The sequence below is a fragment of the Ischnura elegans genome, chromosome 9, assembly GCF_921293095.1.
Source record: "Ischnura elegans chromosome 9, ioIscEleg1.1, whole genome shotgun sequence".
Taxonomy (NCBI): Eukaryota; Metazoa; Arthropoda; class Insecta; order Odonata; family Coenagrionidae; genus Ischnura; species Ischnura elegans.
This window is the reverse complement of record NC_060254.1, coordinates 8770520-8833263: the sequence shown is the minus strand read 5'-3', so window position 1 is coordinate 8833263 and position 62744 is coordinate 8770520. Positions and strand designations below refer to the sequence as shown.

Below are 62744 nucleotides of genomic sequence, written 5' to 3'. Positions count from 1 at the left end.
TGCCTCTAGCCCTATGGCACTTTACGTATTAGCTTATCTGTCGAGCAACCGCACAAGGGTGCCGACTTACAAAAAATATTGGGGGGGTCCAAATCGGGGATCTTGTCCCAAGAAATTTTATAAGTAGTGAGTTTTTAGTTTTTTTTAAGGATTTTAGAAGAGTCATATGATCACTATTAGAACCCTTATAACTCGAATCTCGATATCTGGACACTCCGGGGAAAATCCACAAGCCTGGCACATTTTTTCGTCACACCCATAAGCAATTTTTGAGGGTGCCCGAGCCCCCTCAGGTCCCGTGGAGTCGGCGGCACTGCAACCGCAAATATATATCAGCGTGTGTTTGCCCAACAAATGATGGCGCATACTTGTTGTAGATTGTTTAGATGTACTTAAACAACAATATCAACTGTCATGACAGTTATTTTGTAGGCGCGCTAAATAGAAGAATCCGGCGCCTTCAGTGTGCCCATAACACTATGGCCCAGGCCCAAAACATTCCCTCAGAGGTCGTCGCACTTGCCCAATATCCAGCAGCACAATGTTCACCCGTAGAAATACTCGGCGCAGCCCTGCGATCACATCGCCTTCCAAATCGTTGCCCACATTTTCCGCGATTTGTTGTTCACTTGCTTCCAACTCCCTCAAAAACCGACGCATACTTGACGCGACTTTGAATACGGTCTCGACGTAAGAAATACGATTATTTGAGTAGGTACGAAAGGAAGCCAATCACTGCCAAAACACTTGAAGCAAAACCCAGCTCTCCCAGCAAACTACCGGAGCCACCTCTATACAAACTAGACGTTTACGCCAGCGCACCGTGCCGACTGCATTGTTTTGGACGCCGAAGTCATAGCAGTCAAATGGGTTCCAAACATACGGGGGTGGTTAGGCGGAGCTTATGCAAGACAAGTGGGGGTGGGGCGTCTTTCAGGCCAGTCCATCGTCGGTGGGTGGGCGCTGACGGAAGGGCGGGGGGGGGGGGGGGCAGAAGGAGCGAACTTGACGTTGCCAAATGTATACGTAAATACTGCTTCTACTTGCAATGGGAAATTGGCTACGAGAAATTCATGCCTGGCGCCGATACAATGTTCGAGGCACGAATACTGCAAAAGTGGGTCCTAAAATCTGCCTCTAAATATGTAGCCACCCACCGCGTATTTAAATTAGTTTACGGAAGTCGCCACTCGGGTCGCTGACGGACAAAATGATCCCAGTTTCACGGGGAAATAAGATATAAATAAGGGTGTTATCCGAAATCTATATACATGATGATGTGATCTTACGAATTCGCAACTTTTCAATGCTATTCCTTGCAATTACAAACATTATAATGCAAAATATTGGAAAAAAAAGTGGATCACATCGCACTCATCACCACGCCGTGGGCATTTTTGAAACCCGATTAAAATGCGACCAAAGTAGCAACAGAAGTGAGCCTTTCCATGGGATGGATTTAGGCCTCCTTTACGCAGTCCCCTTGGTTCGAGACTACTCATTTAGATAGGATTATCCCCGATCGGCTTTCATTGTTTTTATCGCCTAGCTCTTGAGAATATCTAGCAGAGCCGCGATAATCTAATGACAGCACATGTAATTTTTGCTCATTCTGTCGATGCTTGATGAAGGAAAGGAGGGTAGGTCAGCGCCGTAACTAATAGAGTTTTGCCGGGGGGGGGGGCAAAGATCCGTTTTCCGCCCCTCTTTCGCCCTCCCCCCCACCACTAAAATATAATAACGTCTATATTTTGAGATGCAGTCGTTGAAATCACACACCATATGTTTGCTATTAACCCCTTGCGCTGTAATGACGAGTCTTATCTCGTCATGGACTTGCGATGCCAAACCGCTCAATGATGTGTGTATCTCGTCATCGGATTTTCATAAGTTTAGCACTATTTAGGGGAGCAATTTCATTATTTTCAAAGTATTTATGAATATTATATGAATGTTAAAACATTCATAGTATTCATAAATAATTCATTTTTCATGAAACATGATGCATTGGAAGGATTAAAATGATTTTATTCGAGTGGCGATAGCTACTCTTCATGTTTAATAATCACATTTTATTTCGTGGTTCTACATTGATTACAAATTTAAAAATTTCATTTCATTACCCACCATTTTTAAAAGAACCACAGAAAAATTAATAGAGTATAGCAACATGATATTCAGAAAATTAATCAAAGTGGAAGGGGTTAAGAGGTTTCTTCAATATTATTTTTCACTGTAATTAATAAAACTAATTATTTTCATAATAATTGGATTTTTGCTAATGTACTACACCTTCAACTGTACGCTTAGGAGGATCAAAAACAGAGTTCCGTACCATCCGCGGGGAAAGTAGGGTTAGACTAGATCATGGCCAACTTAAATTAAAAGCCAATTAAAATCATTCTTCAGTGAATAAATAGAAAAATAATTCTTTTAATTCCCTGTTTGTAGCATCACATTAAGTGGATCATAATTTATGTAATAAAGCAAAATGTGTGATGGAAAATGTATACATTTCCAAATATAGTACAGGTACATACAACCATGCAGGATTTTGGTAAAAATATAAGCACTGAATCGTTAGACAAAGTCAATAACAATGAAGATGATTAACCATTTGAATATTATTCATCACCATTCATATACAACACTAAAATTTTCATTACTTCAACTTACTTTTGCATTTTTACAAATGAAAATATTTGTAAAATTGTTAAAATTACATAATAAATTACAATAAATAAGAATATTTTTGGTAAAATTCAACACTGCATAGCTAAGGAATTTTGAAAGAACAATTTATCATCAATCAAAGTATCTTAGTACCATTTCAGATTTTTTTGCAAAATCAAGGCGCAATGGAAATAATTTTGAATTTTGTAAACTTTTGAGCAATATTTAACAAACATAACAAGTAAATATGATACAAACAACTAACAGTATCCATCAAAATTTAATAAATCTGCTTACAAACACCCTCACATTTGAATTATTCAGATGAATTGAGATAGAAGCTGCACTTTTCTACCTTATTTACCAATATCATCACCTGATAATTTAAATCTATGTTACCATACGATTCAAAATAGCTAAAATGCCTTAAATTTCCTTGGCACACAAAACATGACAATAAATAAAGTAAAAAGTAACAAAACAATGAATGAGACTTGGAGGTAAGAACACTAAAGCACAGATAGAAAACTTACTTTCTTGTGCCCAGAGTATTCATTCAAATGTCTTACATGCGATTTATTCAACAAGATTCAATAAATTAAATAAATAGCCAGTGGATAAGCAGATGAAGCATACAAGACTAAAATACATATGACTCATTTAACATCTGAGTCCCCAAAATGCAAGGAAAATTATTTTGTGACGGAGAATACCAATACAAACATAAAAAGTGGGGATATTGCTGATATAAATACCATGCAATTTTAATTTTAACTGTACCCCCACTTTTGGTACTATACAATGGGGATAATTAAATTATCGAAATCATTAATGACGACAAGTAAAAATGAAGTCCTTTCCTATGGTAATGGAAGCTAAAGAGAGGAAAATTTAAGGAAAAAGCCCTTCAGTTTTTTTGGAAAGCGCATTGTCGAAAAATGTGCCCGAGATTCCAGAAAATGAGGTACAGGAATATAAGATATTGTAAAAACAATTAGCACCCTTCAGTTCACATGAATTAAAAATATGCTAGGGCCGCAATGGACAAAATATGTATTCTACTGATATTGTGACTGAATGAGATATTTTAACACAAAGCCCATGTGACAGGTACTTAGCGGGGGCGGAATAGGGGGGGGTTCAGCTCCCTACCCACCAAAACTTTTTACCTTGCGTCAAAAGCCTTAAAACATCTGATGAGAAGACCACAAGCCAGGGGCACCTATCCTCTGACACACTATTTTAGTTACATTTCATAATGCCAGCCAATAACGAGCAGTGAATTTAACTTTCAGCATCATACACTTGAAATATGTACATAACTGATTCAATTAAGTGTACTGTGACTTTCAAATGCATGCTCATTGACAACAAAATATCTGCATTTGTACTCTATAGACACCTAATTTTTATAAAAAATGATACTATCACCACTACAGCTTTATCTTCACAGCTGATCATTTACAAATATAAAAGTGAAAGCAATGGAATTGATAAATTAAGAGACAATTGACTCAGAAGAGGCTCTTTGAGTAGATTTGTTGGTGCGGGAAAATTACAATTTGTAGTGGGCAAAATTAGTCAAATAGGTATAACTGGGAAAATCATTTTAAAAAATGTCAGCCTTCAAAAAAGAAGAGTACTTAACTTCTCCCATGATTTCATTTAATTCCTAAGCTCATGTTCAAATTTCATGATTACATATTTCCTGCTAGTACCTAAAATCCATTCAGCACATGAATGACTAAGACTACCAACCCAGACCTTTTGGGTGGTACATCGACAACAAATGAACGTCTTTCTTGCTTTACCTGATGAATAATGAAATATTGCTAGGGCTTTGAATCAAGCCCAGCTAAATGCAAAACCTTTCATCATGTCTTTTATTTGCAAAATCCTGAGAGTGGATAAGGGTACTTTATTTTACGAAGCTAATAAAAGTATAACTGTTTTACACCTGCATTAATATTGTAAAATATCAATGAAATGATTGCATTCCTCAAAGGAGTACCATTGGCAAACCACAAGATTTCACTTATACATGATTGCATTGAGTATCGTGCCCTAGTGCCATCGAATGGTGTCCCTCATCAAAAGCTCCCTAATGCAAAGAGAGGCAAAGCTTTTGAATCATTGCAAATAAAATCCTTGCAGTGGAAGGAGGACCGCAGTATGGAACTTATCCCCTTCCCTGATTGTGCAAAATCCACACACCTCAGGCTGAATCTAAGCTGAGCTCTACCCTCTTCCATTCACACAAACCCTCATTAAAAACCAATAATATGTAACTGGGTAAGAGAATAATCACAGGTAGAGTAGTGTTAAAATGGCAGAAAACATCTTCCTACAAGAAATGAAAAGTTTAACTGCCATCCAATGACAACAAAACTTAAATGCCGAGTTCAACAGATTCGCATCCATGCATAAAAAAAGGTTTATGTATTCCCTAACTTGAAATCATCACTTGATGCTGACAGGCAGGAGGCAAAGACTTCCCTGAGAAGAAATTCCCAAAGGATTAAGGAAGGCATTCAACACAAGTCTAGGGAAAAAAATTTCAATGAAGTATTTTGAAGATACTTAACGTGATTAAAACTGTTTCCCTCCGTAAATAAAACACTGCAAACTACTGCCAGCTGAGTAGTTGACTATACAGCCCCCAGTGGTCAACAACCTAATTATTGGCAGGAAGTACCAACTCCTTAATTACCAACTACTGTAGTTGGGGTAATCAGCTACTCAGTACTACTGGCTATTGAGCAACTACAACCAAGTTTTAATTAATTACAGAAATAATTAGTTTGCAGACGTTTCTTTCCACTAAGGGACACAGATGATGTCACTTCCCTTAACTTCCATGGGGACTTCACACTTCAAATGGTTGGTAGTCGGGAATTAATTATAAATACAATTATTTACAGTAGTACGAGAGAGGCTACCGCCTGAAAGATATCACTTGAGATTCTTTGCCAACGTCAGAGGTCTGTGGCGTGCTAGTCTCCACAGATGATCTTCTGATGGAATTCAATCCATTGCCACTGGGTGACCATCCGTGATAAGGACCGTTCCCAGGTCCAGAGCTGTAAGATGTCCCTCCAGTCACGTAGCCATGCTGCCCACCACTATTGTGGATGTGAACATGCACTTCCTTGTGTGGCGTTGCGGGGGCACTTGATTCTATGATCTCAGGAGCGTGATATGCAGGAAAACTATGGTGATGCCCATGGAATCCAAGACCATGCAGTTTTGCCTGGAGGAAATTAAAAATAGAAGTCATAATAATTTAAAATATGTGATCAGAGGGTGATTACAGGATTAAATTATTACAGTGCAAGTTCAAGCCTGAATTAAAAAAGTAAATTTGGGATGGAGGAGGGGATAGCAAGTCCTCAGAGATGAAAAAATGCCTTCAGGTAATATGGCCAGAACATGTAAAGTAAAATACATCAGGAAATCAACATTCACAATGCAAATTTTGCATTAATAATTTTTTTCCCACAATGGTTTCAGCCATACTTTCTTCACCTTGACAATGATATAAAATTTTTGAAAACAAAATTGGGAATGAAGCATTAGAGTGGAATTTACAGTGTGACTTTTCTTTTCCTATTTTGTGGATCAACAAAGCAAATCTGCAAATGAAAACAGAATAAATTAAGGATAAATATGTATTTCAAATTGGCTTTGTTTGTTTTTTTGTGGTTTAAGTATTCGTAACATCTATGTATTTACAATAGCTTAAGCTATCAATGTTATGGCTTTATTGAAAAGCATATGTGAGAATTTTTGCACTGTTGCTTTTGATTGCTCTGTTGGTCGGTTAATTTGCGGTCATCAATCGTCATAGTCAGTTCACTAGTGGAGACTGCACTGATGGTTGTACCGTAATTGCTACCTGATATCATTGTGGAGTTAAATAGCACATTGGAAGTTAGAAACTACAATTAAGTTTCCTTCCACAAACCAACTAGAACTAAAATACATAAAAATGAGCTTTTTGAGAAGTTTTTCAGTAGGCTAAAGCGCAATAATAATTGAAATGGCCAAGGGGATAGACAGAAAAGGAAGACATAGCAAGACTCTAGGTGGTATCTGCCTGCGTGGTCACCTCTCAATCTGTAGGGCTCGCCCCAATCCGTGGGACAATTTCACACAAGCTTGTTAGTATTACAGCAGGAGTCCTAAAAACCTACCATTTCTACTACAAAAATTGTGCATAAGAGGGAGGTGTTGTTTTGAGTATGATCATATGCTTGTCTTAAGAAAGGATACATATTTGATCATTTAATCCATCCGGTAGCAGAGCAGCGATCTGGTATAAAGGAAGTTAAAAATCCACAGAGAAATAATCATTCGCCTTGATGGGGATTCAAACCCAGATCCCCTGATAACCGGTCAAGTGCTTTAGCCAATTAAGCTACGAAGGCTTAATTCCTCTCTGATATAGACCTTGTCCAGTAGAATCCTCAAATTTCCACAGGGGAGAATGACGCCTCGGTAGCTTAACTGGCTAAAGCACTTGACCGGTTAACAAGGCATCCAGGTTTGAATCCCGGTCAAAGCGAATGATTTTTCCTCTGTGGATTTTTCGCACAAGTTGCACACTGCGGGTGACTCGGTAAAGTTATCAACATGGCTAGTCCCAGCATACTTAAGAAAGCCATCTGAAGCACATAATTCATAAGTTTTGACCAAATTCACACAAAGGAATAAAACTGAAAAGGTATGGTATAATGCCTGATGTGAAAAGGCACTGCAGAAAGAAAAGTCTAAGTAAAGATGCAGCAGTGTATAACTTGGCTTAATTTGTGTGTAAATTGATTAGTGTGGTTAGGCTTTTTGCATTGTACAACTAATGGCTGTACAATTGAGAGTACCTTCTCATGGAAATGCAAGTATTTATGCCGTGTAAACCCATTTCCACCATACAACTGAAGGTCATTCATCTGAGGTTCCAATGTACCATGTTCGTTTGTAATGAGGATATATATACAGTCCTTGTGATGGCAAATGTGACTCTTAAGGTAGAGCGAAAACAATGCACACAGTGCATTCCAGAGAAGTGACGGCACGTCTTCATAGAGTCATTTTTTCTTAAGGGTGACAGGGGGAGAGGAGGAGGGAAATGGGGAGATAGACAGGAGGGGGTGGGAGAGAGGGGAAAATGCAAGGAGGGGTGGAATGGGAGGGGAAAGATTTGAGAGCACTATTACATCGGAGGCAAAAGAATGAAAATAATTTAATAGCCTGTGAGCATCCAGGCTTGAATTTTAGAAGTCTAAGTAATCTATAAGTTTTGTAAATTATATGTATTATGAAACCAGTGTATCTTTCTATTGGGATTCCATTGTAGACTTCAGGACATATGAAAAAATTAGAGAACTTATTTCAACCGTTCCTAAAAAAAATTACTGATTATTTGAGTGTTTCTTACATTAGCCATGATGCCACAAGAGTGAAAGAGGAAAAGGTTTAAATGAGGCCACTTAACCCAAAGAATATTTCAGATACATGCATAGGCGGATCCAGGGGGGGGGGGCACGGGGGCACGTGCCCCCCCCAGACCCTCAAAAATATGCAAGATTTTTAATACGGTCCCATTATCATTGCATTCATTTTGTATTGCGAGGTATCCTTGTGCCCCACCCAGAAAAAAATCCTGGATCCGCCCCTGGATACATGGGTGATAATACTCTCATCTCAAACTTTACACCTTGAATTGTAAAAGGAGAAAGGTGTGGACATATTTTAGAATGTAAGCAGCTATAGTTCATTCATTCATGAAAGTTGGCCAATGACGTCTTGCCAGAGGGAAAATACATGGAGGAGAGAGGGAACTTTAGAGGGGTATCTGCCCACCTTATGTCATGCACAGTTAACGATTTCGGTTCAAACTGGTCCAAGTTCTTACAATATTTCCAATAAAGGGTCACAGTTTTCATGCTGTCAGGCTGAATGGGAAGAATTGAAAAGAGTGGAGGGGAATGTGCCTCTGGTCTTGGAGGAGGTATAAACGCTTCGGATGGAGGCAAGTGAATTTACCAACCATAGGACATGCAGATTTTAACTAAATACCAATTCTCTCCTATGGGGATATGAGCTCAGAATTTATATGCTGCAGCCATGAGTGTAGCAGCGAGGATAACTTTCACCAACAACCTCGTCTAGTGGTTCAACCATTGGCATTTTGTAAAGTGTTCTTGATTTGATAATTACAAGTCTAAAACTACTTCTTTCTGATTGCTTGATAATATTTTCCATGACTTGGTATAAGAATTCTTTTCAAGGGAGCATATAAAATATAATATAAGGTGCATCATTATTTAAAGATCATTATCTTGATTTTGCATTACTGAGAAGAACAAATCTTTTGCCAATGCCGAGTAAAACATTAGAAATGAAAATAGTAACACAGTCACATTTTCTGCAAAATGCACCAGCTTAAACATGTCCACTGAATGATTTAAATGGGAACCATCATCCCCTACTTTCCATCACAATTTCCAATGAAGGAAACCTTCACCTTGCTTGACGCAAGACATTAAACCTGAATGTGTAGGGCACACCGTGGTGCGTTCACGCATGCAGCATGTTTACGCAGAGCATTTTTTCCAAACAGAGATACTATAACTGGCGTGCCTAAAGTCATTTCATACAAATGCTGCTTCATAGGGGCTTTTCTTACACGATTTTGAGCATCGGTCAAGTGTCGGTCTGGCATTGTGTTAACCTGCCCCGTGAACGACCAAGTTTATGCAACGGACTTGGACCTAAAAACATTTTTTACGGATAATAACACAAATAGCCAAAAACTGATTCCGTATAATTTTTATTTCATTAACTTCTTTATGAAACCAAAATGCCCAAAATTTCTTAAGCTAAAACGTAAGAAAATTCATTGAAAAAAATCCACGTAAACGTGCTCCGATCCACCCTATGTGGATTCAATAAAGAAAATGTCTTTCTGACAAGGAATTTTGATACTCATTTACGTAGTTTTATTGAATTTGTATCCTTTTTTTTATTATATTAAATTAAAAATGATTAAAAATGATACAGCCACTCTTGATTTATAAATGGTGTAACTAAACTGTAAGTTCATTGATTGTTAGGCAGTATGAAGTTTGCCGGGTCAGCTAGTTTCTGATATAAACTAGGCCTACCTCCAAAAGTAGACTATTAAGTGTTGGCCACCTTTTCGCAAATGAACTGCATATGATCATATGGTCACTAAAGCAAGTTCATTGGAGAAGAAAAAGGATGTCAAGAATTCACCAGGATCAGTCTAAGCACAACTAACTGATAGAGCAATAGAAGATATGAATAAATGTATCAATGGCACTTCTGACATGAAGAAGCCAAGTGAATTGAAAATATGGCATCAAATGAGTGGTCTTGCAAGATGAAATAATGAAAGAAATTGAACATTGAAACTATTAAGCAGAATTAACCACATCAGAAAGCCTATGATTAAATTATTATGGTGAAAGCTGATAAAAATAATAATTACTTTCCAAAAAAAGATTTTGAGCAACATGTTTGGTACTGAGCAAAAGATAAAACAATCAGGACCTAACACACAAGTCCTTCCTATAAATGCTTTCAAAATGATTTATGACCATCAAATGGTAATCGACAAAATACATTTTGGACATAAAAATATATGAAAAATGATAAGCAGTAAAAAGGTCGATTAATCAGTCTGAGTGTTGAGACCAGCTGCCCAAAAAATTACGCTATTCCTTTCTTACAGAATTAACCCATTCATGTCGAATGTCAGCAATAGCCATCGGCAATAAGGGGTGAGAATTTCTCCATGCAAACCAATGGGTGTTAGCCTCACGGCAGTAATCAGGGGTGAAGTGGTTATATTGTCACTGATTTTTGCAAAGCAAAATTTTGTTGCATACCCCAATTTTTCTAATTCAAAATGAATTCTTTGATTTCGTCTATGCATAGCTGTTTCAAATGAATATTTAGTGTTATAATTAACAGACTTTTGGAGTAAAAGTCAAAGAACTTTGTGTTTAGTAACTTTGCTATTTTCAATGCTAGAAATTCGTTTAAAATTCTACATAGCTAAAAAAATTTAAGTTATTCTTATATAAGTGTAAATTATTGCAGTTCAAAAGCAAAACTTGTTAAAAAAAACACTGCTGAAGCAATGAGTTGACCATAGACTTGTGCTAAGAAGGGATTAGAGGCTCTAGGTGATGGGTTAGTAGCTGGGCACCCTGTTGAGTTAGCTCCCAAGTCGGAAGGACAAGAATACCAGTGTAACTTCACCCCAAAAAAGCTCCATAAGATGTTTAAAATATTATCATGCTACTCATAGTACGGAAAAAAATTTCCTCTATTATAAGCTGGCAGGAAAGGGTTAAGAGTCAAGTTACTACAAGGGAAGAGAAGAGGGGATGCCACTCACATGGGTGTTCCCTACAAATGCCTTTGTGCAGAGTCAGACAGGCTCCTGTGAAACTAAACACACTGACAATATTTTCCAAAGAAGTTCATCACTGTGAAAGAGTTAATTTTTCACATCCTGTTAGACTCAATATCATCCAGAACTATCAATGATCGCACAGATCCATCGGAGTGAAATCAAATAGTATCCTGTGAAGGCGATTTGATGGAAACTGAACAAAAGTAATCCATTTATGACTATGACACATCTGTGATGACAGCCACTCATATTTCACAAGGCCAGAAAAATGTGAGGGGTTATAACAAATTGCATCTCCTCTCTCTCAAATGAGAAGAAAGCTTTTGACAAAGTTCTAAGGTTATAACCTTTCTGCATTGGAATGACAATTAGTATTTGAAAAAAATCAAGAATAAATGTCTTATTTGAAACTTTTTGCCAATGCTGATTTCATCAGGAGACACATGAGCTGGTAAAAATTGGATGAGTATCAAATTTGAATGAAATGGTGAATAAAATTAATAGGAGCAACAAAAAACAGTGATGACAGACCACCACTACCACGACACGTATGTAAGTGTTGTACATAATTCTATCATACTCACCCCAATGGCTTTGATTGTGTTGAATCCAGTGAGGAAAAGGAGGACCATACCCACAGCCAATGTTTTGAGCGAGATCAAAACCAAAGCTCCAAGCAACGTCGTCATCACTCCCATTTTGTACATGACGGACAGGAGAGCAAACTGCAGTTTCCTCCTGAAGAATGTCCTAGGGGCAGCTGCTCCTTCAAAATAAAGATGTGGATCAAACAGGACACATTTGGACAAACCAGATAGTACAACGACAAGAGTTTAGAGAAACTGTTAAACAACATAGGTTCATCCACGTTAGTAAATATGGCAAATGAATTGGAAATTTGAATTTTCACAAAAGCATCTTCTAGTTTTCAATCATAAAGGGCTTCTAGGGTCCACAGTTACTTCCCCAGCAGCCACCCCACACTGCCTCTATGTTGGCAATGAGATGAGAATCAATGCCCCCCCCCTCCCCAAAAATCGGATATTGGCCTCAGTGTTACTTCATTAGCCATTTACTTCATCTCTCACTCAGATTGAGAGAGCTTCAGTCCAGAATCTTAGGAACATAACTTCCATGCACCCGTCATCCGGAGACTCTTCCAAATACATGGAGACTTCAACGCCTGGTTAAATTGACAGACCGCCTTCATAAATAATAAATGGCTAATTTCTATGAGCAACGAGTACTTAAAATCGAAAAGAATCGTAGCAAGGAAACATCACTGCGCCTCCGATAATACAGGATGCAGATGTGATAAATTTCTCCAGGCGTAATAGATAACATGCCATGCTGGACAAATAATTTCAGTGACGCGTCCGATAGCTTTAAAAGACCGGCCTCACCACATGATTAAAGACAAAATACACTATATTTGATATTTCTTTTCAGAGGTTGAAAAGAAACGATTCGAGTCAGACTAATAAGCATTTTACCCAAGCATATTTAGCAAAGCAAACATACATTTATTGCTAAGACACTGGTGGATGGCGGGTTTTCCGATGAAATTTTAAACAATATTTGCACCGAAAAGGCTAACTCACCGACTCCTGAGTTCACATCTTCAGCACCGATTTCGAGTTTCATATCCATTTTCCCTCCGAATTCCGGATTCCTGAGTAATCTGACGGACACACCGGGAAGGACCGACCATTTCAGAGAATGGCTCCTGAAAATACCCATCGCGCCTTCCAGGAGCATCTTGTTGCTCTCCTTGCCGGAGAGAAGATACTTTTTCAGCTGCATCCGCAGGGCGCGATTCTTCAATTCATTGCGGAAATCCAGATCCTCGGCTTGCAGCTTTTCGATCACCACATTCTGGGACAACCAATACTTTTCACTGTCGAGAATATCACTGACATTACTCAACAACTCCAACTTGAAGCAATGGAAGATGTTGGTGAACCCAGAGCAGCTCTCCAGCGGAGGATAACTGTATGCAATGGATTCGGGCACTTGGAAATCCCCCTGGACGTGGTAGGTATCCGAGAACAGTTTTACACCATCTGAGTGACGTTGACTAGAGGAGGACACACCAATAACCAGTATCGTCCACACCAGCGCACACGAAAAGGATTTCATTGTTTCACAAACACAGAACACACCATACGACACACAGCACACGGCCTTGCACTTATCAAACTGTCACAGATGGGCGCCAATGATCTGATTTATAAGGGCATCAAAAAGTTCGGGTGCCAGCAGCAGTCCCACCTATCGGACACTTGAAAACCAGTTTCTCTAGCGATTGCATGTGTTGCCACCTCGAGAGCAGCGCGCGAACTCCGTGCTAAAAGGTGGGAATTTGAACCGGCTTTATAGACGATGGGTGGAGAAAACAGAAGGTGACGATACTATTTGTCGAGAAACTATATTTTCACAAAATACCTTATTGGAAAACATTAAATTTAATGAAGATGTGATATATTACGGTATTTGACAATGTCAAGGAGTGTTTTTATCAGTGATCGACCGTCAAGTGAAAGTAGCGAGATGCATCAATAATGTGGAAAAAACGTTTTAAAAACGAGTGACTGCTCAAAATATATGCTATGGAACATCTTGTATAAATAATACTTTTATAATGTACTTTCATCAAACCTTTTTCATCTAAAATTCATCTGTACTTTCTTAAAAATCATCTTACTTAGTAAAGTCGTCCTCAATGTTGGGTGATTTCTATTTCTGGTCTTCTATTTTTCAAATTTTGTGATTTCGGCACAATTACCAATGCATTAATAATGTTGTATGAGAAGGGAATTAAAGTGAATGCGGTTTCAATCATTAATTGATACTAAGTAGAGTTTTTCAAATCATAATTCCAAAGAATCCGTGCAAAAGATCACATTGAATTTAAAAAAATTCAAGATGTTATGAACTAATATTATTATTGTCTTCATTTAACTGCGAATAGTTTACGTTAAAATTGCAATTGGTATTTCTTTCTATAAAAGCATGGTCCCAGTAGTTAGAACTCTAGGATCGATGTTTCCCGGGTTCAAACCTGTGTGTAGCCTTCGTACACCCTCCAAGCAAAAATCCTTCAAGTGCCATATTACCTAGGGAAAGGAACTGACCACCCTGTACTGGGTGAGTGTGATGTCACACAGTGGAGAATTCTACCCACACATAAGCAAACTAATCTTCGGCTTGAATTAATTAAAGAGGGGTCGGTCTGGTGTAGTAGTTAGAGTGGAGGCTTCCCACCCTACGCTTCCGGGTTCAAATCCCGAAGGTGGTAAAGCTTTTTCAGAGACTGCCCACAAGCTTATGTGATGTGTGGAGGGCACTTAAGAGTACAGCACTCCATCCGCCGGATGGGACGCTAAGCCCCCTGAGCGCATCACATAAAGAGCAGGCAAATTCCGACACTGGGTTTCCCTCCACCCAAACTTAACTACCCTTCCCTGCGGGTGGAAATGAACGTAGCAGTCGGTCGTCTCCTCTAAACGCCATATCAAGGAGTGAAAGTTGTAACTAGGTAAATAGAAATCGTAAACGATAATTATAACTGGGTCCAGCAACTTTTCGTGGGCACCCTTACTCAGGGACACAGCTAGGAATTAAAGCTGGGGGGGGGGGGGGTGCAACTAACACTGGGGTGTATGGGGGTATGAAATGCCCACCAGGATAAGTGGTAGGTGCGAGATCAATAAATTGCAGAATTTTAAGATTAATGGTTCAAAATTGTGAGTTTTACGGCATTCTGAGGGATATTTTATTAATCCTTACACTATTCTATTAGTAATATCAATCCAATTAAGTAAAATGGATTATACTTAAAAAAATTCTCTGAGATCTAAATAGAAATCGTTTATCCTCCAAACCCCCCCTCGCGGCGCCACTGCTCTTTCTAAGTTCTGCTTTCAAGGTCACACTAACATTAAGTTTTTTGTAAAATGCGAGGAGCGATTCTGGCGATATTAAAGAAGAAGCAGGCGTAGAAACTGACCATCAAAGAAAGTAGATCAACGTGAAACAACGGTATTCAAATGATCTCTATCACAGGCTAAAGAGAGAGAAGATTGTTTCGTGACCTGTTCTTGTATTACTGGAATGGAAAATACAGGGTTGGTAATAATTGAGTCAAGGCATGCAAACCACCTCGGAATTTGCTCGCGGCAGAGGTCAGAAATAGCTAAAGGTAATATTTTACTAGTATAAAATAGAAAAAAATGGAATTTAGCAATCGCTGCATTTGTTTAAGATTGGATATGTTAGTATTTTTCAAATTAAAATTATGTAATAAAATAAATGGCCCCAGCAGCCCATTATCGGTTTAAAAAAGGAAATTAGTAAGCCATATCCACTTACTGTGTCGGAATTTTTTTTAAATTTTGAATAAATTATGGCATTGAAATCCATACTAATTGGTAGGTACTTGAGTTTATCGAAAATAGCAAATGTTCGCATATGATTGACTAAAAGGAACAAAAAGTCAATATGCTACAGCTTTGCAATTAATAACTTTTAGCATCGTCATCAATTTTTAATAGATCTTATTGACTATGTTATTCTACTTTTATTCCTTTTTTCCGGAAGCATTTCCCAATCAGAATTATCATCACATTTCCAATATCCGAGATGTAATTTTTAATTTGGTTACTCACACCTATGAGAACGTCCTCGTACGGTAGTTTGTGGTATATTACTTTTATGAATTATTAAATCCTGAAATATGAAGACATTTCTATGAATACGGAACTAGCATCATTTCAATAAAAATAATGCATCAAATTCTTGCTCTATTTAATGATATGAATTTTAACAATCAAGATTTCATTAATTGCAATTATGCGAGTCATGTACACAGATTAATAAAATCGCAACTGCTATAATGAAGTGCTGTAAACCACACAGATGATAAAAACTTGCATCTTTGATTAAATTACTATAGTGTTATCATACCTAAAAAACTTTTTCTATTTTAACTAAGCATTTCTAAATGATCAACAAACAACCATCTTATTTTTGGTCATATCTGGATTATATGGTCAGGTATGGCTTATATATTTCCGATCAATTGCAAAGTGTTGGTCTCATTTTTTCCCGACAAGAGGACATTAATCTCCCATTACCTTTTAAATGGATCAAACAATGGAAAGATGATATATACTTAATGCTGTTAGATTGCAGATTAGAATAACCAAAACATTGTTCATGTCGTAAGACGGCAATGCAAATCCATTCCCACGGTATTTTGGAACACGAATTCCAAGAAATATTACGGGAAGAAAATCTAAAGCTCATACTATGCAGTATTACTATTAAATAATCAAGAAGGTTATGAGATGTAAAAATATTGCGATTTTCGCTCACTGAGATCTTGTCGGTGATAACCCAGGGCGAACAAGGAGGAGTCAATTCAAGGTAACCAATAATTACCAAAATTACTCGCATTCGAATTTGCTAAAAGAAATACTTGATGCCATGAAAGAAATCATGAAATTGCGGTGAAGAAGTTTGTATTCATATTTAATAGTTAAGTCACAGAGGCAATTCTATTTTCGAAAATATATATGCGTTTAAGTTTTCTGCGCACCAAAAGTAAAAGGAGTAATTCCCTGAGGGATTTTTAATTGACCACTCTATCCATTTCGGATTTAAGAGAGTATTGAAGCACTTCATAATAGCCAATTTTCAGGATAAGAGAAGGAAGAAGATGGAGTGAGAGTGAGCGATGAAGTGCAGTAGAACCGATTATTATTATGACTTATAGTTATCAGCAGTGGCATCATGGCAAAATTAGCATTGCCGGAACGCACTTTCGTTAACTTTTTTTAGAGTGAAATATTAATCTGCGTGTTTTTTATTAAAAGTTATTAGTTACAGTTATATTATTATTTACGTTTTATTACAATTTTTTTGTTTTGGTTACGAATGCGCTCCGGCGCCATGTGGCGCCACTGGCTATCAGTAATAGTAACTGGCCACTGTAACAAAAATAAGATAGTCACTGGCCATCAATAATAGTAATAGAATTTTTTATTACAGAAACTCCATTAGGTACCTACAATTTGTAATTTTTAGGGAAAGCGAGGAAAAATTTACTTACTCCTGCAATTTATGGGTTTCGACACTTAGCGAATTTTTTGATGCTCAATCAAAAGTCTTTAGAATAGTCGGAGTTGTGCAGTTTCTGCACCAAACGATATATCTCAATTGCATAATGTACTAAAAAGTCAAAATCGAAAACTATTTCGTTTAGGGTTTTTGTAATGCACTATTCAATTGTTTAAGTGAGAATGCAAAGAAGCACATAATTTTAATGTGGTTAAATCTAAAGCTGGATACAAAGCAATGGCCTCTCAACTGAAAACGCCGAACATCCGACCCTTTTTTTGCCGCCTCTAAATTTTCCTTTTTATACATTTGTGGTACAGCTGCTCACATATTGCATTCGACCATTTAACTTCATATCCATCGAGTCATTCCCACCCGCTACGAATTGTTTTCCTTGTGGTGACTACCGGAGATACTTCCCCTTGACCCAGTGTTACTCATCCTCTGACATTCTCTCGATTATTAAAAGTTGTAGTGGGCTGAGAACAGGGTCTCAAAATCGGTTGATTTTAACTACCACCGCCACTGTCCATGAGTATAAAATTTATTTGAAAAAAAAACAGGCGGACATTTAAAACAAAAGTCTAAGGAGACCAAGCCATTAAAATAACGGGCAAACTGACGAAGTCTATAAATGTCATTATCATGCACACGAACTTTATGGTATATAAAATGAAATGTATGGCCTTCGGATGGATGGAAATTAACATAAAATTACTGGTGTAGGCAACCCCCTTCCCACTCAGGCACCGCTGCGGAGGCAAATTTCTGTTCACGTAAATAAAAGACGAGCGTGGTCATAGCGTCACAGCCATGAATTGGGTGGACACTTTATGGGGTGGAGCGGTTAAGGAGTTGGATTTCTATATCCTTTCCCTCTCAAACGAGAGCAAAGAGAAAAGAAGAGCGTGATGAGACGCAGCGGCGCTTTGAGACGTGCGGTCGTGCGGTAAAGGAAGAAGATCCTAGCGGCGAGAGAAAGTTGGGCGAGGTGGGTGGAAAGGGGGGGGGGAGCGAAAAGAGTTGAAGAGCGCATTGCGGCAGAGTGAGGCAATAGGTCAGGAGGGAAGACCACGGACGGGTTGAAGGACTGGGGTAGGGGGGGGAGGAGCCGTTGCCGTGGCGATGTTTCTTTTTTGTTAGGTGGGGGGAATACGGTATGCGGTTGGGGAGGGAAGAAAGGGGGTTAGCGAGGAGACTCCGGAATAAGAGGATGAGGAAGCACTCACGGAGGATACACTCATTTATTGTAGCCCGTATGAAAGTGGTTTTTGAAGCATCAAGCAGGGAAGCAGACGCGTTTTTTTGGGGGGGGGCTGCAGCCATTTAAATTACAGTGGACCACGATTATGACTATAAAGAAATCTCCAATCATCCTTCCTGAGTTTTGTTACCCACCGCGGCTTTACAAAAGTGGCCATTTGGATCTCTGTCAGGCAGAGCCTTCCGAATTTCACGGAGAAAATAATTAGGATTATAACGGAAATGCATATATTCGTGCTGACGTGATCCATCCATTTTCAATGCTCATCCTCGCCATTTTAACAATCATGCACTTGATTTATTTTCAATAAATGAATCGATCTCATCCCATCTCCGCGCTGTGTACATTTTTGAAAACCCACATGAATCTAAGTGGAACAAAAAAACCATGCATTTATGTCCCATGTATAATCCCCTTTGTATTAGACCCTCACTTTACGTTAATAATCCGTTATTCCGGAGGACCGATCGTAATGCGAATTCCATCGCATGTTGAATCGACATTATTTGCGGAGTTTAAAGAGCATCAGCGCAAAAAAATGTTCCTACGTTGAAAATATTTCGTTAAAAATAGAGATTTAGAGTGGCATAATAGAAGATATTTACTGGGAGAGGAAGAAGTCGGCGAACTTTGCTCTGACGATGCATTTAATATAGCTCTCAGAGTGTAAGGAACCGATGGATGAATAATTTTGTGGAGTCATGACGAGGTGATGGAATATCAAATTAGCATTGAAAACACTTCGTCACTAATACCAGAGAGGAGGAAAACGCACACGCTCTGATAACATGGGCTTGGTCCTCCTCTCCTCGCTAATACTTTCATTGCTGATTACCCTTCCGCCATGTTCGACCTTCCAGTTTCGGTTTAAATTCAGCAGGGCAACACTCCTGAATTTTAATTTTCCTATTCTCATTCCCCTCCAGTTTTTTTACATCGATACGCCAGATAATGACGTCTATGTCTAAGGGATTCATTTCATGATTAAATTTAGAAATTTAAATGACAACAAGCGTCTTCAGCCATAACTCATGGTTTGGGAACAACTATAATGAAGATTTTGAAATTCACGAAGAGAGACATAAAGAAGGAACGGATCTAAGTACAGTTCATTTCCAGAAAAAAATGAATTGGAAGCAATGCCTAAAAGTAATGCATTAGAATGGCTTATCTAAAACTGTGATGTGTGAGGTACACAGGCTGGATAGACCAAGGCATTATGTGAGCTATTCTATATTGAATAACTACACTATATAAGTGCAGTTATTCAATATAGAATAGCTCACATAATTAGAAATTATGAGGATAATGGAAAACGCAAACTTGTTCTCTCAACAAACGGCAGCGGAATTCTGCGGATATTTGCGGCTGGGGAAAGAGGGCGAAGAGGGAGTTCAAGCAGTGAGTCAAACTCTAAAGATCATTCACTCTGTCTCTTTCGAAAGGTAGCTAAGATGATCTGTCAGAAATGGTAGTTTTAGGTGAAAAATTGAGGAACTACTCCAGGGAAGAACATCCCATTATTGTTTGTGTATTGAAATCATTAATGGACAAAGGGAATAGTTTAATCACAAATATCAAGCATTTTTTATATTTATTAAAAATCGCTCTTAAGTCAGTTTATTTTCAGTAAAAAAACTTATCTGAAGAAATGTCATCTTAAAATTGTTTCGAATTTCCAATCAGCCACTCAAGTGAGAGACTTATCGGGATAATTGTTTTTTAGGATTAACAGATAAAAATTGTTCTTAAGATAACTTGAGATATATTTACCGAATTATGATTAATTTTTCATTTAACGACCTACTGTGCGCTGTAACTTCCTTCTAGCCTCGAAACCAACGGGTAAAACTAGAATATTTGCATATTATAGGAAAAGTTTCAAAAATGTATTAAAGATTTCGAATTTAAAGACGCCTGAACATAAACGCATGGGACATATACAATTTACCCGTTTTATTGCGAGGTATTTTTATGAATGAATAATTAATGGAAGAGATTTTTATTATTACTGGAATCTAACTTGAGCTCATGTAATAAATCGGGGATACGTAGTGATCCAGTTTGCTGCTGATCGTAGGGTTCTGGGTTCAAGTCCCGTGTGGAGACTTTGGACAAACGAGAATCCTTTAAGTGCGAAGTGATCCGACCCCCTCCCCTGCATGTGTGATATCGCACACCTATGGCTTAGGCAGGGGCGAGCTCCATCCTCACATATCCAAAACTATTTTCAAGTTGCATCACTGTCAATCAGTTAATATTCACATAAGTAACATAGCAATAAATGTGAGTGGCTTGCTTTTGGTATTAGCGTGGGATAAAAAATGGCTTTCTTTCGGGATCAATTTCGCCATGTGCGGGAAAGTTTTCTACCTATATCAGGGTCTCTGGTCCGAAATTTTGTGAAAATTTCGAATTTAACGATTGTTTAGGCTTCATCATGGGAATTACTTCGTTCAAGCATCCAGTCGTTATTCGTGGTATGCAGGTTGCCAGCCCTCATCATTTATTGATCATTCTCACGCATCGTAAAGTCAAAAACATTCCGTAGATAAATTTTAACTTTCATAAATGTAAATTTGAAAGTTATAAACATCATTGTTTATTGCCTAAATGAGATTAGTGGCAGTGATTTCATCTCAGTGGTAGTTTTGCCTGCCGGAATTTTGGCAAAATTTTAAACTCAAGGGCTCATTCGGCATAAATAAATATCATCTGATTTTGAGAATTTTGATTGGATCTGAGACCTTAATAAAAGTAGACAACTTTCCCGCACAAGGAATATATTTGATCCTCGATAAAAATTATTTTTTGGTGCACCCTAATGGATATACTAGGATACTACTAGGATCAACTCCCGAGGTAAAGCCGTATCAGTTGTTCGCTTGCATCGAATAAAATGAAATGTTACTCCATACTTCCATCTTGGCTTACTCCTCATAATTTTGCCGTCTTTGGCAAAGAGTGAATCAAATGTTACGATGGCGCGACTGATTATTATCTGCAAAACTTTTTCCAATCGCATCACGACTCCTCCGAGAGTCTTTAAGGAACTCGGATCATCATGAGCAATCAAATTGAAGATCTTGTATCTCTCCTATCATTACGTAAATATCAGGCCGAAAAAATTTGGAAAAGTCATCGCCTTTCCCTTCATCTTGCATAATATGACGCAAAGAATAGCAAACGACCAGTTTTCCCTTCGAGATGATTGATTGATTGAAGTCAAGATGTGCTAAATGGACAGCAAACAAATACCATTATGATAATGAGCGGAGTGAGACTTAATATGGATAGACGTGAAGATGACGAAAATATTTACAGAGGTTTTTTAAAAGATATTTCCATCACCGGCTAGTAACCTAATGCAAACGATTTCAGCAAATGCTGATAAAAAAAAGGTTTTAATTTTATAGATGGCGTTCAACTATATAAAAAAAAACGAATTAGCGATACATAAAAACAATGAGGATATTTAAATGATTATATCTTTTTCACTAATGCTTTTTTTAGTTTAATGAGCCGACCGTACCGCTATTTTCATTTAAATAACGGAAATTTACCTCAATTTTTCAACTTATGTGATAATAAGTAAAATATATACGAATATGAGCATGTGTTTTATTTTTTTTTGTCATATTTCTTTTGTTTTGATGAACTGAATAATAGCTTTGTACCTCCCGTGGAACTTAATTTTGAGTAGTAATCGACATTTTCACAGCGCTTAAACCAGAATGGCTACGCAAGCCAGCGTAAAATTTCTGTTTTTTTTTCCTTCTGGCAATTTACATATAATATAACCATGAAAAGCGAAGGTTTTATCGTGGGTCAATGAATTACAATGGAAAGAGTATATATTATGTGATTTCAATGAATTTGAACATTTCCCTCGTGCATAAGATCGGGACTGGCGGAAGAAGCAAACAGATTCGGGGACTTGTGTCAAGACACCTCGTCCGCTCAAGCCTCCAAAGTTTCACAACATATTTTCTCCCCACTCAACTCGCTACTCCAAAAAGGAGGAGCCCTGTGGGAAGATGCTTTGACATAGTGGCACACAATACCGTTAAAGAAATAACAAGAGACGAGCATTTTTCCGCAAACGCTCCTTCCACTCCGGGGTAAACGACTCGCAAAAAATGAGGTCTTGGCGCAAATCATCATCAAAGTCAAGAAGTATTGCGAGCGAGCGAGATGGGATCTTCGTTAGGGGGGCTTCGGGTGCTCTGAAATCCTTCGCCTACGCGTCGACGCCGACTGTTACAGCAGTCGACTGATAAACCGGATTACTCGATCATTTTCCGCGGTGGCTCAAGGATGGATATCCAATCCCTTTTTCCGTCTGTCCCTTTTTCCGTCGGTGAAACCATCGCTGGCACCATCTTTCAGCCAATCAGATCGAGAGGCCACTAACAGCAATTGTAACGCCATGCTTGGCTTTTAATTAAATGACAGTTGTAAATACAACGGATTAAATAGTTTAAATAAAGCAACGGAATAAGGGATGTAAAAATGGAAAGATAATAATGACCGTTGATTCAGAAAATGATGGGTCGAGTGATCACTCTTTTTATCCCTGAAAATCTATCGCTGGAGCCATCATTCTGAGGGAGAGAAAAAATGATCGTATGATTCAGGCTTTAGACTCGACTGTTGAGTGTGGAGAGCGTCTCCGAAGCCACTGAACTATAAACAATGGAATACTGATATTCCCCTCTCCTAGTAAAGCCAAGAAATTGCGCATCTGGACATCTTGGTAGCAAAATTTGTTAGCATGCGTACGTTTTTTGGACCAGTTGGTGTGCATGTGGCAATCCTATTGTATTCTGGTTAGTGATAACGCCCTGCCAAACACCCTGGAGGTGGCTCGCCGGATATTATTTAGATGAAAAGGATATCCAAAATTGCGCTGCATTTAATTAAATGCATGGGAAATCGAGCAACTTTGATATTTTTCTCAGGTCACAAATTTCGGACAAGATCTCGACTTGGGAGATAAATTAAGAGTAATTTGGTCCCAGACATTTTTTTTACCTCAAAATTCACTATTCTTTCATCTTATTTCAACCAATCAGAGCCCACTGTAACGTCAGTCGAGGGCAAGAACTTGGCTCCACATTCCATCCCTAAAGGCGATGATGGACTCACCATTCGAAACGTTGGAAACAGCGACCTAAAACATCAACCCGTGAGAAACCTCGGAATTATTCCTTCAGACTTACTCATTAATCAACATTTTTCCAAGTGGTTTGAGCCGACCAAAGGATCGTTTAAATTCAATTACACCATAATTAAGTTTCAGTTACAGCATCAATTTTCTAATCGCACAGCAGGCAGTGTGGAAAGGTTGTTCGCTTTCACTGGCATCATGACTTTTACGATTTGACGCACCTTTCGCAAGTTAATGGTGAAAACGATATTTATACGGCAGTTATAAGCCACGTTTTCCTACTGTCCCCATATAGGCGTCGTTCGGTTTTATGGGAACTGATACTAGACAAATTCTTCGGAAAACATTTAATATAATTACTGATTGCAGAAATTTCATCTTTAATTTCCACAAAAAAGCAGCGTTTTATCGGAACATGACACATTTTCTTGATTTTCCAAATCTATTCTATGCCTTTGTATTGCTAACGTGAAAACTCAGGAAAGAAATAATCTGGAAAGTTATGCACAATTTATTTGAGAACATGTATGCGAAGTTTCAACTTCCTAGCTCAAAAAAATCGATTTTGAGGTTTTGGCCAGCTTTTTTCGATTCTAGCCCACTGTGCGTCGCTGCGGGCACTTTTGAAAACCGATTGAAAAGTGACTGAAGTGGCATGACCAGAAATCAACCGTTTAATGGCTGGAATTGAGTCTACTGCATGTCCACCTCTTGCTCACGAGAACCACCACTGCTTTAGGAACTACAGCAGAGTTTGCTCAATGGAAACCAGGGATTCCCCTGCAGTGCCATTCCGAGGACTTGCCCATCGGCATCCGCTCGCTCCTGGCGATGGATATCTGCGATTCCAGCCTCATCTCCTGTAACGGTATACCTCGCGTCCTTGGAACGGAACCACGACCACCAGCGAACCTCCCCCTTCTTCTTCTTTCACTGATCGATTCATCTCGATGATACCACTTACGGTTTTACCACAGGCCGCCAACCTCACGACCAAACACCACTTTTTTAACCCTCAACCACGAATATAATCTCCAGATTTTTGACGTCAGCGCATTGGGCATCCCAAAGTTTTCCCATTTCTATGATTTCAAATCATGGCGGTCGCGACACCGCTAATATTTTAGGCACGATAAAAAATAATACGTAAAGAAAAGATAATACGTAATAGAGTCAGTTGGTCTAATTGGTTGAAATGGGCTTACAAAAGTCGCCACTGGCGTCGTTAACAGGTAGAGAGATCCGAATTTCAAGGAGAAATGAGCTATAATTATGGCTGTTAAGCGAAATTTATAAACAAGATGGTGTGTGATACATCAAGTTCATAATTTTTCAATGCTATTCCTCGCGATTTTAAATATTATCATGTGAATATATACATATAGAAGCAATGGATTGCTCACATATCACTGCGATTATTCTTGAATATCGATTAAATGCACTCCAAGTGACAACAACAATCAAGCTTCAACGGGACGGACCTCCTCTCCTGCATTTAGTCCCCTTGCTCTCAACCGCGAATTTTAACTCTAGATTTTTGACACCAACTCATAGGTGATCCTGAAGTTTCCCATTCAAATGATGCCAAAGTTATGGTGGCCGCAACGCCAATATTTTAGGTACTTACCTTAAAAAAATACATGGACAGCTCAGAATTTCTTCCTCCAAGAAAATTGGCCATTATCATCAAACCCGCAAAAATTACTAATCCTTATCACAAACGAGTTCTTTTTTTCCTTCTATTTCTTAAACAAACTTCTTACCCTGAATAGGGAATCAAACCACAGACGTTTGGTTTCCGGGCCACTCGGTAGACCACGGGGGCGTGGTAGTGAGTAGAACAGTAGTGGATGCTGATCAAGAAGTCTTGGTTTCAAAATAAGATCCTCCAAGTGTAAGGTGGCCCACGGAAAGGAACTGACCCTCCTAACCTGAATGTGTGATGTTTACACGCCTGATCCAGGTTAAGCACTGCCCTAATCGACTCAAACTAACCATAGGGTTTAATCACTGTGTGAAAGAGTGAACACAATAAATTCTAAATACTATGAAAATTTCAAGAAGATAGGGCAAGCTTAAAACAAGTACTACGCTAAGCAAAACCTCAAAATTACGATCACCAAAGATGGTTTAATTACGGGACAGCGATAGTCATTTATTACTCTTTCAGTCGTCCTTTGCGCGTCATTGGATGAAATTGCATCGCAATATTTCGAATCGTGTGTCCACCTTGCAGTTAAAAGAATCTCCGCATGCCGACTAAAAGCCATCAAAGGAAATTAATTGCGAATGGTTTTATGGAAATATTTAGGACAGTGAGACCGGTTCCAAGATCCAAAATCAAGAAAATTGGAGAGAAGATCGTTCATTCTGAATGTGCGCTTCTTCCCGAAAAAAGAAGTTTCTGCCATCCATGGCAACTTACATGAAGCTAATTGATCATTTCAATATTTGTACGGGTCTCCTCAATGGCAAACACATGGCAAAAACAAGGATGACTCGACGAAAATTTTTATGCTACGAGTTAAAGAAAGGCATGGGTGTGCCGTGATAACCATAAAAAAATGAAAGAAAAACATCGAATCACCGAAACGGGAAGTCAAATCTTGGAAGAGGAAACGACAATGGAGGAAGGTGCAAACAAGTCAAGATATGAAAGAGTTTTAGAGAGAAGGTAATTTTAAATATTGAAACATTAAATTTAAGAGAGTGAACGTTACTACCGTAAATATTCGAGTCATTATACGGATTATAGGCAGTGGAACCATAATCATTCCAGGAAATGAAAGTATAGAGAATGAATTGTTCCCATACATGGAAACCAATGACAAATAAATGAATCAAAGGAAGAGAAAAATTGGAAAGACATAATAGGCTCTATGGTGAGGGGAATCAGGAAATGATTTAAAATATATAAAAATTAATACAAAGACAACGAGCTTGAAAGGGAGAAAGGAAAAAAACTCTAAAAATTTATATTGATGAAATTCTGCCAGAACGGGTCAAATAATATGATGACGTGGATTCTAAATTAATTACAAATGGACAAATTTAACCTCCCTGTAAAGGGAACGCCGTAAGTCTTTTTATCGTTTCACTCCAGCATTGCTATTTCGTATGAGATAAAAAATTGCAAGCATTTTGCAGTTCAATTTTGCGAGGAACTAATGAAAAACAATTTTTTGATCCAATGGGCACTTTGCTGCATTAATGACAGAAATTAGTAAAAAAAATGCCATTAATGTAATTATTAAAAAAATAAATAACCGATTTTTCTCAATATGATTTTTCAATATTGAATGAGTGATTGATGTGTCAAAATTCCGCAAGTAACCGTCCATAGTCAGTATTTTCGGAAAATTTCCAAAATAAAGTTTTAAATTGATGATTTTTCGCATGCATCAGCTATAAAAATGATATTTTCTTCAGAGTTTGTCAAATATAATAAATACGTTTTCTATGGAAATTAGCATGCGTATTCAACAAAATAGAGGAATTTATATGGACCGGGGGATTCCCTATCAAGGCGCAAAGCGCCAAGTCACTTGAAACGAGTGGTGAAGGTTGTCAATGGCTTCGTATGAATTTGAACACGGAGCCGTTGGAGCGATTTGCAAATGCGATGGCGCCAGTATCGGGGGAGACTCCAGCAAACGGATATTTATAATATTACGCGATGACGACTTGTGTTGTTTTATTGACATTTAGCGATGACCTCGGTAATTTAATTATTTGAGCTTGTGAAAATAGATCGATGCCAGCCAGCAGCCTTGGACTTAAGGTACCTCCTAGCCATTCGATTTCGATCAACCAATTACACAAGTAGCACCAAACGGATTATATCTAGATTTAATACATATCATAGTATACACTGTATACATTTTATATCTGTATAAAATACGTTCAAATGTACTCTACCACGCAGATAATATCTAGATATTATACGTATTATATCTGCTGCCATAATATGGATTATATACAAATTAAATACGTATAACTCGTCGTAAATATATACCCGTCTGTATATTATACATGTCATATACATGTCTGATGATCCCTGGTTACGCCGTAAGGATATTATTTGTATATTATAAAGATTCTGGTACACATCAAGGACCATGGATCATCAGACATATATGAAATAGGTATAATATACAGCTTGCAAATCTGTATACCGATGTATTTCGAAATCTTAAATATATACAGATATAATCCTTTTGGTGATACTAGGGATAATTAGTTGCGGTACATCCGATGGCTCGTGTATCCGTCGACAAGTACGTGGTTCGTGAATGAAATTAAATGGGAAACCTCACGAAGTCAAATTTTCAATCTTTATATAGAAGGATCAATGATATATCTGGTGAACAATTACGTGCAAGTCTGGTTCGGGAAGGTGTGGCATAAGGTGGAACATGTTAAAAGTGGAACGTGTTGTTAATGCCCCCGGACGGTCCCCGAAAGTGCTCCCGTAGCACAATTTAGACGTAACTTTAGTCGATAGAAATTTATTTCAGTCAAAAATGAAATTAAAAAAGCTTATTTCTTGGTGGCCCTCTCATGTAGTATTTACAGCATTAATAGAAACTTCTAAAAAAAGTAAAAAAAATCACGAAATATTACACATATATTTCTCACTACACTAGAAATACACTCTCAATCAGCTTTATCACCTTTCCCAAGCCTCGATTCTTGAATTCCAGGTGTCATCGTTTGATTTCGCGAATAGTCCAACGCTCTACCCATCCAGCCATCACAGTCTATCGGCTATAGCCTAACTTTTATCAATATTCGGATTGAATAACGGCCACTATGACTAATAAAAAGACAGTAAAGACGTAAAGTGAAGGTTATAGATAGCGCAGGAACCGCAGCTGACCACGTTGGCACGGATGGCAGGGGGAGCGTGCCTGCTTCGAGGACCGGTTTCAACTCTCGGTCTCTGGAAAGGTCACGGATGCTGCGGCGCCGAAGATGAGCTCGCGTTAAGTGGAAGACATTAATGGAAAGAATCGGACAAACGGAGTATCAGAGAGGGGAAAGTGTGTTCGAAGCGTTTAGCATAGAGCGCGAAATCGCTTTCTCATCCTTAAAAACCCCAATGACTCCCTAATTTTTAGCCAAAGAGCCAAAATGGCTATTTGATATCCCCCTCACTCACTTCCAAAATGTTCGGACACGGAGTCCAGACCAGACGCGGCAAAAAAAGGTGCGAGGCAGGAATAATCAGAAAACCAGCATTCTCATTTACTGATTGCGCGTTTGCTAAACTCCTGAATCTATAGAAATTCCATAATTGAGCCCCATGAAAACAGAATTCTTCAAATAATACTAAATAAATACAACTAAGATGTACTAATTACCAACTTCCTACTTTTCTGACGTCAAAAAAATATCTCACAAGGTTGGAGCAAACGCGGCATGGTTTTTATGGCAATGAAATCCGATATTTTATGAGGGTGAATCGACATAAACTTATGTCAATCGCAAGGAGATATTACATTGCAGCATCCATATTATTCTTTCTTAATTAAACTTGCGGAAAAAATGAAGAATAATGCAAACCAATGCATTTCCATTATTATCCGGGGGAAATCTGAATATACGCTTCAAACGATTTATAAATCATAAAGCGCTAAATATTTTATGCATGTACTCCTCTCTCCTCCTCAAATTCTATATTTATTAAGAAATCCGATTCAAAGCATTCAAATCCAAACCAATTCCAAAGCTTTTAGTACCACTTGCGATCCTTACTTTTAGTACCTTATAAAAAGCCACCAATGAAGTACCTACCGTGATAATTTCAGTGGCATCCAGTATAGGATGTGTGAACCTCTGAACTTAGCCTTCAACAGCATATTTATGGAAATAATGGGTATGCCCGCACACCTTGAATACAGTGCATGTTACGGAGTCGTGTCATTGCGTAGGGAGTGAGGCACCTGTTCCATTGGGTATGGCGCAGTGCTGATGATCGAAGGGCCTCAGATTCAAAACTCGGGTGGACCCATCGGTCATCGGACGCGAAAATGGCTCACCTACCCTGAATATAATCGGATCGTCCCGGGTTCAAAACACCGGGTGAAGCTTTCGCACATCCCCGATCAAAAATCCTCCAAGAGCGAGGTTATATAGAATGGTTTTACTTGCACCTTACACACAAGCACTTATCCTTTTGGTCAAAATTGAATAATTAGGTCGCATTTCCGTTAATCGAAGAAGACTAATAATTCCGATCAGGCAATCTTCGCGCATCGGAATCCTTTTAAAAAAGGGAGAGATGCGTCTCCTTTTTTAAAAATCACTGCATCAATAACGATGTTCCTAACAAGATTCTCACGGACAAATTGCAAACTTTTTCTCGTCCACGTCTCACTGAGTATAATGTATGGTTTTACATACCTGCCGCTTAATCTGGGGTGAACTTAACCCTCACTTATCCCAACCTACCTTAGGGTTGATTTATTGAGTTAGAAGTGTGTACTCACGCCATAACCATGGGTATTTCCCAAGTTTACTGGAGAAATAACTAAGATATCCTTCCCCTCCTCCCCTCGAGTCATAGATACACGGGTATTTTTCACTTCACTGCCAGTGGAAAATGTTCTCGTGGCTGAGAGCAGGTGGGGGTGTGGGGGACGGAATCTGTGGCAGAAGACCTGGGGGGGGGAGGGAGGGTGGTAGACCGGAGATGGTTGCTTTCGGGATGGATCTCGAAGAGGACGTGGAGACTAGTAGTCCTTGAGTGTTTGTGTGACTTTCGAATAACTTGCGAGGATGAGCAGCTGAGGGTGGGGGAGGAGGAGACTTCGAAGTTGAGTGCGTGCAGAGGAGAAGGGAGAGGGGGGCAGGGGGTGGGGTGGTGCGGTGTGAAGGGGGAAGGCCATGGTGTCGGAGACAAAGGTCACGGAATCACCATCACTCAGGCTCGCATTTCCGAAAGAGGGAAGGTGGAGGCTGACGGCGACGTTCTTTTTCGCCAATAATCGAGATTTTGGGGAGCGGGGAAAGGGCTTGGTTGCTAACCAAAGAGCCCTGGGTTCAAATTCCAAGCAATCCCTCCTAACAAAATCCACAAAGTGTGAGGTACCCCACGAAAATTAACTGCCCCCCCCCCCTCTATCCTACCCTAAATTTGTGATAATCCCACGCCTGAGGCTAATTCTGGGGTGAGGGGTACTTGTGAGTGAAGTGAATTGAGATTTACGTTTTTTCGCACCAAGTGACGACCTTAGGGCCGTTGCTATATGTTCAACGTGTAGGATATTTAAGGATAACCTACACATCACCTTGGTCAAAGTATAAGAGCCAAGCAATTCAACTGTATTTAGCGAGATATGGTGGGACAGCATAGCGGATGGAATATAGTGAAACTATATGATTTTTTACTCCCCGCAAAATATTAATTTCTTGACTACACGCTTTATACGGTCCAGTAAGAGTCAAGATAATAAAGCAAAAGCTTTGAAATATGTGTAGTCATTAATAAACTGTGGATAGTACAAAATCAAAGGTTTCCCTCAATTCAATTTTGAATTGTTATAGTTAAGTAGAATTTCAGTTCACCAAAGAATTCTTAACTATCGCCGACTCCTATCGGATAGTTTATGCCCTCCAGTACCTATCTCTTCAAAATACGTTACATACTAGAAGAAAATCGATATTCCTAACTAGGTTTTTACGGAAAAATTTCGAATATTTGCACTTTTATTAATGATATTCTTAACATAATTCATATCTTTATGCACGGTTTACGAGAATGTAAGAAGGATTGATGTCCTACTGACTCGTGACAATAGTAATTCGTGTCTTCACTCTCTCCGTAGAAAGTATTGAGCGGGAGGAAGTCATTTCACCATCACATTTTCAACTGTTAAATTAACTTTACAACTAAAACGAGGATTTACTAAAAACAAAATAACATAGATAAAGGAAGAAGACCCTCACAATCCAAGTCCATTTAATCTTCCGACGAACGTCTCCATAAATGCAAATTCATGAGCTGCGTGAATCCGGCTACAGACTGAAGTTTAGATGCCGTGAATTGCGAAATTGCGAATAGGTAAGTAACTCGGTCGAATCACTCTCTGCAGTTACCTAAGCTCAGCCTCTGGTGAGGCGTTTCGCTCATACGTTCCCGTGATGCCCCTGGCGACAGGCGGCCCGACTCTCCGATGAATGATACTTCCGCCGAGGGGCGGGTGATGGATGAAAGCGCAGGCAGGAACGTCAAGGGGCAGAGCGGGGATGAGGCATCCGTCCCATAGTTCAAAGTGCACGCTCATCTAATGCGCGGACGAGCGCGCGTTTGTGGACACAAATTGCTATCGCATTCCTCAAGGCGTCAATCTGTCTAAACTGCAATGTGTCAACGGCTAAATACTCGGGAAGGAATGCATGCGTAACGCTAGCCTTATGATGCACCATAAATTGCATAATATACTGCCCTAAAATTTATATAAACCCATATATTTCACTATTAGTGTGGAAAACCTGAAAAGGCGAGTAATCAGAAAGACAAAAACATCAAATGAAATATATGCATACCAACAAATAAATGCACAGGTCTCCTGTCACGATGGCTTACATAACTACAGTATAATTTTTACAGATTTACTGTTTTTATTTATCTTTCTAGTGGTAAATTGAATGGTGGAATTGATAGTGAAATTATTTTTTCATTAAATAGTAAGAAAATAATATAGAACAAAATTTTATAAATGGCATTACAATTAACCAAATACAAATTAATAGAAAATGAAAGGTTTCTGTTAAAACAACCGCAAACCTCTGTTCCAATGTTATAATAAATACTATTTTATGAGAGATCTATTAATGTTTACACCCCCTAAGAACAAGATAAGGCTCGTTAGGCCAATACCTAGCAAATAATAACCATCTAGCACCATCAATTGTATGAGCAAATGGATGATCGTTTTAATCGAGTTTCAACCTTTTCATCGATGGCTTAAAAATACATGAAAATGCATGAAGTTTCGTTAGAATGCCAGCACACTCGCTTATTTTACATTTTCTACTGTAAAAAATTTAACTACACAAAGCTGCCGAAGAGCTAATTTTAACACGTATTTTTTTTTAATCTTTCATCGCAGATTGTTAATGAAACTTAAATACAGACAACAGCGGCGTAACGACACAAAATCAAGCATCACGTAACATCAGTACAAACTTCAGGAGAACGTGAATATGTGGTCGGGGAGAAACTCAAGAGTAAATATCTCTCGCAATCGATGTCCTGCCATCTTCTGTCGAAACGAGAACTTTGGAAAGTCATCACTTGAGGTCCTGGAGATTATGCAACCCTCATCGCGCCTCCCAAAACGGGCAATGCAAACAAACAATTGAAAAGCGATTACAGCAATATTCTCGCCAGCTACCGATCTCTCTCGAGATGCGAAAAAAATCCACAGCGGCAGGTTTGTGACTCCAATTAAGCCACAGAATGCCCCATCATTGATTTGCACATGCGTTAACCATGATTTCGACAGCCCGTACACCATAGGTCACATGGACCACCACGATTCCAGGAAAATTATGACAGGACACATCACATAAATTCAAGATAACTCAAATGCAGGAATGTAACTGTATCATCGTTTACAATTTGGTAATCCATCTTGAGGTTTGAGGAGCAAAAGTGGCTTTTTCCGCAATCAAGTAGTAGAAAAGACAAGGTTCAAACTTTTCTGATTACAGAGAAAGGTATTACCCATCACTGTAAGATACCAGTAAGATGCCTATACACATTCAGGTCTAAACTTGAACAAAACGCGAACGATTTGAACCTCAGATGAAAGCACATGGATGTTCGCCGAATCAAATCGAAGGTTAAAAAATGGCCAAATGAAATAACAAAAAAGAGAGCTGGTGTCATTATATTCTTATCCGACAAAAGCGTGACATAAAAATTGATTTCGGCCGAAAAAAAAAACAAAAAAATTTTTGATAAATTCTTGAAAACGCTATTGCAAAAATATCGCATCTGGGACAAGCCGTAGGAAATAAATTACTTAATCAGAAAACTCGTCAAAAAGATATTGAAATTATTTTATTAACGAAAGTGAATGGCATGTTTTACAGCATGATAATTCACGCTGACTCTCCAACATATTGAGGTGGGTGATTCAATTTCTCAAAAATTAGAAACATTTACAAAGTTACAACACTGGTGGCATTTTTGTCTTTGCAACACGTAACATACGTGATCCTCTTGTAAAACAGTCTAAAAAAATGTATCATTTTCTAAGCGCTTAAATAGGTCGTGTTTGTCGAATCATTTGATAAATGGTGTTCCATACTTCTTTTCTCACATTTATAGAGAGGCAGTTCTGGTCCAAGTACCAAATTTGACGCTTCCATTGCCGCAGAATAGTGCTCGGAAATATAATCCCGCCGCAAGAATTCGTCACTTTTCGCAATGATGGAAGATACATTCATTGAATCAATACGAACCAAAAGATTCATATGCAATATTTACAATAAAAGGACGTCCATTTGAGAACAAAATAAAACTCGGCCATCTGTCGTGCACTCAAAAACGATAACACTGGGAGTCATTCATACACTGAGGGCTTATTGACGGCGTGTTTTTTCCTTGGGAGGATCAGTGACGTATGTGAGCTCGTTGAGGTAGAACCTGAAAAGAGAAGCGAAAGGATAGGCAACATAAGCATTCGTACGTAACAGAGCATTGCATGTCATTAACATGAAAAGAATAAGACACACCTGGGTTACAATAGGGGTGAATTTTTCTCTGAATTTTAAAATTTTCGGACGAATGTTTAATCACCGTGGTCATTTGGAATTTAAGTAGAAGAATAAATAAGATATTCCCACACTTATTTAATATAATTACTGGTATCAACATAAATATATCATCATACAAACTCTGCATGAAAACTCTCAGCATGAATATTAAATGTTAGAGAGTAAGCCAGGGGGTTTTAATCAAAAAACTACATGAAGTAGGTATGTCAACAATAGATATTCTTCGTGCTATTCATGGGCTTCGCGGCATTCAAAAATTTACTTCGCCAACCGTTCTTTAATATGAAACTAAGATATTGTTCTCGAATAAAGAACAAGGCATAAAGAATGACTATAGAGATCCTAAACAAGGAGGATTAGAATAATACTAAATTAGAAATGCAGGATGAGGACTGATGAGGTTATGCAAAGAATTAGAGAAGAGCAAACGAAAGTACAAGTTAATGGAAGAATAAAACTGACATCTGTTTGAGAAGGGAATTATTTTTAAAGGAAAGTACGGAAGGAATGGCAAAAGAAAGGGAGGGGTGGGAGAAAAACAAGATGGCAAATGTTTGAAAATATCAAAGGAAAGAAATGCGCTAAATGAAGAAAAGCGGGAAGGGTAGGGAGAAGAGGAAAATATATTATCTTCCGAGGCGTTCTTGATTCGTTGATCTCTCCATTGTCCAGGTTTTGCTCCCTATTTTTTTTGTTAGGTTGACCGCATTTTCGCTGTTGTACACCAGGTGTCTTCAGGTCGGCATCGTTATTTTCGCCACGTCCATATAGCCCTCGTATAGTAGCAAGGAACTGGGACTCTATAAACGCGGCGAAAATACTGATATCAGTAATTCGATTTGAAGACGCCTGGCTGAATCCAAGCAAAACGTCGTCAACCTAAGAAAAACAACGCGAAGCAAACCCAGAAAATGGAGATATCAGCGAAAGAGGAAAATATTTATATTCCATGGCTGGACCTAAAGATATAATCAAGGCGGTGGTTAGACCCACCGTAAGGCAGTATTGTCCTAATGACGATTTCTTAAAGCTCGCGTAAAAAGGTTAACGTTACCTTCACGAAAAAATTAGGTTGCCTTCTAGGCTGCGCCTTCAATAGTAAGTTCCACAAGATTCTTTTCTTGAAATAAAACATAAAGTGAAGTAAAATCTGATGCTTTCCCGGCGAATATATTCGAAAAAGGCCTTTCGGCCTTCCAGCCGGGTGGTCTCCCTCCCTTCTGCCGACGTTTCGGAACACGAGTCGGGGCCCTGATGATGGAACCCGACTTGTGTTCCGAAACGTGGGCAGAATGGAAGGACACCAGCCGGCTGGAAGCCCGAATAGCCTTTTTCGAAAACATAAGGTGATCAGCAGCTGCTTATTCGATTCAATTTCCTTTGCGAAGCAATTGAAATTCTATTTGAAGAATTCATGGAGGACATTTAGAAGAAAACACCTGAATCAGCAGGTGCGAGTAGACAAAAGTACAACAAAATTATGAAGCAGAAAACAATGTGCTTTCGCGATGTTAGCGAAGGTTGTAAATTCAAACGTTATATTAGATTACCAGTTGGGAGCATCTTCGCAGTCAAAGTTGTAATTCCAGTCGCATATTCTGTACTGTTGGTTGAAGGCTGTGTCATTTGCGCAAATGTATGGGATACGGCGGCCATCTTCGTCGCACATGTGGAATATTTGGCAACCGTGCTCGACATCAGCGTAAAATCCCACAGCTTTGTCGCCGCAGTCGAAGGTGAAGGTGACATTGGGGAATTCTTCCCATCTTTTGGCCTGAGGATAACAGAATATTAACACAAGCATGCATATTAGTAGTCAGTTGTTTAACGCGCAAAAATGCAAAGTATAGATAAAATAATTTAAACTGGGTTAAATTATACTTAACTTATATGATAAATTTCAGCGACTAATTACAGTCCTAACACAGTCACGACATAGTCCTAACAACATATTTTTGTATTTTCTAAAATTATGGCTAGGATAATGTGTGCAATAATTTCCGATGATTATATTTAGTTCAAATAGATCCATTAAAATGTCACAGCGTATCGTGAAAGTATTATTGTTAAATACTATAATTGTAAACATCATGACCTCATATAAAGCCCGAAATGAATCATACCACTAAATACACCAAGAAAGACCAAATTACTAAAAACATATTTAATATCCTAACGAAAAATAAGTGAGGTTTTTGACAATGTTGACTACGTAAGGAAATTTATATGGTATCATTTTTAAATCGAAAATTAATTAGCGGTTTCGCAAAAAATCTAATTATTGTGATAGAAGAACACAGAATTTGTAATTTTCCGCACCTTGATTCATATAACACCTTCATATGTGTTAACGAATAAGCACCATTCTCAACGTTGAATGGCGGTTATTCGCTGAAAACAAGATCTGTTTAAATTTGATCAACGCGTGGAAATTTGAAAAAAATATTTGAGTTCTTTAGTGTGAATAATTCCACCAAACCTAACCACATTTTATTATTTAAATAAATTAATAAAATAAACGTTGCACTCCTTGAAAACGTTAAGAACAATATTTTATACCCCGACCAGTTAATGCACCCAAACCTCAACAATACATTGTAACTAATATAAGATAATCACTTATTTAGGAATTACACTTCACAAGGATAGTTTGGCCCCGTAACATTTCCACAAATGTTATCAATAATAATAATAATAACAATCATAAGTTTGCTCACCCTGTGAAGCACTGCTGGTTTGGAGTATACGTACGCCAGCACTGAAAATGAAATTTTAATCATGCAATAAAAAAAACGAAAATTGTACAATATCAGCCATAACTTATCACATAATAACGTCAGGAATTGCATTGTAAACAAATAAATATTAGTATGAAAGTACTAAAAGCTGCATAAGATGTAAATAATTGGAGAATAGAGTGAAAACCTAGATACATACCCGCTATTAAGGAAAACAATGCCACTCGCCTTAACATTCTTGACTTTTATGTATTCTTCCTAAAAATACAAAAGAAAAGAAACGACTGTTAGTTATATTTCGTAATAAGTTTATTTTTTATTTTATTTATTTATTTTAGAAATGCATTAATAAGTAAAGTATGTTAAGTCTGGAAACTTTTTAATACAATGTGACTGAGCATATGCTCAAAACAAGGTTTATTGACAAATATTTCTTCAACTAAATATTTTTGGTCTTTCTAACCATAATATTTTTCCCTACAGAAGAAATCACACAGTCAAATAAAGGCCAAACGAAGTTATATTCACCGAATAAATGATCACAGTTTGCATACAGCACATTAAATATTCCACTCCAATTGGAATTGACTTTTGTATGTATCAAAAGAGCTTAATTCCCATTATTGTGAAAGAATAAATAACCCTTCAGTTATCTCGATTGTCCCGAGAAACTAAGTACATCTGAAGAATTTCTGTGAGAAACAAATTAATTATTTACGACCGATCACTGCGGCAGTGATAGGGTTATGATGCCCGCCCACCGTTGCCAAATCCCTTTCTTCAAAATCAAATCTTCTCATCCGTTGGCCTGAAGATTTGAGAATATCAACACATGAGTGCATATTAGTAACAAGCTGCGGAGATATCTAACAGCATTTTCGTCGTGAACTCCTCCCCGTCTCTATAATCGCAAGCATCAGTCGTTAAAGTCTCCACGAGGAGACAGAGCATAATTCTGCCCGAATTATTGCATCCTTCACCTCTAGACATTTTTGATTAGCCGCAGATATTTGCGATGTCTAGAAAAATGAACGATGCATTGGAGCATTTGAATTCCGGTTGCTATGCACTGCGCGCTGAGACAGTAGATGCCAATCCGGGACTCCCAAGAACGACCGATTCCCACGTATTTAAATGGGCCAAATACTACAGTGAGAAAGTTGATAATGAGGTGCAAAAGCTATCGTATGGGATCCAATTAATTGATCTTCCAAGTCCCATTCTCATTCAGATTGAGAGCGAAATTTCAAAGTTGCGGAATTCTTATTTATTTAAGCGTAGCGCCCTTCTCAAGATGGCCTGATGCGCAATATCTACTCTTATCTTGGGGAAGGAATATCAGAATTCCACTGTTCAGAGCTCAGTGAGTGCTAACGAAGTCAATGACGAATATACAACTACCTATTGTGAGAGAATTGATTAGTTTGTGAATTGATAGCGGCATGCAAAAAACGCGCTTGCGCCTGTAAAGCCGTAAATAACAGTAATTCCCTGTTTGAATATTAGTTGAAAAAAAAACAAGAAAAGTTAATTAGAAATCGTACCATCATGACCAAAGACTTTCAGCGATAAACAGCTAACAAGTGACTGTGATTGGCGATCGGTATTTACTGCGAAACCAATCAAACTAGTCAGAGCCCACATAAACTGTGCTCGATAGTACGTATTCAGATAAAAACTTGGCTATACATTCTATCTTAAACTGGTGGCGAACTTAGCCAACAAAATTTCGGTATCAACTAAATTACCATTCGGTAGGAAATTCGAGGAATATTCCTGTTTAAGCTTCTAATCCCAGAATCTAATTTTTGCTTTCAAATTAATCGAACAAGAAAAATAAACACAAGAAGTTATATAAAAGGTTAGGAGAAGAAAAGGACATTCTTTTTCTGACCTGACGACAGTGAATTTGCACACATCGGTGTAGTAGAAATAATAATAGAACTGATGGGATGATAGAACTCTGATAGATAGATAGAATATAGAAAAAATATATAGAATTCTGCAACTTTGAAATCTCGTTCTCAATCTGGACGAGAATGCGACTTGGAAAATCAATTAATTGGATCCCATACGATAGCTTTTGCACCTCGTTATGAACTTTCTCAAAATAGTATTTGGCATAGTATCCCATTTAAATACGTGAGAATCGGGCGTTTTTGGAAGACGATAGAACTATCATGGGATGGGAAGATTTTGATGACTATAGTACTCAAATCATAGGATTGAAATATTAAGGGGATGACGATGATCGACGTGATCGAACAGAACCAATTACATGCAGTTACGACATCTGCCGCTCGTCCCAAAGGTACGACCTCAACTGGATTCCTTCCTTCTCATTCCAATCCATCAGCCTCCTCCTCCTCCCCGAGGCCTCGGATCCCGTTTACCCTCTACACTGAAATGGAGAGAAAGCACTTTCTCCTCGGCAGAGAGGCATAATCCACCAGCCCACGCCGTCCCTTTGACATCCCATCTTCACTTCCATCCCCCATCCAACTCTCTCCGACAATCTCAGCCTCCCGATAAAGAAGAAGAATCCTTTCCCCAGATGAACGCTGTAACTCGCGTATAAGGCGACATGACTTAAGCGTCACGCGAGGAAAAGTCCGCGACTCCAGTTCCTCTCTCGGAAGAAGCACAAACCATTCATTACGTGGAATTTTTCAATACCTCACTTCAGCAGATAACCGATTGCGTATTCTTTCGCAAAAGGAGTGACTCTAATAAGGATGAGCAACTTAATGGGCTGGTCAGTTGTCTTTCCGCGATTTCGGGTACACGGGAATAAACAAATTCATTGCAATACAGAATGCTTGTACTTCTCCGTCTCGAAATATTTTATGAATAATTCTTCGTAAAGATATAAAAATAATTCTTCTCGAAATTATAGTTTTCTAATAATAAAAAAAATCAAGTTTGTCACGGGAAAAAATTCCTGTGTTCGGAGAATCGAACCACAGACTTTTGTCTTATCGGGGTACTGCGCAAACATCTACGCTATTCAGGTTCCTTGATTTGATAACTAGTGTGGAATCTGGATAGTTTTTTTCGTGGTGTGCGCAATGGCTCGGAAAATAAAAGGTTCGCGGTTGGATTCGCGGATGAGGAGAATATTTCTGAATTCAATGATCGACAGGGGAGTTGATGGAATAACTGAAATAAATTCATGTTTTAATAACAAAACGGATTAATTTATTTTCTTAAGCCTCATCCCCTCTTAGAAATATGAGTAAGCAAATGTCCACGGGAAATTCAGAAGATTATAAAGGGCTAAGGGATGCCCTGCGACAGCAGAATGAAATAATATTAATTAGGTGAGAAAAATTTTACTAGAGCATGACATCAAATTCGGACCTCTGGACTAATAAAGTCGATATGCATATTTTAAATAAACAGAGAAATTGAATTTTCTCTAAAGAATTAACCCTCCAATTTTGTTCCTACTGAAATCACTGATCGATGAGGGAGTTGAAGGAATTGCTCAAATGTGTATTTTTTTCAATTACAAAACCCAATAATGAATGTTCTTAAGCCTCATCTTTTGGTTCCGAGAAAAATCATTCAAATGGAGTTCAGCGACATTTCATTTCAGTAGAGTTAAAGAAAGATTTGAATATATTTTATTTTGTTTTGATATATACTTAGTTTTTCTTCCCGCGTTTATTGATGTTAAAATTTCCCAGGTCACGTGATACACATATTTACCGAAGCGTGCTAGCTACACGCCTTCTACGTTATGATAATTAAGAAAATATCAGAACTCTAGAAAATGAGGCTAAGATAATTTCCGAAAACCAATCAATCCTTAAAGAATTATAATATAAAATTTAATTCTGAGGAGTTAGCAATATTGCGAAACGTCTTACATTAATAAAATAAAACTGTCGTCAAATTAAGACGATAATTATGGAACGTAAATAACAAAGTGGTGGCTTATTGCTGGAGCATTGATAATACCGGTCCAAACACCTATGGTCCATACCTCGTTTCAGAGTGGGACGTTTTATTATCTTTCGAAGTCCACGTTAGCAAAACCTATGTCATTAATTTTGGAAATGTTTTCAGAAAGACATGAATTAGTAAACACCACATGCACTTCAACTCCTGGAAGTGATGGACCAACTCGGTCGTTTCAGTGATTTCGATTTCCGTTCACCATTCACTTGAGTGAGCCAATCGCGACTGGTCTATCGTCGGTCACGACCGATATCAATCTCGACCTATGTCAGTCACTACCTTCATCGGTCACTAACTGTGCTTGTATTTCATAAATATACATTCTGCATTGAACTCCACCATTAGTTATTTAATACCATAATTGAAAAAATCACGATCGTACGAGGTGTTCCATCTTTTTTATTCTAATCTTATGAGATAATTGCTGAATGAAAGAGATTCATTTTTCCTCGTGAATTATCTTTCCTTTAGGAGCTAAGAAATTCTTGCATTGAACTGCGATTTCAGATCTTGGTGGACGTCCCAAATTCTCTCTATCTAGTTCCAGAGAGACACCGCCGTTCTACGGCTGCAACTGGGTCGAAGCTTCATCAAATGTTTCCCGGAGACTTTATAATTGACTGACAGAAAGTCGACCGTGCTCACGTGAGTTTATTCCAATGCCGATCTCAGCTTTCTGATGGGAAAGAGTCCCGTGGGAAAATCTTTCAGAGCAGTCATAAATTCATTCCAGCCTCGATTCTGCTTTAAAAATAAGTAAGTAGGTACTCGCAATTGAGAAAATATTATTTCATTAGCTCGGTCAAGTCTGTGGTGAAATCGAACCTTCCCTCGCTGGACTTACATTCTGTGCAATGAAGGTAATGCAAGACTGCTTCCACAGAAGCATATAGTTGACCACTGTTTCAAGAATGGAAAAATTTTCAGAGTTCGATTAGCTTCTTCAATTTAAAAAAAATCTTTACTCAATTAATTGTAAAAGATAACATCCGCAGCTAATGACTGATGCACAATTACTACGAATACTAGAACCGAAATTGTATCTATTTGTATTATCCGTGGGCTTCTAGAAAAATACTCTCCGATTTGATAGCGTGTTTTTTCTTGTTACCTTCAGCAATCTACCGTTGTTCTTTAGAGTTTCAGTTCACTAATAGAGGAAATAAATATCACAAAACTGAAACTATGAAGAAATTAATCAAGTATTCAATGCATGAAGTACAGTATTGAAAAATGACAGGAACTGATTGGTTATGTCCACCATTTCATATAAAATATTAAGACGGGTTTCTACATATTCAAAGGAGACAGAAACAATGTTATCCTATAACATAATGATGAAAAGCAGTTTTAGACTTCACGTAGCATTTTAGGTTCGTAAATACACAGCGATCAATGTCATTCTAATTTTATCTGCGTTCATTTACGTAATATTTTACACCTAAGAGAAGAGTAGCGTTATGAGCTATTGACGTCCCCAATTTCGCATTTAAAAAAGACATAGGGAAGGATGGCATTGTTCACGCCCGCGAGTAAAATGCTATTTCTTTGCATTATGACTTTGGTTATGGATCGCAATGGAAGAGCGAAAGAATTCAGCAACTGGACAGTTCACAAGAGCCCAAGCAAATGTCAGTGGCGGATACATATGGGGGGCGCTCGCCCCCCCCACTTGCGGGGCCTCCGCATTGCCTAACATTGCAGAACCACAATTGTAACTTTTTTATTTCATAGGATGGCATTGTCTTGTCAGTATTTCTACCGATTTGATCGATAGATTTTTCTTCCTCGTAGGAAAATCTACTAAAATTGGTAGCATATTAATTGCGTAAGCTTGGTTTCGCTGATGGTAGGACCTGCCCGCCTTGTGACGGTGCAGGATTCCTCGTTCCCTCCCTTCCTTCCCCCGTCCTTCCCCAGGAGGCGTCGTCGGGCTCCTATCGCGGCGGCGCCTCCTTCCTTGTTCCTTCCAGTCCTCCCCCTTCTGTGGTGCAGAGGTGATAAGCTAACGCTTCAGACCTCGGCCCAGGAGAGTAACCCCGCGAGCCCGCCCAAGGGTTTCGTATCCATTGTCTTGTCAGTATTATAATTTCAAATAAAACTTTCTTAACCTTTGCATGTGACTTAATTATTTGTCATTACAAATAAGGTAAGAGTATCTCAAGATATATTTTACGCTCCCCTCTTGAGTTTCTTCTGTATCCGCCACTGACAACAGTTGGCTACAGTTAATGCACTTAAATAGATCCTTAAAGTGATTTGAAGCTTTTGAGAAAATACGAAAAAGGTATGTGAAAAGTCGTGAATGGAGAGTGGCGTTTAGGGTGGCGGAAATGTGCAAGAATGAGTGAGAGTTGTCACCATGTGAATGTGGAGGCAAGGAAATGGGAAATGAACGAAGCGGACGGGGAAGAGGGAATTGTGGGTGGGGAGGAGAGGAAGGCTCAGGAGGAAACGGAGAGGGTTTGGTTGGAAAGGGCGCTAACACTGTAGTAATGGGCAATGTAGTTCTCATGAGAGAATCTTTCACCAATCTCCACTTCAATCGATTGAACTATTCAGTTTGAGTGGGTCGCCTATTACTAGGGATTGTCTCCATTTTTCTAATTAATATTTTATGAGGAGACGAAAGAAGTAATAATATAGTATTAAAATATATACGCTCCCTTAAATAATGATGCTTCTCCCTTCCCGTGATCAGTAAAATATTTTCTGAACAATATTTCCAGGAATACAGATCTCTAAATTGTTTTTTAATTATAAAATATTTAGAGTTTCACAACTTTATACTCCCATTATCAAGGCTTTCATGCGTAAACAACTCTTTCCATGGAAACCTTGACAATGGAAAAATAAAGGAACGAAACGTTGGCTTAACTATTTTACAGTAATAAAAAAAGAGGTCAATGAGAAAACATTCTATTGCACTTATAAAATTATTATTTACAATCGAAATAACACCATGAAAAGAAACGATGTCACTAAATTCAGTAAATCAGGCCCAACGTAACTCATCACGTGATCTCGGATTTCGCCATCCAAGATTGATCCAAAACGCTGTTGACGATAATCACTCTTATAATAATTGTTTACAATGAGGTTCCCGATAAAGCAAACTAAACCCGTGGATTTTTGGTGATAAAAATAGATTCAGGTTGAACAAAAGGTCGTGATATAACTTTAAAGAGATTTTTTCTGCCTTAATCTGGTGGAATCCTAACACATAAGCAGATTAAAAGTATTATTTGGAAAATTTGCAGTATCTTTTAATGCACTAATTTAACCACATGGCTTCTTTCGTACAGCAATCCTCACTTCGGTGAATACGCTTCATCAATAGCGACCCGAAATGAATGAGTTCGTATTCTTTTTCCACGGGCAGTAGGAGAGAGTCCTTCTCTTTCATTATAGGCGGAGTAAGTGTCCATTAGTCACAAATTCTGGGATGACGCAACCTCGTTTCCATCGTTATCGGATGGCTCTCTCGACGAATTCAACACCCCACCCCCACCGAAACTTTCACCTATCAACTGTGTGGGATGAGCAGAAATATTATACAGAAGAGAAATAAATACATAAACACGATGCCGTAACCTCAAGCATTCATAAAACCTAACCGATACGCATTTTTTTTAAAGAAGAGTGGGAGAAAGCGAGAGTGTTTTTTTTTCTCTCCCTAAAATCCTGAGACTCGTCAAGTTGATGAATATGGCCTCTTCAATTTGAATCCCCACCACCGGACCAGACCCATGATTTCGGACGCCACGAGCCGCAGGCGGGGACGAAACACTCATGGCGTTCACGATGATTGACACTAAAAAGAGGCAGGTAACGTCGACAAACGAAGTTTACGCCAATTTCAAGAAGGTTTCAAAATAGTCTCTTCTAATTACACACCAATCGACAGGTGCACTAAGATTTCTATGATATACTTCCTGGAAATTACACTTGGGAAACAAAATTTGAGCATTGGCTCATGAAGTGGGTATGATGCCTAAGCAAAGGAGATGTGTTAAAGACAACTACAATATAAATTTCCATGCGTGAATAAAATTGATACAAAGTTCGCAATTCTATAACCAGAATGATAATTTTTTATTATTACAACTACCCTTAATTTTGAAGAAAGATCTGAGGTTTTCCCGGCGTATGATGATGTTGAAGTTATTTCGGGTTTCCCACCGGATGAGGTTCTCCATCTCTGCCGACGTTTCGATCGTCCATCGTCATCAGGGCTTGATGACGATAGACGACACGACCATCGAAACGTCGGCAGAGATGGAGAACCTCATCCGGTGGGAAACCCGAAATACCTTCAACATCCCTAAATTTTGATTTAGCAGCGAATAACTGCAGGATGAATTTAAATTGCGAAATTTATTTAATAATTGCGTCATAGTTGGCTCATATAACTGAACAAAGATTTTTTTAACGTAAGCATTGAATTTTGCTAAAGTTTGAAAAATCTAACATTACCCGTTACCATCAATGGACGTAATCTATGAATGCGATTCAGTTAACACCTCCTTAAATATATGAAAAGTATTTTAAAGTTTTTTTTATTACGTAAATGATTTTTGATCGGTCACTATGGAGAAGTAGAGGCGGAGAAAGCTGGAGTGTTTTTTTATGCCTCTAATCCCCGTCCAGATGATGAATAAGCTTCCTTCCAATGAATTCATCCCGTTGGACTCATCTTTACGGGCGCCGCTAACCGCAGGCTATGTTGGCTTCGCTCGTGACGGCTATGATAATTGACACTTTGGGGCACGCATCTTCCGAGAGGCGCCACGTCCGAAACACCATCTCACCCCCTAGGCCATTCTGTGACGTTCTCTCTCTCTTCTCCAAAATCCAGAGATTACGAAGGCGATGATGTTGCACACACATACTCACGCATGGTATACATAGCGAGCTTTCTCCTTCAATGCGCAACTTTTCTCTCGACTTTATGTCACACGACTTGCACGGTTTTCTACTTGCCTGCGTCATTGTTGAAAGCGCAAATACGGAAGTTACTCGGAAAAGATGAAAATATGGAGAGTAAAGAAGTGAAAGTAACTAAGTTACTGAACAAGAACTGATTTTTAGAGATATTTTAACAGGGCTCATACCGATTTTACATTTAAATTTACCTGAATGTTCCCTAACTCCAAGTCCAGATTGTTTTTTAATTTCCCTGACTTCGTTTTAAAGGTTAAGTAGTCATACTCGGGGATTTCGTGGAAAAATGCAGCTAGGTATGTCTTGAAATAAAGCGGAGTAATAGGAAATAGGATATTTAATAGCAGTGGAGATTAGCTCAAGTGGCGGAGAGTGGTCCCCATTCCACCCAACATGGGCAGTGGCAAAACACCCGTCTCGTCACTACAACTCAGCGACCCTCCGTGCGTCCAACCAAAAATTTCATCTCTTAACTGCACCTCTGGAGTTTTCCACTGGCCGTAATCTAATTTCCTTGGCATTTCCCTGATTTACAGTCTCAGTTTTCATTCCACTGACATTAAACTGACCGGTATTCACCCTGATTTGCTAGCAATGGTAACAAAATCATAAAAGCATAACTTCGTTTGCATATACATGTAAAATAATCTTCACCTTCTTAAAACTTGTGGCTCACTCGCTCTATTTAAGCATCCACCATTGCGAAAAATACAAAATAATATTCACTAGTAATTTTCTCGTTGATTTTTCACGATAATCTTTACTTTGAACCGATTTCCATCTCGCTCTCTGCATGCCATGTCAATTTTGGCAGTGTATTTTAAAATAATCTTGGGGTACTTTGAAGTCTAATTTATTTTGCTCAAATAATTGGTGATTTGGAGATCATGATAAAAAATGTCCCCAAACCATTGCACAAAATTATCATTTCACCTCCATTCATATTTAAATTTTCCCCAACTCCTCAAATTAAAATAATGTTTCATACATCAACTATCAATTTTGATAGAAAATGTAAAAAAATAAGTAACTTAGGAAAAATGTATTTTGGAATCGCAACAAAACATCCAGGTTGATATAAAAATTAAAATTATTCTAGATAATTAAATTAAAATACCGTGAGGATACACCAGGATCTCTTTTAGACAGTAATTATGAATGAAATAACTTACGATCTTGCTTTCCTGAATAGATTACCATCACTCCCCAAAATTTACTGACGATTCATCCTACTTCGGCAAACATAATTTCCATCCAAATATGAAAGTAGGACCATGCACCAGATTAAGTTAATTCCGCTAAATAAACATAAATATTTCATGTAGAAAATTTAGGGAAGATTTATATCATTCCCGTGCGTTATACCTCCACTATCGGAGTCGTTCTCTTTACCAGCCGGAATTACTTTTTTCACATATCAAAACAGTGGACGACCCCGATGATTTGGGAAGATAAAACAGTTGGCACGTGGTCCTATAGACGATGAATAATGTAACATTTCTCTCCTTTTCAATTCCTCACCAAAGCTTATCTCCTGTTCAACTTTGATACCAGTGAAAGTTTCCTCGGACACGCTTTTCACCAAAATACGATCTGTTTTTTCGCATTTTTATCCCGAAATTAGCGAAATTTTTAAATTATCACACTCAATTCCCTCGTCTGAATAAAATGCATTAAAATTCTGTAACAAAATCACTGGACCTTACTTTCAAGAATATAGATATTATCTTTGGCAGATGCATTTCCTCTACGTAAGTGAATAAAGCTGACGAACCAGATGACTCAGCGAAAAACCAAATTGATACTTGCGTGATAATCCGAATTAAATAAATACGCATTTTCCACCGATTTCGTTAACGTTTCCTCTTTTTCCCTTGTTTTCATCCTCACCAACCTCGTCTCTTATTCGCGTACAGCTCAGAGCTTACCACCTGTATGCGATGACTTTGCAAAACTAAACCTATTCAAACCCTAAATTCCACTCTCTAAAAACGGAAAAGCAAGATCTTGAAAGTTAAACCATATCCTAAGGTAGAATTTGAATCTATGAATTTTACACCGATGGAGGAATTCGCCTAGAATAAAATTATTTTGCTCAGCCGGGATTCGAGCCCAGATCTCTCCATTGCCAATCGGATCTGTTACCCGTGATAGTCCATCGTCTTCCAAAGTGAACTTCAGATATCCGGTTTCGCATTCCGGCTTACACAAATATCATATCATGGCAAACTTCATCCTCAGTGTATGTTTGTTCCTTTGCGCATGACTACGTGCGAAGCCACTTTTATCAAAGTCAATCCTTTTATTTAGTCTCCTTCACACAGTAATCTAGTATGTGCAAAATCCGAACTGTGCATTTATATTTTTACGATAGAATTGTTTACGACATTCTCGAGACCTACAGTATATATCCACATGAATTAGACGTTTGAAATAGATCCAGACGACAATCCTTTTCCTAGCGTGCACTACGAATAGTTCCCGACGGTACGCTATCACTCCTTTGGAGACGAACCTTGCGAAATGAGGACTCCTTTGGTGCTCCTAGTGGGGTGGTGCTCTTATCCTGCGTGCTCAGCTAATCCTCCAACAGGGTCCTCCAACTGCAAGCGAACAACTGTGCAAGCCACACCAATCGACTCCTTCAGTCCTCTCGCTCCAAAAAAACCCGTCAAGATGCTTCGTGGGGCGACGCCGACTTCCCTTTTATACCCACCACGCAAACTTGAGGTCCTACAACCAACCCCACTCCTCCGGTCACGAAGTCCAACCCCTCTATAAAGCACCACCCCCCACCACTTTCCTAACACCCTTTCCCTTTCCTACTCCTCTCCTCCCCCACCACCAACACCGCCACCTTCTGGTACCCTCTGTGCGAGCGGAGAGAAGTCTTTTCCCAAACCCCACCCCCTCTGCCCTCGTCTCCTCCCTCCTCCAGCAGCATCCCACACCAAGAGAGGAGGAAGATTCACTCTCGCCTTCGACGAGAATTCTCTCCCCCTTCCATTTCCTCCCACACGCCTCCTCCTCCCCCCCCCCCTTCCGAGAACACCCCGCGATGCTCACAGCCACCAGCATCTCCAATCGGGCCAATGGGAAAGGACACGGCATGCCGCACGCCCAGGCATGCCTCACGAGTGCACGCGAGGAGACCACTTCATGAACGCACTTTAAACGCCTCCACAGTCCATCTATTTAGACATTCAGCAACGATGCATGCGGCCTTCGAAAGATTTCGAAGTAAATGGTATTGCGATAAAGAATAGGTATCAATCCTTGACGCCACTAAACTCCAGCACACTTGCAGGGTTAGGTTTGAACCGCTTCGCATGGAGAATGCAATATCATGAACGCACCTAATATTCTCCGTGGACTATCTCTTTCGACATTCGGTAACTGTGCTGCGTAGCAACGCAGGCGGCATTGAGCTTAAAAACTTTGCCTATGGTTTTGGATACATAGAATTTCAATAGATAATTGGTGTCTATTCAATTGCCATCAAGTGACTCAAATCGATGGGAGAGGACTAGACAAGGCAGAAATTCCTACAACCCCATAGACATGTCACGACAATATGCGAACTTAACAGTCTCTTCATTCCACCTTTTTCGGCAAATTCTGTCGAGAACTTTAGCGACTATTTTACCGGTTAAAGGTAGGCTTACATGGAGTTTATTTTTCGAGTCAGCTGGGCTAGCCCACTCTGAACCTATCTTAATTCACAATTGGGCCTACTACCTTTCATTCCGTCCCTCAATCCTATTCTCATCCTTCCTCTCCCTCGATTACCAATATAGTTCTACCCTCTAACGCTATTTTCAACATCCCCTCCCCGCTAAGCACTAACTCCATCCACTCCTTCTGTCTCCTTCGTATCTCATCTAAAAGGTGCATCTCCTCACCTACCATGCCCAGCACTTCGTCGTTCCTCCTCCTCTCCGTCCACTTCACCCTCTCCATTCTTCTCCACACCCACATCTCAAACGCCTCCTTTTTCTCCTCGTCCTTTTCTCTTAGTGGACATTTTCCTGAAAGTGCTACAACCCAGATCAATGTTTTCACCAACCTTTTCTTTATAATCTTGCATAATGATCCTCTCATCAGATCTATCCTATTCTTGAACGCCTATTTTTCCAATGCATTTATATTCCTCGTATCCCTGCTGCTGGACACTGATCTGCTTGTTGGTCACACACAAACAAGGTTTATATCCAGCATAATCACAAGCCGTATCTGCTTTCAATACTTGCATCCCAGGTAAACTATAATATAACTCCCATAATTTCGCTTCTACGATATAATTCTGCAAAGAAAATGACACTAATACTTTCTTTGGCACATTAGCGAATACAGAAAAAACTCAAGGGATGGCGCAAAAGATATCTAGAGCTACCTTCACTTTCATCGTAATAAAAAATTAATCAAGCCATGTGCGAAGCTGAAGAAAGATTTATTTAAACTCATTTTACACGTATGTAATTGTAAGATACAAAGAAGTTACAATTGTGCTTCTACAATGTTCGGCAATGCGGGCGGCCCCGCAAGGGGGTGCGCGCGCCCCATGCGCCCCCCCCCCCCCATTTGTATCCGCCAATGCTTTGGCATAACTTATAAGATATAATGATAAGAAAGAGACAGAGGTGATTACTTCACTCGTCGAGGCACGAAATGCTCATAAGCACACTTTAAGTCCTTCTTGCATAATACCGTTCGACATGACTCAATCGCATCCATGAGGAATTCCAACCATACGGCAATGAAAGGTATCGTTTAAAATCATGTCTGCCTAAATCACATCGTAGCAATATAGCATATTTTGAGGATATTGTCAAAAACAGCTATCCTGACTGTCACCGTGAGGTAAAACATGATCAATACAATTAATAAAAACTGAATTACATCTGAAATCATTGAAATTCAAATTAGCATTCTGAAGCAAATAATTAGAATCCATCGTAAACGTAAGCTATATGTAAGTTTTTATCAACTTACACTGTATTGGCTACCAATTGAATGATAGAATCTGAAACAGAATAATAATATGTGCCCTACACCTGAAAAATCTGAAGTCCTGGGTTTGATGCACGATATATGGGCTTTCTTATGATTACGACTATGTACATAGTGAATTCTGAACGCAGCAGGAAAGGTATAACCTCATATTACGTCTGCAACAAATTTTTTACGCGTCTAAATTAAAATTTCACTTCTCTTGCATGGTTCTTTCGTGTGCGCTTGTGAATTTTGCAGCCATTGAAATCAAAACAGTTGATTATTCATACTGAGAGGAAGGTGACGAAGAGAACAAGATTTTTAAAAATAGTACAACTTGGAGACACTGTACCCTCCACACCATATATACTGAAAATTAACTAGCGTGTTTGCTAAACTAACGTTTCAAAATGATATCTGCTTCATTATTTGGGACAGATAGTTTTCTATATAGACAGATGGCTGGAGAAAAAAATTAAACGAAACACATATAGCGTGAGTTAAACAAGCCGAAGGGAAGATATTTTAGGTCTGACAAACATATGCAGTCTTCGATTACCGGAGAGACTAAATCCCACCTTGCCAAGCATCTAACAGCTGTGCAGTATCCAACTTTGACGCCTTACTTACCAATCGAATTCATTAAAATCCTGATAATTCTTCCCCAGGAAGGAAATAGAGCTAGAAGGAGGCGACAGATAGCTAAGGTCATTTGCGCCGTTATGGAAAGGTTGAGTTTCCTACAACGGACGAAGTTCTATACTTAAAGGCCCATCTACACAACATTCAAGCAACGATCCGGACTCCAGGACTCCGAAAAATCTCTGCCACCACCAGAATTTCAACCCGGACCAACAGGGTGGAAGGCCAGTACTCTAGATACCATACCAACCCCATCTCTGCAAAACCCTATTCAGTCACCTCCCTGCCGATAACCCCTATGTGTAGGAGTAAATTAATAAATGCCCAAAATTTTGAAACATAAAGCAGAAGTGCTGTTCGCAGTTTATAGTTGAGACTAATAGTTTTCAGAAAATAAATTGCACTTAGTACGAAATTCTGAAGTTCCAGATTGTTTGATAAAAATTTGCCCACCCTAATTTACCCGACATGGTTGAATGACTTTTATGAGAATTTTTTTTAAGAATGGAAGTTTTGTACTTATAAATCGGGACAGTTTTCTAATATGAGAAAACAGGCGTAATTAAGTGTAAAAGGAATTAAACTATGCTTCAAAAATTAGTGAATCACACATTAATAGCGAGGCATTGTGCGATGTCATTTGCTCTGGGGATGTGTATATGTAAATTGAAGAGGTTTATTTTTATCAACGAGACAGAAAACGTCTTTACAGTTAAATCTTCTTACCAGAGCTCAATCTTTGCCTTCACCGAAACATCTCAGAAAAATATTCTTCACTTGGATATTTTAAAACGGGTGCCAATTATTATTCCTCAGGTTTCACTCAATGACTCAACAATATTAACTATTCGCTAAGTTGCAGGCCTCCTACACAACTTCCTCAATTAGTTTGTAGATTGGCAGTTGCCTAAAACACTGATTGTTATGGTACCCGAAAGCTAATTCTTAGTTCCCACTCTCAACCCAATGAACACTTTCTCCAAAGCCGTTCTTATTTCCTATTTGAATCATCATTCATAATTTATTTTATTGCTCTGATTTTCAAGAATTTTTCTTGTCATATTGAATTGTGTGAGCAGCTTCAATCTTATCCTGAAAGCGTGATATTTTCGCAGTCAAACCTCATTCAAACCGGAAATTAATGCGATTTGCATGCTTTTCTCGATAAATTTTCCATCAAATCACTTTTTTCTAACCTTGAAATTCCACAGTTAATTAATTCACTTTGATTTCACAAAACGATATTTTTCTATAATTCCATATCCTTCCTCAGTTTATACCCAAATATTTGTAAACCGATAGATACAAATTCGGTTCGATTATAAACTTTTTCATTTAATTACTGTATTTTTCAATAAATGGAGAGTAGTTCATTTGGCATATAGCAAGTAAAAAGAAATGTCAAAATGAGTTATTGTTATTACAACTCTTATATAACAGAGCACCTCCTATCAGAATTGTTTTCCAAAATGGCGTCAGCATTTTCAATGTAATCCACACTTATTTACACACAGATAAAAATTGATGAATGAACCTAGAGATATTATCGAATACCTAAAAGCGATAATATGCTCCATTTCATAAGAACACAACTGAACATAATAAATCTCAAGGAAGGCTCATTTATAAAATAACAGGCAATAAAGGAAATAATTAATTGAATTTTCTGGCCCTTCTTTTCCTTGCATCTTTTAGTTTTACGTTAGATAACTAAAAGTTTGATTAATTACAGCAATTCCGTGAAAATGTTTACCTCAATAAATGAGATAATGGCAAACATTCCTGATATACCAGATCACGCCCGTGACATTCCGGCCGTGTCGTGAATTGTCGGCATTTCCCATCGCTGGTATTTAGGTGCGGTCCTCCAAAGGCTCTAGTTGGCAGTGAAGAAAATTCATTGGCTACGCTATAAAAGGAAACGGCGATAGGATGTATACGAAGCATAAGCAGCAGCAATGTTAATTTGGCCTGTGACTGCTGTTCTTAAAGTTCAACAGAAAATTCTACGGAATAATAAACGCAAAGGGTGAAATTTGCCTTGAAAAATCAATCGAATCGTCTGAAAATTCCCTAAACAGTTCAAGCATGCAAAGCGGCAAATATCAACCGCACTATGCATAAACTAATTTGAGTAATTCCAACTCTATCAAACAGACGACGAATGTCCCATAGGATTTAAGATTTTCATGCACACATAAAATATGCCAATACATAAAATTTCTCATATCCGTGAAAATCAATAGATCTTTCTTTATACGCAAGAAATTCATATTGAAGAATACGAAATATATATCATGTTCATACTTTCACTTAATTTCAATATTTAGAAAACATGAAATAGTGCTCGATCCCATTTTATTGCCCAATCTTTTGAGAAAGTATTCATGTCTACTGTTCAATCGTCCAAGGAAATAAAGGATTTTTAATGCATGTCTCTATCGAGATACGGTGCTCTAATTATTTTCACATAAAATAAAGCTTCATTAATATGCATAAGAAATCTGCTTCGGTATTTTAAGCTCCATAAGATTAAAAACTGTATAATAGCTAATTAATACGGGGAAGATAACGTTATATACAGAACGGTTATACTACGAATAAAAAGTACATTGAACCTGCTTCAAACTCTGCCAATGAATTTCCTCATCAAATCTCGTTTAAAATTTTCTCAGACTGTTCTTCGTCACATCCCTACATCTTCATTTCGAGTGTGTTTTATCTAGCGGCATTTATCAGAGAATCAATGGTAAGTTCTTAAGTGAAAGCTGTTTAGCAATATATTTTAACAATACTGCATGTAACGTGACTTACCATATTGATAGCATTCAAAGGAATGTTATCATCTTATTTAAGTATTACATTAATAAAAAGAGCCAGTATATTCTTTTTTGATCGTACGGGAATGTGTAAATAATGAACAAAGAATAGAGAACATCACTAGCATTAATGTAAAAAATTAATCAATGAACTCATTGAAAAAAGCATAATCGTAAATTTATCCATCATAATATTAATTTCTACATCATAGGAAATTTTCTAATGCCGAATTAATCCTCTATAAGAAGCAGATTTCGATTTTCTAGTATTATTAAACGATGGGTTTTCTTTAATTTATGATTACTTCCTGCTACCCTGCGCACAAAGACTTTTACACCCGAATTTTACAAAGTAGTCCATGCGTAAAATTTTATATAACATTGACATTGGGATACACTCATCTTACAAAAATTCATAAATGAGGTACGAAGGATATTTTTCATTGTCCTTCTATATTTAATTTCAACTTAAATCACGTTAATATCATAATAATTAGAGTCATCCACATATTTTCAGTGGTAGCAAGTAGATAACACTTATGGTACCTAAAGGCTCAAATAGGTGCTAAAAAGCTCATTTGATTTAAGCGTTTAGGGTGATGCTATGATATTTGGAAGGGGCGACCGACAACTGAGGTCATTTGCGCCATGGGGGAATGATAGGGAAGGAAGGGTGGAGAGAAACCCGGCGTCTGCATTAGCCTGCTCTTAGCGAAAGACACCAAGGGGATCACGGCTTAGCGTCCCATCCGACGCACGGAGTGTTGCGCTTGGAGTACCCTCCACAAAGCAGGGACCGGGTATTCCACAAAATATATCCACCACTGCCGAGATTTCAACCCGGGTCCATCGGGTGCGAAGCCAACAAGTACAGATCAGAATAAAAGCGTAGAGATATGGAAATAAAATCATCAGATGGCATACATGGATGGTGTTTTTGTATGGAAGCGAGGCTTGGACGTTAACGGCTGCAGAGAAGTCAAGGGTGGAAGCATTCGAAATGTGGTGCTATCGGAGAATGAAGAAGATAAAATGGATTGACCGTGTAGGGAACGAGGAAGTGCTAAGAAGAGTTGGAGAAAAGAGAAGTCTTCTAAAAAAAAACCCTAAGACGTAGACCCAAAAAATCAGTAGGCCACATTATGATGGAATCAATTATGATGGGTAAAATATCATTAGTAATGATGAAAATTTCTTTTTCGTTTTATTTTGTACATTGCCAGACTTAAGAAATCCTATATGAAGGAATTCCACAGGAGGATATTTTATCAGGATACTTTAGAAAAGCATATAGACCGGCCTTAAAATATTTAAACCGCGTTCTGCGAAGTTCAGCGAAGGCATGAAAAAAATCGTATGGATGGTTGCCTGATGGGAACAATAGTAGAGGGACAGCTGGAAGGGAAGAAGGGTAAGGGATGGCCCCGAATGAGTTACATAGGAAAGTTTCTTAGGAATGTTAAAGAAAATAAATGCGTCAGAAATGAAAAGGCTAGGGGATAGGAGAGTAGTATGGATAGTTGCGTCACACCAATCCTACGATTGTTGATTTGAGATGATGATTCAAGCTCTTCCCTCTCCATAAACCGTCATCTTGCAGTGGAAGCACTGAATGATTCGCTTTAACTGCGACGAGGTTTCGAGTGATTATCTTTTTAATATCACCTTCGAAGAATCACACCCAGTGGATGGTGTACCTGTTTCGTTGTCCTCTTTTTTTTTCGTCGCCGAGCGACGAATCATAGCGACATGGTCATCCGCAGAAAAGAAACGGCCATTATTTTAATTTTTATTTTTTTGGCAGCTTCAAAAAGTGTTACGAAAAAGACATCAGGATTGCGAGAAGGAGCCAAGGCCGTCACCGAAGAACTCAAAGGTCCGTCATTCGGTCAAGTATGTGCTATTTCACTTTGCGGCCTGGTCCAAATTAAAAGAAATAATCTTTTATGGTCCGTATTGATCGCCAAGACATTCACTGCTTTTCGGTAACGGTTTTTTTCGTGACTTCGCAAAGCTTCGCAGAAAGCCGTTCAAATATTTTAGGGCCGGTCTATCCTTTTATAAAGTATCCCGCTAAAATATGCTCCTGTGAAATTGCTTCTAATAGGATTTCTTGAGCCTGGAAATGTGCATAACAAAACGAAAAAGAAATTTTCATCATTACTAATGAAATCTTACCCAGGCAATAATTTTATATAACTGATGAAATGTAAACTGATCCGATCCTTAACATTTTCTACCTAGGATAGCCTCCCTCAGGTGCCTTATCATGATGTTTTGCAAAAGATCTTAGCAAGAAAAATTCCAAACACTTCCTAAACGCAACTTGGAAGTTACGGTAATATTCATATAATTCAGCTCGAAGCTCATTAAATATAACTTGGTAAACGTTGATGAGTGCCTTGGAGAGCAGGTCGTGAAGAATTTTAAATGCTGATTTTTACCAACGTATCGGTATTCCTTCATCAGGGCTATGAATGAATACGAGTACATAAATATGAAATAGAGGCATAAAAAGTTATGGAAATGCTTTTTACAGTAATGAAATTAAAAATTAAAAAGAATTCAGTGGTGAATAAATTAAAAAGAAGATACTAGAATTTTGATATGCCTCTCTTGAATGACTTTTGTTTATTGATAAAACAGGTCATAGTTACCAATCAATTGTAATTTAATTTAGCGAATTAAATAAAAACAATTTTTTTTTAGATTGTCGATATCTTATCTTTTGCTTTCCTAACTGCTCTTTTTTTTAAATACGTATCATATCTTAAAATAATCTTTCTTCTCTTATTTCATTACTCCAGCGGTTACAGGCTCTTTTGTAACAAAAACTCTTTTTCAAGAGCTTTACGAAATTTTCCCAATTTAAGGGTAGAAGGATTTATTTTCGAACTTATTTATCCAGCTATATTAGATTTTTCATGAAACATAGATATAAGTACATACTTAATATCTTATTTCAGGCCGGAGCAGACTTTTTATGACGTTGACCCCAGTTGCAGAAATTGGCGAAATTTGAGAAAAGCCACGCCTTTTTCAATACAATCAAATCTAAAACTGGTTTTCTAAAATGAGAATACCATATTTATGCTTCGTTTAGAGCATCTAACTGATGGCGCATACTTATTTTTTTTTAATTCTAGGTCCATAATTCCCATCTTAATCCACTATACCCTTTACATACCTGAACATACAACGAGAAATATTCCAAAAGTTGAATATACCTAAGAATAAATATACCTAAGACAAAACAAAACAATACATCAGAAAAATCTCTTTCCGTATGAGAAATTATATGCAGAATAATCACGCAAAAAATTGTAATCCAACTTTTCCGTACGTTTCACATATCTATATAGCTTCGTATATGATTACTGACTTATCTCTAGCATAAGGCTCTTGATACTAAATTTCGCCCATTTAGTAGCAAATAACTTCATTATCTACTCGCAAGGATTTGATTGAACGTCAAATTAATTTTACGATTCAACCAATACGGGAGCTCTTACTTCGTATTCGCTCTTAAAGTTTCTCAAAAGCCTTAGAATTTATAGTGGTCCAACACCAGACACTATCAGTGTTTAGAAGTTGTCTCAATGGCAGTGTGTTCACAGAACTAGGTTCAAAGGGACTTGGTCGAGAAATTTGTCGCGCAGGGTTTCCCTCTTTGAAATGTTCCGAGAAAAATATTGAAATGAAAATGAAATCAATGACAGTTCGTGACAGTTGTGTTAATTCCGAGACAACATGGAAGGAACAGTTCTTTTGACTATAGCTAGCTATAACTATAGCTAGTGCTTTCATGGTGATTTCAAAAGGCCTCAGAGGTACACGGAAAAGTCATCCATGGTGGGTAAAGATATTTCTATCATGCAATCATCATATGGGGCACAAAATCCAATTTTTAAGCAGCTTACGAACAGTATAGTGAATGACCATCACAATTAATGAATTTAAGGCTGAATTTAAAATTGGAACTAAGAAAGCAATTTACGAGGTGTGTTCATAAAATAACGGGAATAATAGTTTTTTATGTTTATCTTTTCGCCTGCATTAATTTCGTCTGCCTTCAAAACAGCCATCATCAGATATTATGCACTTGGGCCAACGCTTATTTCTATCCTCGATACACTCAAACTCGATCTTTGCGATAGTCTTCAGCTCTGTCAGCGATTTCTTTTAGTGTCATATATGATTGTATAACGACCACCTTTAAGGTTCCCTTTATTTTTGGAAGAAGAAAAAGTAACACGGAATCTATCTACGAAGGCTGGGGCATCGTCACAGAATTGTTTTTGGCCAAAAATTCACAAATGTGTGATGAAGTGTGAGCCAAAAATCGCCGAGCTCATAAAAGCACATCTAACATCAGCGCCTGCCACAGACATAGTAAACTATGAATACAGATGATAATTTAATCATACCTGGTGTATACCATCATAATTTAAAAAAATAACAATTGGACTCTCCAAACTTCAAACACGCGAAATTCAAAAATTCCCACTGTTTTCTGATCACGCCTCAAGTACATAGAATTGACCATGATCTGTGGTCGTAAGCATTAAAGTACACTTTGAATCCTGTCCCGAAAATAAAATCCAATCATATCTGCGGTGGACTGTGGGCTCTGTCCCGAACTAAGTTTCAGGGCAAATATCTCCAAGTTGGCTTACACGGAGATAGTGACGGTAGACATCGATTCTTCCGGGTTTCCTTCCACGTTTATCCATTTTTCTGGACAATATTTCGCCAACGTTCCAGCTGACTTTCTCAGGTCCCCTGAAGTGTCGATGCAGAAATTTGGTCGTCTTTATATACACCCTGTTTGGCGCCTATTTTGTGGGGGTGTGCCCCGAATGGTCGAGATCTTTGAAGACCCGTTTTCACGCGCTGGTGAGAAAGCCGTCTTCGCGGTTGAAGTTTTTGGGTGTTTTGGCGATTTCAATTGCCTCCCTAACTACTCAAAAGTACAAAGTGTTAGCATCCATGCGAGGCACAAAATTTCACGCGCAATTCAAAGCAGAGTTACTGGTCCGTCGAGATGCGAACAAGAAGGTATTGAATGAAATGTACCTACAAAGATTTCATTATGCTATTCAATACTCGCAGCAATCGAGCAGGCCAATAAAATGAATATTCTGGGAATGCAAATGATTTCCTCACGAAATGTGCACTTCCTCATCTCGATGGACCAGCTCTCTCTCCTCGAAGACGGAAAATTCCAACGCACGGTTCCCACACCTTTTTCCTTCGGATTCCACGGGGCGAACTCAACAAGGCCTCAAACAAAATCGAAAATCTGTGTTTTCCAATTTCAAAATCTGCTTCATTAAAATTCACCACGTAATCAAACAAATCTAATTCATAGCAAAAATTCATCTCTTTATTAAAAACAATGGCAATAAAGGAAACCATTTGAGACCAACCGCGATTTGATAATTATTTGGCCGAGCTCAAATCCTGAGAGTGGTTATATTTTCTGAAGATCGCACATCTTTCTTTAGCGCTGTGCATTGAAATTCTCACTTCTGATAATTGGCCACATATTGATAATATTTTCCTGCGGAGATAGGAAAGAAACATCGACGTTGGATTTTTATCCTCAGGTTTTCCATTCATAAATAATTTTACCCGTAACAACCCATTCGAAGGCCCAAAAAAAAAAGGTTGATCACCTCTTCTGAACCCAAAATAAGTTAAACTAAGGACGTGTAACGTTCATGGAATTAAAAAGTATGTGACACACGAAGAGTAAACATTGATGGCTGAATGTTGCGTAAACACCGGAGAAATACTGCGCTACATTATAAAATTATCCATCCTTACGAATTCATGCTGAAAAGATCTCCTTACACTTCACTCCATACTAATTTAATAAAATCCCCCCCAACAACTAAGTGCCATTTTTAAATGCGGCACAGGGTCGCGACACTGACATGAGAAAATATCACAGAGCTGCCGACACTCGGGTCAGTTTTAATTAGATAAGAGTGGAGTATTGCCGATGTGTACCTCAACATTAATGCACGATATGAATCGAAAAAATATGTTTATTTTTCGTAATCGGTATGTGACTGGAGCTTTAAGTTAGCACTTGATGGTCCTTGCGGGATGTAAAAAATTTAAAAACCATAGGATTATATTTTCATGATGCGCGTTCAAGTCAAAATTGCTAATTTTTACGAAAAAGGTAAAAAAAAAGGCTTCTATATTTATTGATTGCTACTCGGTATTCTATTTGTGATTTTACCGCAAAATAGTTTTGCATTCATTAACATCAGTAATTGTTCGAGTCAGGAAAAATGGAATTGTTTAGTCCTTCAAACTATGGTTAAAAATGCCGGATATCTATATCAATGGTTTGGATCTTTGGTAAAATCCTTGACCGAGGTTCCTTCCTCCATCTCTGAAGAAAAGTTAAAATGCTACTTAACATTCTCCTTAAAACATCAGATAAGACAAATTAATAGTATTCACGCGTGGTAATCTCAATTATTTGTAAGAATGAAAAATATAAATAAGAAAATGTCACGCTGTAACGAAATTATGGTCGGACAGAATAAATTACCATGCGGAAAAAGCAAAGATTTTTTCCCTTACTACGACATATGTAAATACGGTGAAGAATGCCTCTGAAACGAGGAAGGGAAAAGAAAATATGGGTATATTCTCATAAAATGCCAGTAGGTAGGTAGCATACCGAGCTGACTTAATAAATATAATTGTATAAGAGAAGGTATTAACATGGAAGCCGTGAAGGCCTCTTCTTTAAGACATAATTTAATTCAGCAGCAGAATACGTCGAAAAATACTGAGTATATAGACCTTTGTGTGCCAGAAGCTTTACTTATAACTTATTCTATTTGGAAAAACACATACTGAGTTTGAATCCTCTGAGGTAATCGATTACTGCCAGTCACAGAAAATAAATAATATTGCTAACTCTGTGATTCACCGCGAAGGTTGAATTACGAAATGACATCATGAATCTATCACAAATGCGATGGAAGAAGACTTAAAAGAAGGCTATTTCAAAGCACAAGTATTTCAGCCGGGGCAAATCCATTCCTCTGTCACCGATTCAGTGAGATCGGAGCCGTTCATCCTCCTTCGCAGCCGGTTGGGCCGCAATTGAGTTAGAATTGCTTCAGACACTTTGATCATGCCGCGGCGTCCACTAAAGTCAGAGTATTACCACACATAACCCGATTCCAAGACGGGGACCCAAACGTATGGCCCAAAAATTGACTAACGAGCTCAGAGTTGTTGAAAATTACGGGATGAACAATGCTAAAACAGACGGATTTGGTGCTTTCCCGGCAAATGCTGTTCATAAAATCTTCACGGGAAATCAGTCGGGTCAAGATTGACATTGCTGCCAGCATTTCAAGAATTTCGCCCTGAAGACGATGGCAGAGAAGGCCATAGAAACGTTGGCAACAATGTCCATCCTTTCCCGGCTGATTTCCCGTGAAGATTTTATCAGCAATGCTAAAACAGCTAAGACAATGGAAGTAGCATGCGCATGTGTAACAAAAATCTAATCCCGATGGCGCACAGTGGTCCAAAGATCCCTAAAATGAGGCGAAACACAAAAATTAACTTACTTTCCGAACAATTTTCGACGGAAAAGCGGTATTAGGTCAATCCTTGTTACTTCTATTAGTGATAGTAACATGTGGCAGGGAATACACCATTCGACACAGACCAGTCTGAAAGTGAGCGCACTCGAGACGGCCGCTGTGCCACTGCGCAGCGAAATAAGTCTCCAGTGCAGAGGGTTATATCAACACCGCTATTATTCCTATGTGATTTCTGTAAGCTAGAAAAAGAATATATGAGCAACTTTAATAAAATTTCAATTAAAAAAATGTGTTATTTTCGAATTTTTAATTAACTTCTTACGATAAAATGAGCACATAGAGTACCGAAAGCGAAATGTTATCGGTAAGGAAATAGTGCCTCACGGTTTTATCTAAATCTTGCTGCGCAAAAACATCTTATTCGGGTTATTTCACAAATTTTAACCATTGAAATTCATGATTCATGAAAGAATTAACCCGGTGGTAATCCCGAGAACAGTTTACCCACATAGAATATGCTCAAGAAATCTCCAAAACTGGGAATACTTTTAGAGTGACAAGATTTCGGGATTGCACAAACACAATTTCAGATTTATAGT

General features: G+C 38.4%; 2 protein-coding genes across 3 annotated transcripts; both read right to left on the bottom strand.

Moving 5' to 3' along the window:
* Window positions 1-2496: 2496 nt before the first annotated feature.
* LOC124165765 lies at window positions 2497-13380 on the bottom strand. Of its 2 annotated transcripts, none has more exons than XM_046543257.1 (3): window positions 12718-13380; window positions 11701-11882; window positions 2497-5923 (listed from the first exon to the last, which is right to left on the bottom strand). In XM_046543257.1, exons 1-3 carry the CDS (start codon window positions 13253-13255, stop codon window positions 5609-5611), a joined length of 1035 nt encoding a protein of 344 aa, XP_046399213.1. In that variant the 5' UTR covers window positions 13256-13380; the 3' UTR covers window positions 2497-5608. The 2 variants fall into 2 exon arrangements, with proteins under 2 accessions (XP_046399213.1, XP_046399214.1); XM_046543258.1 differs by having other exon boundaries at window positions 11701-11876.
* A 20347-nt stretch (window positions 13381-33727) lies between these two features.
* Window positions 33728-48813, bottom strand: LOC124165899 (U-scoloptoxin(01)-Er1a-like). Its single transcript, XM_046543438.1, has 5 exons — window positions 48622-48813; window positions 37399-37457; window positions 37179-37219; window positions 36012-36235; window positions 33728-34330 (listed from the first exon to the last, which is right to left on the bottom strand). Exons 2-5 carry the CDS (start codon window positions 37433-37435, stop codon window positions 34267-34269), a joined length of 366 nt encoding a protein of 121 aa, XP_046399394.1. The 5' UTR covers window positions 37436-37457; window positions 48622-48813; the 3' UTR covers window positions 33728-34266.
* Window positions 48814-62744: the final 13931 nt, after the last annotated feature.

What these genes read in the sequence shown, in the direction of transcription:
- LOC124165765 (XM_046543257.1), bottom strand. Translation starts at nt 13,255, where the DNA reads ATGAAATCCTTTTCGTGTGCGCTGGTGTGGACGATACTGGTTATTGGT. An exon ending in AGATGTGAACTCAGGAGTCG is followed by an intron (nt 11,883 to 12,717) that starts GTGAGTTAGCCT and finishes TTTATTTTGAAG; the next exon opens with GAGCAGCTGCCCCTAGGACA. An exon ending in ACACAATCAAAGCCATTGGG is followed by an intron (nt 5,924 to 11,700) that starts GTGAGTATGATA and finishes AATTTCCTCCAG; the next exon opens with GCAAAACTGCATGGTCTTGG.
- LOC124165899 (XM_046543438.1), bottom strand. Translation starts at nt 37,435, where the DNA reads ATGTTAAGGCGAGTGGCATTGTTTTCCTTAATAGCGG. An exon ending in ATTGTTTTCCTTAATAGCGG is followed by an intron (nt 37,220 to 37,398) that starts GTATGTATCTAG and finishes TTTCATTTTCAG; the next exon opens with TGCTGGCGTACGTATACTCC. An exon ending in AACCAGCAGTGCTTCACAGG is followed by an intron (nt 36,236 to 37,178) that starts GTGAGCAAACTT and finishes TGTTATCCTCAG; the next exon opens with GCCAAAAGATGGGAAGAATT.